Source organism: Ostrea edulis, chromosome 5 (genome assembly GCF_947568905.1).
Source record: "Ostrea edulis chromosome 5, xbOstEdul1.1, whole genome shotgun sequence".
Lineage (NCBI taxonomy): Eukaryota > Metazoa > Mollusca > Bivalvia > Ostreida > Ostreidae > Ostrea > Ostrea edulis.
Genome location: NC_079168.1, coordinates 58,905,394 through 58,977,482, shown reverse-complemented (window position 1 = coordinate 58,977,482; position 72,089 = coordinate 58,905,394). Strand labels below are relative to the sequence as shown.

The window sequence follows — 72,089 nt, the reverse complement described above, 5'->3', positions numbered from 1 at the left end:
TATTTGATTAAAATCATTGTGATTGACAACTGGTTTGCGTTGAACCGTAAATATTAAAATTCAAGAACAAATGCGCGGATGTATTCTATAGTGTTGATGTAGAAGAATAGGAAATTTACAATAGTAGAATTTACCAATTTTGTTAGGCATATTGGTCACAATTTTTATTGTAATTTGGTCACAGTTTTTATTGTAATTAAATGCAACCCGACATTTTCTGCAATTTACCAACCATTATTTACTGTCAACATTATAACATATGATCAGTGTAGTTGATTCGGTTGATTGTTTTGAATGTTATCGGAAACCCCTGTTTTGGTTATCAGTAATTAGGTTGATTTTAATGTAGAGGATAGTAAGAATCACACGAATTACTCAGCATTGGCAATTTAATGAGTTGTATATGCAATAAAATAAAGTGGAAAAGACTTCTCTTCTAATAAAAAGTGCAATGAATTAATTGCCCTATATTGCATTAAAGTTAGATTAAAAATAACTATCAGATACAAAAATACGTGGAGTTTTGCATCTTTTTATCTTATTACAGTAAGTGTGAACGACTCAGCTTCTCAAGTTCATTCGAGGTCTCGGATAGTTGGTTTCAAAACAAATCTGTCAATGTTGACGCATCAAGGAAAGAACAATCACTGCGATTGGACCAATATTTAAAGGGGCGGGAATAAAAATAATTTTAGATGGTCACACGTGTCTTTACACTAGCGTGTCATTACATAATCTTTTAGCACGATGGAAGAGACTGCGAAAAGGGAAAACCAATACCAACTAAAACAATGACGTTGATTTTAAAATTACATGCCGAGAGTTTATTTTATGGTAAAATCAGTAAGAAATTAGGCGTCGCAAAGGCCACGTTATAAAATTGTCAGTCATGGGAACTCTTGCACCGAAAATGTCGCCAACGAAGCTCACACCGGCAATGCTCACACCGGATGTACTTTTGTTAATCGAGTATGAAATTAAAAAGAAATCAAGTGTATATTAATAGAGAAATCAGACAAAATTTATTAAGAAGAAATATTTGTACCCCAGACAATGTACCAAAGGTGTCTTTAATTTGTAGAACTGCGAGAAATTTTTAGGGAAATGACTTTCAAGAAACTGCAAAGAAAATCCAAGAGAAGCATATTTCGTCTGAACACAGGGACTCGTCACGAAATATTTGTCTTTTTAGAATTTGACATCGTCTATTCTATATTTACAAATAAATGTAAAGATAGAATAGAGAGGGTCAATTCGTGACGAGCCCCTGTGGTCTGAACACGAACGAAGTGTTGAAAATTTCTTTGCTACTGATTTTATTGCAATTTAGGCCGAGTCAGTTATATATATATACAGAGAGAGAGAGAGAGAGAGAGAGAGAGAGAGAGAGAGAAACTCTAAACGCTTTGTTGAAATATTTCGACCGGTTTACCGATCTTCTTCAGTCGTGTTTTCGTGAAGAAGACCGGTAACACGGTCGAAATATTTCAACAAAGTGTTTAGAGTTTTTTCTGTATTTTACTTCCAAAAAAGAGACTTTATAAAGTTAATAAAATGTACTTGATTGACCATAGCTCAAGGCTTGGTCAATCAAATACACTTTATTAACTTTATTGATAAAATTTCAAACTCCTATGGACATACAGTTAGGGGTGGACCAGTGATATAGGTTCAAAGGTACGCCAGTATCGCAACATTAACAATCGACCTTTGCTGTGGTTTATTATGACGTTATAGAATGCTAACGAAATGCTGAATTTCTTTAATAATGTGTTACATGTACAGGAGAGGGGTGGTTTGGGGAATTTAGTTTTTGCTAGAATTCACAGAACTTGCCGTTGTACATTCAATTAACAGTATCTAGCGGTGGTTACTTCCGAATTTCTTACGAAAATGTGGGTATATATAACAGTAAAAGACATCAAAGCATGCCATGTGTTGAAAATAAATGTTTTCTCGAAGTAGAATATCTATTGATCTTATTACTTAATCTGACAAATTATTTTAGGGGCGAGATCAAATGTTCAATGTTAGAGAAAACTGAGTTCGCATAGTTCTCACCAAGACCCCCCCCCCCCCCCCCCCCCCCCCAATACAAAACTAAATATGAAGTATGTTGAAACTAATCGATTAACAAGTAAAACAAATGAAAGTGTACATTGAAACTATTAAACGTTTATTAAAATGTATTATTATGTGGTTTTAAAGTCAGTTGTCTTTTTTCCCCACTAACGTGTAATCGATGTCGGATGACAGAAACTTACGAGTTTTTACCCCCTCTTCCCCCTAACTATTTGAATTTAGAAATTTTTCCGACATGATCTTTTCCAATGCTTTGCAAGATTTCGAAAATATCCTCTGAGAGATTTATTTTAAAATAACGACATGGAAACTGCGAATGTGAAAGAGACAACAAAACAAAAGCATTGTTCTTAAACAGACAAAATCGCCTATAGAAACATGTACTGAAATTTCTGATCACTTAAAACTGACAAGTATCTACAGGAATTTAAGGGAGTAACTTTTCAATTTTTATTGGGATATAGAGGCAACTGCGGATCCTGCCTTTTCCCGCAGCATTTTCGATCCTGTCTTTTTCTTTTCTTTTCAATATTCAGCACTATTTGAATTCTGGGATATTGCTATCCTGCCTTTTCTTTACATATCGGAGCTCGCCTTTTACACCCTGTATCCCCCCTCCCATACCTATTGATACTGCGATGGATTATAAGTATAACACGGTTATTCCTGTTTAAAAGATAAAATTTATAAGATATCTGATAAAAGTTATATCTTTTAAAGTTTACGAGATATCTTGTATCTTTTATAAGACATCTTATATTTTTTTCTTTATAAGATATCCCATCACTCTTATACATGCAGATATCTAGTATATGTAAGATAAACTTTACAAGACATTTTATTAACGTAATCTCAAATCTCCGTTGTCAAATCAAAACCGATATTGAATCTCACGCTACGTACGGTGCAATTTACACTGAAATCAAATAGTGAAACTTACACTTGTTAGGCACGAGATAATATAATGCCAAATACTTGGGACCGCCTACCTATAATTTAACCGACCTATCAAAAGCGCTCTTTAAAATCACTCGGGGACTTTCCAAATGAACTATCTGAAGCACGTCATGTACTTGCCGATATGTCTCGTTCACACTTACTGTAAATCCGCAGTAAGAGAGACATACAATACTTTGGAGGCGCGTAGCTCCCACAACTGCGTACACATTATCAGAGAGAGGGAGAGGAGGGCTAGAAGACAGAGAGATACTTTGCCGTTAAGATTGATTGGTTGAATATTGTTTAACGTCCCTCTCGAGAATATCTCACTCATATGGAGACGGTCACCATTACCGATGAAAGGCTACAAAAATTAGGCGTATGCTCGGCGCTTACGGCCTTTGAGCAGGCAGGGATCTTTATCGTGTCACACCTGCTGTGACATGGGGTCTCGGTTTTTGCGGTCTCATGCGAAGGACCGTCCCATTTAGTCGCCTCTTATGACAATTAAGGGGTACTGAGGACCTATTCTAACCCGGATCCCGTTACCTAAAAGTAACTGCATTATATAATCCCGGTTTATGATTTAATTAGCATCATAATGTCCATGTATGTACATGTAGTAGACGGATTAGGATGTTCTTCATTCTTGGCACACTGATTTTGAGTACGAATAACTCCATTTACTTGATCAAGATATAGGGCTCATGGCGGGTATGACCGGTCGACAGGGAATGCTTACTCCTCCTATGTACCTGATCTCACCTCTGGTATATCCAGGGGTCCGTGTTTGCCCATCTCTCTATTTTGTATTGCTTATAGGAGTTATGAGATTGATCACTGTTCGTTATTTCACCTTTCATCAGTAACGTGTACCATACATGTTTATACCGTGCTGTCGAAAACAACGGGGAAAATCATAACGAATGTAAAGTCAATCCACGTACACACGATGAGTTGGCATAATTAAACATTTTAGAAAATAATTTTGTGAATTCTTTTGGGTTTCGAAATTGACAAGAAACCCTGTTTCTATGCACAAAAAATAGATGATTTCATTGGTAAAACCCAGGAGCTTCCCCCCTGGACCCCCACAAGGGCTTTGCCCTTCCCCACTGGGGGCCGCATGGCGGCGTCAGACCTTGCTATGCTTCGCGTACACTTCATTTTGTTTCTGGCTACGCGCCTGCTCTGCTTATGCATATGGTGACAAACATAATCAGGCTTCAATTGCAATGTTATTCAAATAAGTGTAAATATTTGAATTCATGTACGTACAAGTATATGTGGTGTGAAAATCAAAGAATGCAATGAAAATGAGAAATGTGTCAAAAGAGACAAATATCAAACAATCGCGCAGGAACCAGCCCTATAGCATAATAACTAATGGCCAGTGAATAAATGATCCAAGTGCATGACAAAAAGCCTTTTCTGCATAATGATCAGAGTAAATTGCATGTTATGCATGGTCGGAAAACATTTCCTCATCTGATAGAGAATGACTGTACCATCAAGTTAGGGTTTGATCACGATGGACAAAGGGCGTGTATTTATCCCTGTCCATCCATCTCGACTGAGGTTTATGTTCGTGCGTTTTGGTGCGTGTGTCAGTAATTAAATTTTATATAGAAAATAGTATTGTCACATGTAATTTACATGTGGATTGTTCTTTGGTAGGTAGTACATCAAGGTTTAGTTCTTAGTTGGTTACTGTAACATAAACGAGGGCTGTTCGATATGTAATGTGTATTGTACGATATCTCAAAAGCATTCGACTCAAATAGTGAAATGAACATTACATCCCTTCAAAGTATTTTCCACGGTTTGAAATACATAATTTCAATCTCTGAATCCATTTCTGAAATGCGTCACGGTACGCTGATTTAGGTAGACCGATTGATGGCTTAGCCAAGGGCTTGTCGGGACTTGTAACGACGACCAGATAAGAACTTTTTAAGTTTTGGAAAAAGGAAAAAGTCGCATGGGGCTAGATCTGGAGAGTATGGTGGGTGTGGCAAGACAGTCACCTTCTCCGACTTCAAAAATTGCTTCACAAGCTCAACTGTATGTGTCAGATGGAGCATCATCATGAAGTAGACGAACATGCATAAATCCTGACACAGGGCGTCGTTTATGATAATATTTCTTGAACTTTTTTAGTATAACATCTCGGTAATACCGACCTGTAACACTTTTGCCCTTCGACACCGGAGTGTGTACGGTTATACCTTCACATGAGAAGAATATGCAATAAAGAACCTTCTTTGTGCCTATGGTTCTTTTGGCAACTACAGGCTCTCTACCGTGTTTAGTTAGTCATATTTTGTTTCCAATTTTTCTTATTGGTTCGAAATAGTGAACCCGTGTTTCGTCACCAGTAACAATGTTTGCAAATTGTCTTTGATTGAATTTGGGAAACATTTTGAGCAGTTTCCTTAGCGGGTTGTACTCGTACCCGTTTTTGGTCACCTGTGAATATATGCGGTATCCATCTGGCAGAAATCTTTCGTACTTTCAAAATACGTTTCAAAATGAAATACACCCGCGATAGCGATATGCCAACAGCTTTGGCAATATCACGAATCGTGTATCTGCCATCACTTTCAATTATTTCCCTGACTTTTGAAACATTTGCCTTGCCTGTTCCAGTCACAGGTCGGCCAGAGTTTGCTGCATCTTTGACGGACTCTGTGCCAGTCAGAAATTTCTTTCTCCACCTACGAACTGTCTCATAAGATACCTTGTCAGATCCATAAACTTCCCCCAATACGCTTCCGAGATATCAGCTCTTCTGTGATGGAGGTACGTTTAGTATTCTGTTGAACGCTTAGGTGGGTACAAGATGTACACATATATTATATACTAGCAATGTAAATAAGTATAAAAGTTATGAAAGCGTAGATTTTGTTCATATCAGCCGTTGGTATACATTAAACTGGTCATATCAAGAATGATATTTGTTTGAATTAGGCCATCAAATCAAAACATGAAATATTTTTTATTTCCTCGACTGCAAGATTAACAAGATGGTGATTATCGATTTTTCCATCGTGTTTCAAAATACCTTATACAGCATGAACTAGACACTAAATTGGTGTTTAGTGATAGAAAATTTGTGAAACTCGTGTTAAGTGTACGGAACGAAGTAATAGAGATTTATAATCATAGTATTTGCGTTGCGTCATCCTCATCTGCTGGGTACTGAGTTGATGGATCTAATGGAAATTAAGAGTTTTTCTGGTGACAGTTTGATTGATAATATGTTGTTTAACGTCCCTCTCGAGACTGTTTCACTTATAAGGCGACGTCACTATTGAGAGTGAAGGGCTGCAAAATTTAGGCCTATGCTAGGCGCTTGGGTCTTTGAGCAGGGAGGGATCTTTATCGTGCCACACCTGCTGTGACACGGGACCTCGTTTTAAGCGGTCTCATCCGAAGGACCACCCCATTTAATCGCGTCTTACGACAAGCAAGGGTACTGATGACCTATTCTAATCCGGATCCCCACGGGATGGCAGTGATGAGCATTTGTACCCACCGCGTATGCATGAAGTACGTTTTGCGTCTCACTGTGCATAAGAGTTCCACAAATGGAAAGAACTATTGGGCAACTCGGAAATTGCGTATTCAGTAAACATCTGCATTACCGAATGACCGAGTTTTGTGCGAACTTTTATATAAGCTCTAATTTCTTCAATATTCTCAACCCGTTTCCTAACCATTTTTACAACAGTGGTCAACGACTGTAAGTATGACTATAAGTTTAAATCTATGTAGATCTAAAGGCTCGTGTTTATACCGCTGGAAAGGTATTGAATAGAGCTTTTCAAGGGTATCATCATCCAGGAAATCGTACAAAGCGTTATCGCGCTGTGGTACAATACACATTACGTATCGAACAGCCCTCGTACATGTATTTTCGCTTGGTTGTCTCTGGTAAGTTTATGAATTTATGCCTTTTTCTCATTGTATAGCCTTGATATTTCATGTGTTAAATCATTAATGGCTTATTGTCTGTATTTGATAACATCATTGGGATGGTTATCGGTACAATGTTCTACTATTATTCGAAATGGCATGTGGAGAAGCTACAGTAGTAGCACGTGAAATGATCCAGGGTATCTGAAACAAAAATATAAATTTCGGATTTAATGAGGGCTATCATTTTCAAATGTTTTCAAAAATTCACATTAATAGGAGAAAAAAAGTTTTTTATTCGATCATTTTATAACTTGACATCAGTCCAAACTCCCTCTTCCTAGTATAAAATGCCCCATATCTTACCTGTACTACCTTACTATTTTGTCTGACAGTTAATCACACATATACAAATTGTCCGTGGGGATCCGGGTTAGAGTAGGTCCTAAGTACCCCTGCTTGTCGTAAGACCCCTCCCTGCTCAAAGACCTAAGCGCCTAGCATAGGCCTAAATTTTGCAGCCCTTCACCTGCAATGGTGACGTCGCCTTATAAGTGAAACAGTCTCGAGAGGGACGTTAAACAACATATTATCAATCAAACTGTCACCAGAAAAACTCTTAATTTCCATTAGATCCATCAACTCAGTACCCAGCAGATGAGGATGACGCAACGCAAATACTATGATTATAAATCTCTATTACTTCGTTCCGGACACTTAACACGAGTTTCACAAATTTTCTATCACTAAAACACCAATTTAGTGTTTAGTTAATGCTGTATAAGGTATTTTGAAACACGATGGAAACCTTATTTCTGATAACATAAATACTGAAAAACCGAAGTTTCCGATAACATCTACCGTATTGTTTTTATCCCACCCGATGTTTTTGATAAACTTTACAGTTCGCTTACTCTAAGTTTATTTCGATCTATCATTTTCTAAAGGATTATATAAGTCTAAAAATGCAAATCCATATCCCCTCTTGAATAAATTCAATTCTTTACTGCGCTAGTATCACATTTTTGATAGAATTTTACAGAATACATAACGAAATGTCTATTTTCGGTGCTGTTCATCTCTTAAATGGGAATTGTTTGAAGTGCGCATCTAGCTATTGAAAGCTATTTAGTATTACAATTACTGCTGCATAGAATGTGTCTTTATCAATAAAAACCACATATGAACTTACTCTATGTTTCCCAAACATACAGCATCATTGAACCGAATGTCCGATAACAACCGAATAACCGATAACAACCGAATGTCCGATAGCAACCGAATAGCCGATACATGTAACAACCGAGTGTCCGATAACACCGAATGTCCGATAGCAACCGAATAGCCGATAACAACCGAATGTCCGATAGCAACCGAATGTCCGATAACAACCGAATGTCCGATAGCAACCGAATAGCCGATACATGTAACAACCGAGTGTCCGATAACACCGAATGTCCGATAAAGCATGCACCCATGTGATATCGGGAACTACGATTTTGGATTATTATTTTTGTGTGTTTGGATTTATTGTTCAACTACCGTAAGTTAATATTTTGCTATTTTAACAATTTTCTTTCAATTATCAATTGTAAATAAATCTTATTAATTGTTTGATTGCCTTTTGTTAGTAAATTCTGCTGCGCTATATTAAGGGTTTGTTCTGACCCATAACAATATGCAGTAAGTCTAGTGATAACTCTATAGTATTCATGAACATCTGCGCCAATTAAACTTTATGGAAAAGGAGGGGGCATAAATTGTATAAATTTCAGGACTTCCGCACCGTCGGGGCCTTAAGGGCGAGGCAAAATCTTCTAGAAATTGACAACTGCACATATGTAAGAAAAGTTAATGCATTAATCATGTAGAGCAGGAAGGCCTCTACCAAATCCCAGGTTCTCACTCCAGGGTAGGGCAAAGATTGCTGAAGGCCTATAGTGTTTAAATTTGTAAAATATTTACACGTCATCTTCTTTAGTGCTATTGACACGAAATTGAAACTGAATCTGATTTAGAAGAAGCAAGTAGTCCTTTACTATAAGAATTGTAAATTTTAGTCCCGGGGGTAGGGGTTTGGGTTTAAAGGTGGGGGGTCAAAATTATCATGGTTATTATTCATTGTCTTTATCATTTTAAAGAGTTCTTCAATCTTTAATTTTGCTGATACAGTATAAAAACTAAATGCATATTTTGGAAAAGCAGAAAGGAATGTACCCAAGGGTTCGGACTCCAGGGTGGGTTCAAACAGTCATAGTGTCAATATAACGTATATTATGTGAAGTCTTTCATCAGTATGGGTACTTTTGTGTGGGCATTTGTGTTTTATGAACACGTCTTGTTTTATACTATATTTATGGAGCGCCAAATTAACATAAACTGAAATAATTGCAGATTTCTTTAAATATTTGAAGATATCATCAATTCATTTCATGCGCGCAACAATTCAAAGATCTCTTCAAATAATTAATGATATCTTCAATTCTGAATTATTGCGCGCATTAATTGAATTGGTGATAGCAGTATTCCTTCTGCTGAATTGATGCGCGCTATAATTGAATTGTTGCTCTCTTTACATGAATTGCTGATATCAACAATGGAATTGCATGATGCGTGCTACAATTCAATTGAAGAGATCGATAATACAATATTAATGCGCACAAAATGGATTATTACTCTCTTCAGTTGAATTAATGATATCATTAGTCCAACTAATGCGCGCAATAATTCTTTTAGAGAGAGAAACTATCTAATTAGAGATATCTTCAATTCAACATTTCAACTATTGAATTTAATATTATTATTATTTCTCTTAATTGAATTCTTGCTCTTTTAAAAAGAATTGATGCGCACATTGATTCCTTATATAAAATAGTTAGATAATTAAAGATATCTTCTATTGAATTAAAGAGATCATCAAATCATTTATACCGAGCTCCAAATTCAATTTTGTGAGCAATAATTCCACCACATTAACGCGCTTATCAATTTAATTATTGCACACAATAATTGGATTGACGCGCACATGAATTCAATTATTGTGCGCAATAATTAGATTCATGCGCACATCAATTCAATTGATGATATTTATTTATTGATGTTTCCGCCACACTCAACAATTTTTCAGTTATATGGTGGCGCTCAGTTTTTATTGGTGGAAGAGATAACCCAGATACAATATACCTGGGAAGAGACCACCGACCTTCGGCAAGTCAACTGGGAAACCTTTTCACTTACCGGCGCGAGCGGGATTCGAACCCGCGCCGAGCAGAGGTGAGAGGTCGTATGATCAATACGCAAGTTCCGAGTTACCCAAAAGTTATTTCCCTTTGTCGAACTCTTTCGCATTTTATGACGTATGGTGGGTACACAATGTATACATTATATCATAGACTGGCATTGTACATAACGATTACGTACGATTAATGGAATAAAAGCGTAACTTTTGTTTATATCAATCACTGGTATGCATATTCTGGCCATACCAAGCATATGTTTGAATAAGATCATCAAATTGGCTATTGAATCATTATTCGTTTCCTCTTCTACATGAGTGACGCTTTTATCAAAGAAAGATGGCAATTAACAATATTTGTTTGAGCCATTTTGTTATCCAATACTCATAAACTCACTAAAGTTGCCTTTTCCCTGAGATAGGAGGGTCTCAGAATCTCTGGATATCATCTTTTAAGAAATAATACAACGATAGTAATTAGCAAATGTACCCACTGTCATCATATTTCACATCATAATTTACGGAAGAGTTCGATAAAGGGAAATAACTCTTGGAGAACTCGGAACTTCCGTATTGATGAGAGCAATAATTGAATTGATGATATCTTCAAAAAGAATAACATTAACGCGTTTTGAAATATATATTACATATGGTCTCAAGTGACTTTTTAGGATTTAGCCTCTCAAACAATGCATACTGATGAAATAATGCTTCAAAATCTACATTATAATGAATAGATGGGTTAGGTTTGTATGAAATTTCTTAGAATTTTATGTTGGGAGCGTTTACGGTCTGGTGACGCTGGATTGTAACGGTAGCAGAAAACAATCCAGTTTCGTTTTTCTCGGTTTTCTTGCAGTATGACGTCATACTAGCAATATTGTGCCGCAATACCGAGGTTACTGTGCAGACAAGAATTGTAGTTAGAGGGCGCAACTTCACGGATCCAGGAATTGTAGTTAGAGGGCGCAACTTCACGAGAAGTGCCCCAGTGGGTTCAGGGCAAAGTCCCCGGAAGCTCCTGGATTGTATAGGCCTTCAAATATGTCTCCTAACTATTTTCTGTCATTAATGAAGTAAAATTAATAAAATGACACATTTTAAGGGTCTTTTTGTAATAAAATATAAGTTCTTCCAACAAAAGCAACAATAAATCAAAAGATCTTGCCATTTTTCTCTAAGAGTGGAAAAAATGATTTGCTTCTTTCATCGTTTGTTTATTTATTTTTTCTAAATAAATGACCTCATCGTTTTCAGATCCTTCTCCAGTGTAAGGGCTAGAGAAGATCTGATGTTAATTAGATTGATCCTTCCTTCCGTCAGTCTGACAGTCCAATTCTTGTCCTCTGCAACTCCTTTGAAACCGCTCAACAAAACTCAACAGAATTTCATGAAAGTACATACCGGTAGTTAATATTTGCAAGAAATTTTGATTTGATTTTTTTGCTGTGAGCTATGCTCCTTTAAAATTTTGGCCTACGTTAGCCCTGTTTTAATCTTGTCTGCGCAACTCCTGAAATCGCTGAACAGAATTTGTAGTTGATAAGGACATACTATGTTCAAAGGAAATTTTCATTTTTTTAATGGGAATTTAGCCAAAAAAAAATATATTTCTGTAACAGTTTCTCAGCGTAACCTAGGAACAGAATTTTATGACACTTTTTATTTAGTAAGGATATAATCTGTACATGTGTATTTAAGCAGGGTAGTCTGATTCATTTTTTTTCTGGGAGTTGTGCCCCTTTTGAATGTAGAATTTGGACCACAATATACTATTCTGTGAAACCACTGAACAGAATTTCATGTAACATGAAACATGCTGTGTAGATGTGTATATCTAAAGCAATTTCTGATTTGTTTTTTTTTTCTGGGAGTAATTTTGCCCCTTTTGAACGTAGAAATTAAAATATACTACAATTGTACATGTAGTACTATTTGGTGCAAGTGAATGAAACCGGGTTTCAAGTGATTTGTAATTAAACTATTTTTATGCCCCCGAGATCGAAGATCGGGAGGCATATTGTTTTTGTCCTGTCTGTCATTCTGTAATTCTGTCTGAAACTTTAACCTTGCTAATAACTTTTGAACAGTAAGTGACAGAGCTTTGATATTTCACATGAGTATTCCTTGTGACAAGACCTTTCCGTGGGTACCAACATGTTTTACCCCGTGACCTTGGAATTTGACCTACTTTTTGAAAACTTTAACCTTGCTAATAAATTTTGAACAGTAAGAGATAGAGCTTTGGTATTTCACATAGTATTCGTTGTAATAAGACCTTTCCTTGGGTACCAACGGTTTTGATCCTGTGACCTTGACCTTGGAATTTGACCTACTTTTTGAAAACTTTAACCTTGCTAATAACTTTTGAACAGTAAGAGATAGAGCTTTGATATTTCACATAGTATTCCTTGTAACAAGACCTTTCCTTGGGTACCAACGTTTTTGAACCTGTGACCTTGACCTTGGAGTTTGACCTACTTTTTGAAAACTTTAACCTTGCTAATAACTTTTGAACAGTAAGAGATAGAGCTTTGATATTTCACATGAGTATTCCTTGTGACAAGACCTTTCCGTGGGTATTGAACCTTTTGACCTTGACATTTGACCTACTTATAATTTTTTTTTTACATTGGTCATAACTTCTAAATGTTAAATATTAGAGCTTTCATTATGTACATGAGCATTTCTTTTGACAAGATCTTTCTTCTGGTACCAAGATATTTGCCCTTGTGACCTTGACCATCTTCGGAATTGGCCATTATCGGGGGCATTTGTGTTTCACAAACACATCTTGTTGTTTTAGCATTTTACACTATTTACATTTCTCAACAATTTTACATATTACTTGAATGGTGCCATTTACTTACATAGGTAAACATAGTACAGTATACATAGGCGGATCCAGGAATTTGTGAAGGGGGTGGGTGTCTTTTTGGTATTTTTCACAACGTCCACCCCTATCTTAGGGAGATCTGAAGACAGATTTTTATACATGAAAATGCTTGGTTTATTGACTTCTTTTTTCCAAAGTTATAGTCGATCTAATAGCCATACTCAGACTTGATATCGCCAATAAATAAAGAGAGAGAGAGAGAGAGAGAGAGAGAGAGAGAGAGAGAGAGAGAGTTACTGCCAATAGGCTGGAGGTCTGGGGGCGGCATAGGCCCCCAGAAGTTCTTGGGCAAATGGTGCATTTGGAGCACTTTTCACTTTCAAATAGTCTACTTTTAAAACAAAACTTTTATGTTACAGATGTTTTTTAAGAATTGTACCTGACGAAAATATCGTAAATATATATCAGTGTGTTGTCTTATTTATCCTAGAATTACATGATATACTGGTGTTGATAAATTTGAATGAAGCAATTACTTATGCATGTAAGTATGCACCTTTCATATCATTTTGACTCAAAGTCTCGTTAAAATTGAATAACTCTTAAACTTTTTGCCCCCCCCCCCCAAAAAAAATGAAAGGTTGGGGGGGGGGGGGGGGGGTCTGGATCCGCCCTTGAGTTTAGTGCAGAGGCATAAGAATTTGTTGTATTTTATGCATAACATTGCCATTCATTATGTGTAGCATTGTTATTCATTGTAGGGGCGTGGGGAATGTGTGAGCTGATCACTTTTTCTTTTTGGACGTATAGCTGCCTCAAATGTATTGTTAGAATATCTTTTTATAAAACTCTGTACTTAACCAATGTAAATTTCTAGGTTTATTTGATATCAAGAAAACCCCCAATTTCAGGAAGCTCTTTTTTCTGATTGAATATATGGATCTTGATCGTGATGCAGTCATCGCATTGCTGAGTATCCGCCGGAATATTTGTAGACATTTTGAAAATATGTTTTGTTTTGCTGTCTTTTCGAACTGTTTAGAAATTTCGGACAGAGCTGATGCGTATTAACTGAACATAAATATAAGGACTGAATATCTAGTTTGTATTATGGGGGTATAAAAAAGAATGGGCGGAATAACCCCACGCCTTCATTGTTTTATTCCCCATCATACAAACAAATCGTATGTTAGCAGTCTGGGACAAAACTTTTTTAAATACAATATCCCTAGTAAAGGCTGTAATATGAAACAATTGAATCCATAATTTACAAGTAATTTGATTAAACAAGTAACTGTATATATACCTATATTGTCCTACGAAGCACCTGTTCTTTTTTGTCTTCTCTGTATTCTATTCAGAAGCTTTTGTCATCTCGTCTGTTTTTCAAAAGCTGTCATCACTTGTCTTGTATGTTTATTGTACATGAAATCGTGAATTTCACTATGATCTTAAAAAACCCCAATATCTTTCGTTTTTCTTAATTTGTATTGGTTACCTTTCAGACCACCTGCTCTGAATATCGAGGACAAGAACTGCATGGACGTAAAATAACACCGTAGAATACAGTTATGCAGTAGAATATGGTTCAACTAGTAAAAACCAACGGACCATCAACATAAATCCGCTATGCGTTTTGTTCAAGTCGATAATCCACAATAATTTTACTCTGTATAGCAATTTGTTTTCTCCATTGTTAAATGTACTCAGTAAGAGGTTTGGAGTTCCCAACGTGGATACGTCGCTATATTCAAACACTGAGACTTTTATTCAAAAGAAGATGCGTAAAATACTACTCAGACAATACATGTAACTTTCTATACTCATCACAGAACAAGAACAACAATGTTTCTTTAACATTTATTCTCAAATTGGAAAAAATCAGAGATCATACGCATGATAACGATATTTTATATCTAATTAAGATCTCTAAATTCCATGAAACAAAGCGACACAATATACTGAAAGCACAATATAGAAAGATAATACAGATACTAATGTACGGATAAACTAAGAAGAATTTCGCAACTTTTCATTAAATATGGAAAAAACCAAGTTTTCGTATATGTAACAGAGAATGATTGAGCATTTGGGGGATTTTAAGCAGTGCAGATTCCTGGAAAAGTCTAGTTTCAAGATTCGTTGTTCGTGAAATTGATTATCTAACTGAAAAGACAGAAACTTACATTGAATAAACGAATTGAAATACATTCATATTTCCACACATGCCAAACGTTTTGAATCATCACTAAAACAATATTGTCAAAATTCTCCTTGAATATCTTTAAAATGAAATTCATGTGGCATCAAATGAAAGAGAGCAGAAAACAATAAAAATATTGCAAAATAAAGGTCCTCAATTTGACTGGACAAATTCTGTGTTATGTGCATATGATAAATGAAGCAAGCAAACAGTCCGTTACCTCGGCCGATATCATGACAATGTACACAATCAGGGGAGACCAAAAAAAAAAAATAATAATAATAATAAAAAGCGGAAAAGTGTCCGTTCTCTGCACGTGGCCTATTAACAGCTGTAATAGAAACCAGAGGCAGGTCAACCGATGCATTTAAAGATGAGATTTGTGTAGTGTTAAGGATCAAATTATTCTATAACGAGAACAAATTAGTTTTATTTCCACGTGTGTAGTAGATTTAAACGGACCGAATTGCTGGGAATTTCCAAAATAACAGGATTTTCTTTTTTCAATGGGTTTCGTTTAAAACATTTTGAATATCGGTCAGAAGATCTATCCCAAATCAAAATCCAATTGAAACGAATGACTTTTCACCGTACTCGAAACTCGTACAATATGTGGATTTTTTTTTTAATCTTGGAGCATATCTGTGTTGTTTTAGTTATCATTAAGGGGTTATAATACAAGTCACGAATTTCGATTGTATATTTCCGTTTCCTTTACCCCTCGTTTTAATCAGAATCTATCAGGAAAACGGAATTCCAAAAGAAGCGTCGAAGATTTCAAAGTTCCCACGCAGAGGAGGAAAATTTTGACAAATTAGCAACCGGGGGTGGGGGTGGGGATTGTGTATGGAAAATTGTGTTTTAAAAAAATTCAATTAAACTTCGATATTTTACATTTGCAAAATATGAAAATCGTCAAAATAGATGAATTTCTTAAAATTAATAAAAAGTGTTGCGACGGCATAAATAATTATCAAAAGGCCTTAAAAATGTTACATCGAGCATCTCAAAGTGTGATGTAGTACTACTGTAATATTAGACAAGATGCGGGCGACATCTGATTGAAGATGTACAGTGGCTGTATTATTTTGTATTCTATAAAAAATCATGGAATATAATTCAAATTGTGAAATATTAGATGGACCTTTGACCGAAAAGTTTAAATATTGATAAGTTATACTTGAAGAATTAAAAATGAATATACTGAGACTATTAACACAACTAGGCTGGGATTTATATTATTACTATACTGAAAACCTTAACATTGACATTTTGTTCTTTTAATTGCCAGGATATCTTTTGATAAAGCTTCCTGTTTGAAAGGAAAGGATATATTTTCTTGCCTCCTTTGAAATGCTTAGGGATATACTTTGTTTGTCCGAGTTTCTTAATATTCTATCAATGCATTACATCCATATAAATATAAACATTTTTGAAATACACAGCAAATGTTCTTGTATGACTGCGAAATGCATATGATGGAACAGCTCATATCATGTTCATATATTGCAGTGCATAATCAGTAGATTGTACTCCCCACCCCCCAATAATTCGAATATTACATTCACAACACCCAATAAACATTGCAATTTTAATGTTACCAAACATATAGCACCTATTTCCGGTTGAGACACTACACACATAACACTATAGGCAACAGCTTTAATTTCAATCCTCTGAAGAAAAAAAAACAAAAACGAAATTCTAAAGCATCCAATGGCAATTTCATTTTTTCCTTCTAAATTTAAGTAATGAGCACTGGACTTAATCGAGGAAGAGGAAAATGTTTGTATTTTGTGAAGTAAAGAGAATTTTAGGCAATGGTTAGGGGGGGGGGGGATGTCACTTTTGAAGTCATGGAACGTGTATTGGAGATGTCGATTTTTGTTCAGATTAACAGATAATCTAGCCTAGTATATTGCAAGATATAGTTACATTGTACCATGTGCTCTATTCTGCGATTATGACAAAGGAATTTAGCCACATTTTTGTTTTAATTGAAATTTCTGTAAAATACGAAATAACTTCCGTCATGAATCATTGTATAATCTGAAAAGGAATTTATTAGATGAACCAACTTACATGTAAGCTTAGTACAATCTGGAAAGTTAAAAAATACGGTTTCTTTTTTTTTTAAATAAAGACAGTGCTACATTATATTTATCTTCACCTTTAAATAGAGGACTTTTAGGGGGGACTTACCTACGTTATTAATATATACTTTTGAATACGTATTTACCTCTTTTAGACTTTAATAACATAGATAATATTCTGTTAAAATAGAAAACGAAACATTAATCTCTTATGATTAATCAAGGAATGTGTTTTAAGGATTGAAAGCTTAACATAATTGTACAGATTTTAAAAAAAAAAAATCAAGTCAGTAACTATCGTTGCATATTCACAAAATTGCAAAGTCCTTACAAAACAAACACAGTGTCGTACACTTTATAAGTTATCACACAATATTATGCTTAAAAGGAAAAAAATGACATGAATATTGGCAGTAAATACTGACTTTTTGGATGAAGAGCTGCTACAGCAGAATAAATCAATGCTTTAAGCATCTAGGATTAAGACGAACATATATACATAAAACGAGCAGGATCTTCGTGGTTTTTATAAGGTCAGAGTTCAACGTCTGTGCACGGGCCTTATTCCATACTCTGATATTTGATACCGAATGAATACGGAATTAAATCAACGAATCTGCTCTAATGACACCAAAAACCACCCAACCTATTGCTGCTAGCCCTCTAGATGAAGGTGCAATATCATACCCCATGAATAGTAGTACTTTGATGGCACTCGTCATATGTTGGTGTCATTAAAGTAGAAATTTAGGTTTGATACAAACACTTGTTTTTTTTAACGATACATGCAATGCAAGCACGACAAAAAAGAAAATAATGGGGAAAAAATAATATAACATACACTGGTCTCACCAATACATATCATATATAGCAACAACTATAAACATTAGATAAGGGTTATTCTATATATATGTCTAACAATTCACTATATCAAAAGTTTTTTGGATTTTAGGCGTTAGACGCCACAGATATTCGCATAATCACTACCTCGACAAAGATATACACAAAAAGTAAAACACAAAAGTCATTGATAACAACCATCTGTGTACTGAATCGGATAAAGGGCTACACACACCATTTCCAAAACATGCACGAAAGTTAGATGATTTTCCAACTATTGTCTACAAAAAGTAAGGTAAGCGATTTTACACAGCTAAAATAAAATAGGTGCTGTAACACACAGTCAGGTTTCTATGCCTTCCAACAGTCCCCACATGTTACAAACTCCTGTTTCTAAAAGTGAGCATATTTACAGATTATGTATGCAGTTAGTAATCAAAAACCCCCCGACATGTTGAGAGACAATAATTGCTCTTGGAGCCAACGGAAAAAAAAACCACAGGACAAAAATGTACTGAAAAAGCTGACCAGATTGTCCCAAACATCACCGGTTCTTAGCATGAACACTCAAAAAAAGCGTGACATCACATACCAGGACCAACATAAATACTGGTGTAGAACACATTATTTAAGGTACTTTGACCAGAACTCTTCTGTATCAGAAGTGTAAGTACAAGCAAGATCAAACGAGTAAGAGTCAGATTTAGATGCTGAATCATCAAAGGCACAAATAAAATAAACCATACCGTAATTTATACTTTAAAAAGGACTACTGGAGTCTGCATACCACAATAGACACTGCGCAAATGCTGACCTTTTCCTATTATGCGTTTTAGGTTACAAGTGAACATATTTGAAAGAAAATGTTTCATTTGTGAAAATGAAAGTTGCAAACTGTAGCAAATCTCCGAACACATCAACACCACCGTGCTGTTAAAAAAACAAAAGGGAAGGAAAGTTTCTATGAGAAGATCAGCACTTTTAAAACAAAAACACCATACACCAAATATATCAAGAAGACACGACAACTCTAACAATGTGGATACAACAATGGACTCGCTTATTAACTAGTTCTTTGGTATTCTATAGATTTTAAACTTTTCTGTACAATACATAAACTTGTACAACGAAATACTAATTTTCATAAATGAAATCAAGTGCGTATCTATCTCTTACTTTTTGGTAAATTTCGAGAGAAAAAAAGGGGAAAAGAACAATGAAGACTTGCACAAGTCAAAAAATATTCCGACAACTACAATACTGTCAAAGAGAAGAATAATTCGAAACTAAATAAAAACAATTGATGCCTGTTACATGGTGAGTGGCGGTGGGGGTGCCGTTTGGTTTTCTGGGCCGGGATAACTGGAATTTTGTTTCATGACCGACTCTAGCTTTCTCTCTAAAAATGCAACTCTTTCCTTTAAGTAATGATTTTCATACTCTAGTTCCAGAGCACGCTTATAGAAATTCCTCTCCTTCTCCTTCTTTGCTTCTCGCGACCTTCGGGCCGAATCATTGTTTTTCTTCCTTTTTTCCCAGTAACCTGGGTCCTTCAGGTCGGAGGGCACCGTAGACTTTTTCCTCTTGCAGATAAGTTTTCTGGGTTTGTAACCAGCCACAGTAACTCCGCTGTTGATCATCTGATCCACGTTGATGTCTGGTGACGGACTATCCCCAGTCCAATCAGGGTGTGTTGTTGGTTGACTGTCGCTCGTTTTTGAGTCGCTATCGGACTCCACCATGTCAAATAACTTCCGCTCGGAATCCATATTCGGACTTAACTTCTGGGAAGTCCGATCTCGCAGTTTGAAAGACAATGGTGAATAAGGGCCCTCTTTAAGAGAAACATTCTTGCCGTTACCACTTCGTGTCGGTTCGAATAAATCCGTATGTGTGTTCATCGTACAATTGTTCCACTTGCCTTCGTCAGTCTCGGCCTTCAGGGCTATGTTGGAGTCCGGGTATTGTTCGTTGGAATAATTCCCATATCTTTTGCGGAACTGGTCTTGTGGGGGCTTGAAATGACTACTCCCAAAATTCTGCCCAAAGGCGTTGTTTCCGTTAATGCTGCCATTCGAGATTGGGTTAAAGCCATTATTCTGGGTAATGTGTTGAAAGCCTCCACTCTGGTGAAAGTCAACGGGCGGCTGTTGCCCGGGCAAGGACCAGCAATCGATGTTGTTGGGTGCAAATCCCTCCTTCTCCATTTTGACAATTTGCGAGGATTGTGACGATCCCGGAAAACTTTCAGAGGGCCAGAATGGGAGATCACACCCAGCATCCATCAGCATCGCACCGGCCATTAGTTTAGAAATACTGTTATCCTCAAACTGTGATGCTGACATACCTAAAAAGGGGAAAACAACACGGAAATGATAAATTTATATTATGCAATTAATGAAAGATAAAAGATGATGATAAGGACAAATATAGAAAAAACAAACAAATATCGGAATTAGAGACGACGATAGATGACGCGTGAGTCACTTGTATACGAGTTTACAGTGTGAAAAAAAAATTCCTGCACTCCCACATACACATGTGTTTCTATGAAATATTTATCCATTTAAACTTGCAATAAAATCAGTATACAATACTAATCAAACCATGGTTATTTATTAATGTTATAAGATTTGTTAAATTGTGACAGGGTGCAAGTGTGGCGGTCGTCAAAAGCCAAACCGTCACACCCCAAAAGGAAAAATATCACGTGATGATTTTCAACGAATAGTTAGTTATAAGTGATATCTAAAGCAGTGAATGGTATATGTTTATGCAATATATGGGGAAAGAACTTTATATATCAATTCTAATTCATTTAAATCTAAAATTCAGTTTATATTTACTTTCTGACATTTGCACACAAAATTCTCATCCGAAATATTTTTAAAAAACTTTCCCCTACTTTTCAAATAGTAAAATGCGGGGCAATTTTCTGCATGTTCAAATTTAATTCAGAGGCGTAGCTAGAGTTTGATGTGTACGCAGGAAATTGGGATGCCAGGGTTAAGGGCTGCCTTGAGGCCTCACTGGACTCAAGACAGAGTCTCCAGAAGCTCGTATATTAATATTTTCATCATTTTAAAGGTTGTTTGAAATGTCCAGGAACAAATTTTACAATATACCATGCTGAATTTCAAATATGAAAAATGCATTTTTGATTAAAACACCAATTAAGTAGATATTAATGTATCAATTAGAAAATAATCGGAACTGTAGTAATTTGCTAATTCCTTGATATGCGTTTTAAAGTGAGCTACAAACATACAGCAGCGGAAAATTTACCCTGAATTACTGCAGTGGTCTGTTGGGTGTTCTTTATATATATATATATATATATATATATATATATATATATATATATTACTGCAGTAGTCTGTTGGGTGTTCTTTATATATATATATATATATATATATAGTTTATTTGAATTTTGATTTATTACACAATATGTTCTTTCTTTTTTCTTTGGAAAATGACGTGGAAGCACTTGGGTATTTGCGTACACGTAGCTACGCTCCTTCCATTTCTAAGAATCATATCATACTAGCTATACTGGTATTTTTAGAAATGTAAATATCTTAAAACACACTAATCCTGCCTATCCCCATGCAAGGGTGTCTGCAGGTGTTTAACAGGTTCAAAGTAAGTAATGTTGAAGAATGATAACGAAAAGAGGGTGAGGTGACAAAATATACCCAGATAATGGGGGGGGGGGGGGGGGGGGGGGGTGAACGAACCTACTTGAGTATACCCCCACCCTTTCCCAGATTGAACACAAAATAGTCACAATAGAAAACATGTTCACTATCAAGGTCCTCGAAATGTCATGTAATATTTCCTTGATAAATCTGGTAATATTCCAAAACACGGTTAGCATAGTGCTTTGCTGGAAATCTAGTCGTTCCCGTACAATTTCGATTCTGACGATTAAAGTTTTGCTTTTTTAAAAACTTATAATGCGAACTAATTTTTGCTTATTTCTGGATGGTGGATAGAAATAAATAAAAAGGCCTTTTATTGAGACCGATTAAATCTCACGATTACAATTTTCATGTGATAATATGACAAGCGAAGGATTCCCCCCTAACATATGTAATTTGTTTAAAATATATTATGAACAAAAATACTAAAATATTTACTGAAAAATTCTAATTATTCGCAAAGATTTTTTTTTTTTTTTTTTTTAGATTTATTACATCATTGTTCGTTATCTTCACCTTTCATGAAGCTAGAAAAAAGACCCCCCTCCCCCAAACCCAACAAAATTGAAAAAAAAAATTCGATACATCTATGTTATCATTAACCCATTACAGGTCTTATGAGACAGATTTAATCTGAATTTCATCTGAAGAGGGGAAGTCGATGGCCACAGCTTCACTGCATAAAACAAACGACACTTCTTTGACAAGGATTCCGGGAAACTGGTGGAAAGATTAACACAGTATCGTCCATAATGTGTTCATTATTTCCTCAGTCATGTTAAGCTTTTACGTGTATATAGAATTTTTCACTTCCAAGTATACCTACAGTCAACTACAGATAATGAAATATGGAATACTATTGATATGAACAATTAGGCCTAGTTCATAAACATAACTGAATGCTGAAAAAAAAATACGACAATAAATAAACAAAATAAACAGAAGCCACTCTCTTCTAGTTTGCACACATTTTTCCATTTAATTTAAAAAGTTTTTTGGGGGTCAGAAACCGAAAAGAACAAGGATGGATTTTTCCTTCCAAATCAAGACTGCATCATATTTATAGCATCCGATAAAACATGGGAATAAATTCATTTCAGTCTAAAGACGAAAACGGAAAAAAGGGGGGAAAAGAAAGAAATTACCATCTGTTGTCTCTTAATCTTTACATATAACTAATAAATACTTGTATAAAAATATTAATTTATTTGTAGTACATTTACATCGTAATTAATTTTTTTCATATATACAAATTCATTCGAAATACATTCACAACCAATAATATATATATATATTTAAAAATATTTTTATATGCTTAACACATGGTTTTGGAATTTGAGCCCATACTATTGCAGTGATTAATTTAAAAAATCATTTAATTTCAAACAGCTGTGTCATATGAATGTAACATTTCAAATTAAAACATATTTAATATACTACTTTTTCTCCCATTGAAAAACATGTTTTAATAATAATATTATTTACTTATCACAAATAATTTGGTACATTTCACGTCATTTACGCACCTGTTCTCTTACATGCGTAAATTTCGCAGGCAGACACACGGAGAAAAAGTCATCGCCACTAATCGTAATCGGCCAGGCGCAGTGGCGATTACGGGTGGCGATACTGTCCCTCTAGCGTGACCTTTTCACAGCAGAGTATCAAATGGACATTCTCTAGACGGGGTTATCGTCCTTGTTCTTATAGTCTTGTCACTAGTTTCGTATATGAAAGACATCTAAGGACAATCTGTTCTATTTTTGAGCAACTTAACGAATGAAACTGTCCTAACGTAGTGAAAGAAGATAAGGCTAGCAAATTGACTTTCACTTTGATTAAATGCGAAATACTCTTGAACTAGCTTTGACACTCTTTTGCTTTAGAAGTTAATAAACTGAACAGCGATGGCGTCTAGTCGGTAATTTTTTTCCCATTGTCTGGAAAAACCCCACTTGTTACATTGTACATAAACAGGTAAATACTGATTTCATCATAAAGTAGAAGTTTTACCTCATAAGAATATTGCTCAAATACCAATGCATTAAATTTTATAGATACGTTGCAGTATTCACCGTTGATTTCATCCATAAATATAAGAGGTTATATTTGCGTCGTAACAATTCTATCAATATAGTGTTCGGCATTATTCAGCTCTAAAATACTTCGTAACTTTACACATTCCGCACCTGCTGATTGCCCTCAGATGTTAGTCCTTGTGATTGGTGATTAGACATGTACAATTTAGTTGTCAGTTGCAATATAGCACACTGACACTTTTCTGTGTCCATTAATGATTAAATGTAGTTTAATGCATATCGAACTACGCAGCCAGAATATTTATTCTTTAAGATAAGAATCCACAAAACACAAATGGTACACATATATATCCTTAGATACAACTGTTTGTTGTGAAATGTGTCAGTAATTGCAGCTTAAAAGTGCATTTTCTAAACAAGGACCATTGCTTAGAAAATAGAAGCCAAAAAAAAAAAAAACATACTTTCGAGCAATGTTTAAACAATTAAATGCCAAGCCATTAAATTTCACTTCTTTTCATGAGACCTGTCCATGGTAAATTTAATAAAATTCAGCATTCACTTGTGTAAGTCTTACCTTGAAATTCACTTCCACGCATGTTAAATTAGTTCAGACTAATTTTGGACAATATATTTGGTTGTAAATGTGTACAGTGGAGCCTCATTCCAAGCAATATCATCTGGATGAATGAAGCATTCAGATAGCTAAATCACATCTGTTAGGTGTTCTTCTAAACAACCAATACCTTTATTTCATTGATTTCATTAATCAATGATATTGCAGCATTCAATATTTGTTTAAATATTCAGTAATTCATAATATTGTTAAAAATTTTATATGTGTAATTTATTTCAAAGCACAAAAAGTGAATAATGCATATACTTATTTGATCTGCCTATAATTTTTTAATCAACAGAACTCTCCATTAAACTACTACAGCTTTGATTAGCCTATCAATTTGATGTGCTAATAACTGAAATCCACAAGCGAAACCAAATTACAAATGTAACATGAATGCATGTACATCTCAGTCATTATACATAGTACCTGTCAGAACAGTACTTTTTTCATTATTATCCAGGTTTTAACAAAATCCTAAAACAATTACTGGAAAATATCTAATGGTTTGAATACATTGGTAGAATTGTGAAAAATATTGACTTGCTCATAAAACTAAAGTTTTCTGTATCAAAGGATATTCTATCCCAGATGTATAGACCACAACTTGAATATGCTGTTGAAGTTTGGTCTGGGTGCACAAAAGCAGACACAGAAAAGCTAGAAAAAGTTTATAACAGGGTTGGATACTCAATTAAATAAATTATGATCTAGTCGGGGCTGGTTACACTAAAAAATTGCCAGCCCAGTTCAAAATCCTGTCCTATTTTTCAGTTTGTGGTATTTATCATTCTTAATGAAAGAATTTACTAATAAAGCTTATTTGTGACATTTGTTGCTGTACACTAAATTAGTCCTATCACCAGGCTATTGTATGAATTTTCATCCCCGCCAACCTGAGAAATAAACTGTCTCAGGCTGTCAGGCAGGCTGTAATTTACAACCCTGGATTTATGTAGCTAGAATAGTTCCTTGTCTTACATTAATTGCTTCAAGAAATTCGTAGAAACAGGTTGGAAACCTTTGGAAGGTAGAAGAAATAGAGCTGAGCTTGTGACATTGTATGAAATATACAACAATTTACTTCCTAAGACATGTGTTTACAAAATATAGTAGTTTTTGTGAGAAGCATTGTCTCTGGACATTTCTGTGACATCTAAAAAATACAATTTATTCAACAAATCTTTTTTCCCGATAAAGAGGAAAGTAAAATAGTCTTAGTGTTAATATAAAGGGAAACAACATTCATTAAAACTTTCAAGAAATGTCTGCTAAACAATGTTGTAGAGCAACCAAAATATTTTTCACACAGGAAAAGATTTTTGAATATAGTTTACACAAGGTTGAGACACAACTGCAATTTAAATTCTGATTTATTTTGTTGTAACCTAGCTAATAGACAATCCAAATTGTTCATGTTGACTATCAGAAGATGCTTACCCATGGATATTCTAGGTAGGATGTAAGGGTCATGATTATTATTCTAGGTAGCAGGACTCAACACTAACATATAAAAGAACTAGACCAGTTGCACCAGTAGCTTAAAATTGTACTAGACCTGACCTCAACATCACTAGATCTGACCTCTCTATCTCTCAGTAACATAAATAACATACTATGTAACTGATAATTATTATGAAAATTATTTTGTCATCAGAATGATGAGAATGCATGTATTATTAGAGAAAGAAATTTGAGATGATTTTCAGATAAAATATGTCTATCATATGAAAATGACTTATTGTATTCAATGCCGATTATTGCACATATTTTCTTTTTCCTCATTTGATAATCATTTTTATTCGTCCAAGCTTACACAAAATAGCATAAAACTAGTCTTTATTGCGATCCTGCATTAAAACATGCTCTGCCTTTCGATTTCATTTATGTACCCTTATTTCCCCCTCCACCAGAGAAACCAAACTTTGGTCCAATGTCGAATAGCGTTATCTTCAGTGTAAATGAATCAACTTCGGAAATCAGTAGAAATTCAGGGATTTATTTATGTTCTTTTTACTGCCATTAAAGGTATCTTTCCCCCTTTGACAACAAATGAACATTTTCCTTTCCATAGGTAAAAATGTCCCTTCATTTGTAGAAACTACACAAAGTCATATGAAAAAAATTATGTTCATATATATTCTTAAGTCATTTTCTAGAATTGTCAAAGTCTTACAATATAGATAGTCAATTTGTATGCCTGTTTTGAGATATTATAATCTGAGGATGTCCTCCACCCTCACTCCCCCTCCCCAGGAAGCCCACAACTGCATTCTCAAAAATTCCCCTTAATTATGAAATAAGTAATAACATCAAAAAGCTGCATGGATAAAAGAATGAAATTGGTAGAGATGTAAAAACTAATATATCAGTATATTATCTACCAATTTCATTATATTCGATTGTAAAGGAAGCCGATATTTGTTTCCTAAACATATACTGCACACCAGTTGTTCTTACACCGTTGGTAAGTTGCTATCTCTTTCCAATCAGAACACACAGCTCAGACACACCTCCAAATGAATTTTTTGGCATTGTGTCCCACGGGAAGTAAGGGATAGCAAGACCAACCATGGGTTACTGACGATGTTGGATGTTGGTATAAAGGAAATGACTTTTAATGTGCCACCAGAGGGCGTAGTATATTAAAGAGCATGACAGGAAGGATAGCTTTGGATAGAACATCTGTATATTGAAAATGAAACAGAATAAATACTGTAGATTAAAAAGTTACTGTAAACATTAATGCAACCAGTCGAGCTACCTTGACACAAAATAAACTAGACTGAACCATCTTTTACTAGTCTGAGTCGGTCAGATGGGCCTTAGTGTCCAGTCCTGGGTAGGGTGTAAGTATCAGGGATATTATTCTAGGTAGAGTGTAAGAGTCAGGAATATTATTCTAATATTATGTTTGTACAATACATTACATTGTGGGGGTGGTAATATGTTTAGATTGTAACAAGAAGGGAGAAAATGCAACAGGCCAGACAGGATTTCAAACCTTGGCTCCCTGAATCTCTAGTCAGGTGCTCTACCAACAGCTATCTGGCCACCGGCAATCGAACCTAACTTACCCCTTCATTCCTCCCTCCTTAAATGTCTTCACACCTTGAAGACATCAACCCAAGGTCCTTATCCCTTAGGCGGGCATTTCCCCCTGTGTAACATACAGGACAGGAGAAACTTTATGGCTGGACCGGAAATCGAGCCTGGGACTGAGAAATTCATGTAATTAGTACCGGGAATTGAGCCTGGGACAGAGAAATGCATGTAATTACTACCGGGAATTGAGCCTGGGATGGAAAAATTCATGTAATTACTACCGGGAATCGAGCCTGGGGCGGAGAAATTCATGTAATTACTACCGGGAATCGAGCCTGGGACGGAGAAATTCATGTAATTACTACCGGGAATCGAGCCTGAGACGGAAAAATTCATGTAATTACTATTTCACTCAGATCTTTGCCTCTCCTGTTTCAACTTTCGGTCATGTTTGTGGTTAGCAGTTGAAGTAAAGGTTAAGGAATGGTTAAAGTGATTGTACATTTAGGATGGAGGTTAAGGGACGGATTGTAAATAAATTTAGGAATTAAAATAGAGTTTGAAATAGGGTTATATGTAAAGGCTTGGAGTCAGTGTAAACAGAGAAGAGAGTACGATATTCAACACATTGTTAATCTGATATTTAGTTATGGGACATCGTTTAATTTTCATAACCGCTTCCAATGCAATTTTACTGACTATAATCGGAAGACATGTTTTTATTTTATAGAGCATAATCTTAAGAGTATAGCAAGTTTTTTTTTCATTTTAATACATATGTATATTTAAATATTTACATGTACACATAATTATAATCAAATATAAAGTTGTGTGTGTTCAAGATTTCATTGCCATCCTTTTCAAATATTTTCAAAATTGACATGCAAATTTTCAACTCGATAGATTTCAGTAATGAATGTATATAATATGTTTGGGCCACTGAAATAAGTATTGAACCGGTACATATTAGACAGTTATAGCATCCTGCAAGATTGTGCTCGAAAGCCGAGGAGCCAACTTCCATGTTATAGCAGTAATCCTCTCTAAACAAAACACATAAAACATTTAGTTCAACATCATTATCTTGTTTCAAAAGTGAAAACATCATTTCAAGTACAGTCTTGTGAAACTTTCAAAACATTGAGATCCATTTTCTATGCTTTTGTTGTAAGGACCTGTGCAAGGTTATCACTTGCGTACACTCAGCAAGTAGTGATACAATGGGTTGTTTTGTAATGGCATTATATAACTATTCCTTGTCCATCGGTTGTGGTATATTATGATACATGGTATGTATGATATGGTCTCTGTGTTCATGGATTGTTTATATAATATGAACAGCTCTTTAGATCACTGCTCCTTTACAAGAAAAAGTCCTATACGCGTATGAGATATCTGCATATATTCTGAAATGTATTGGAATGAAGTGCATTTGTAACATTATTCATTTTTAACAGAATGGAGAATAGTTCAGTCAGCAAACAGCTGGAAGGGAGTGACATAACCTCATATTATGAAGAAATGCAGGAAGAAAAACAAGAGATTATGCTGTCTGAGAATTCAAGTTCAGTAAATGTTCCTCTTGATGGAGACAGAGCCTTTAAGGCTATCTCAGACTGCATGACAGGAGGTTCTGAGGTAGAAGTGCTGGAGAACAAGCCTGCTTCTTTAATGAGCACTGGATTAAGTCAGCTAGGGAATTACTCCTCAGGAAGTGACTCTGAGGATGCAGAAGACCCCAAGCCGCTACCCGATGAGGCTAATGAATCCAAGCCGCTACCCGATGAGGCTAATGAATCCAAAATGGGGGAGAAACCTAGTCAGAATGATTCACCATGGGAGACAACTGCCCACAGTTCTGTTCCTGTTGAAGAAACAGACCCAATGGGAAATCAGGCAACAAAAGGTTTTAAAGAAACACAGAATATTGCTGAAGAATCAAGGGAATGTGCAGAGCATATGGAAGAACTTGGTAAGGAAGGCAAAGAGCTTGACAAAGAACTGGAAAATATACAAAGTGAACCGGACAATGATATTGAGTCCTCAGCAGGCACAAATGTAGACAACAATTTAGAAACAGAGTACTTAGAGAGTGTTACCTACTCAGAAAACAGTGAAAAAAATTTTTCAGACCACAACATTGTAACAGAAGACACTGGTATGTCTGAAATACCCGGAACTGCAGCAGAAAGAAGTCAGAGATCTGAGTCACTTGGATTTGAAGTGAAAGACTCTGTAGATATTTCTGTAGTTATAAGAAAGCCATCCAAGGTGGAAGTGATTGATGAAGAATCTAACTCAAGCTTTATTAGAGTGGATAGTAAAATGAAAGACTCGCCATTAGAATGTGATGTTCCACCCTCTCCTTATGGAGTGTCAGAAATTTCCGAGACTCCTGGGCCCCCCAGCCCAACGTCCATTATAAGGTATTCATACAGGTGTATAGATATAAATGTTTTTGTCTCTGTTGAGTATTTTGACAAAAAATATTAATACATGCACAAGTACATTAATAGTAAAATGATTCTTATTTTGTTACGACTAGTACTGGTGACAGTGTTTCTTTACAAGCATTTGACAATTATGGACCCCCCACACCATCATCTGTGGCAGAGAGTTCTTCAATGGGACCAACTCCCTCCAAGCGCTCCAGAGTGGCTGTGTACACTCCCAGTCAAGAACAGTAAGTGCAAATCTAAATTCAACAGTAGCTGTGACTTATGATATTTGTCAGTGTACATTCACAAGCTTGACATTCCCAAAGCTAACAGTAATACAAACTTCCAAGCTCACCTGATTTCTACTCTGATATCTGAAGTACAATGCCACAATACGTACTGTCAATGAAATATGTAATTAAAAAATGCTACATGTATTTTCATGAAAGAAGTTTTTATCACTTCATTTTATGGTGGCCTTTTACACTTGTTACATGTACTCCTTTCATCTTAAATAATTTTTGGAAAAGATTTAATGTTATTAAATATAAATCTTGTATTTTGTACAAAAAGTTGAAATATTCCCTATTTGTGGTCTTGAAAAATTGTAAAAATATGAAATTTAAAAGCTCTTTGGGCTGAAATCCATGATTGGAAAGTTGGATGTCTTATACTTTAATCATAGAAACACTCAAATACACAACTCTTTGGCAGAACTATTTCATATCATAACATACCTTACAATACATAAATAGTGCATTAAGTTGAGGGAAACATTAAAAAAAACCATTGTCAACTGAGTTGCAGTCATTTGAGGGGTGAAATCAACTATGTGACCTATTTGTTTTATTATGTCATACATTTATTAGATGTGTACAACAAAGCAAAACACAGAGTATAGATGCATTTAATTGAGCATTAATGAGATGGAAAGCTTTTGATTGTGATGTCATAATAGAATGATGAAAAACATAACATCAAGTGTAAAGATATCATAACATATTTCATAAATAAGAAAAGCAAAACTCAAAAAATGGGGTTTAATTGTATTAGAATTGGAATATCTATCTTCTCAATTGTTATTTGCAACTGTTAATGTTGATTTGATGGTTGTAAACATCCGTTTTACCATCTATGTCGTATAGCAATCTATGGTGAACCATATGCTGCACACAATCTGTGTGCATTTGATAATTCTTATGCCCACCTTTGAAAAAGTGGGAAATTATTGTTTTGCACTTGTTGGTTTGTAGGTTAATTGATCTGTAGACCAAGTATTGTCCGCTTAATATCTAAAGAATCCTTTGCTTGAATATTACTAAACTCGGTACAGTGGTTGCCCCTAGAAAATATGTGACCTCTACAGATTTTCAGGTCACAAGTTCAAAGGTCAAGGGTCAAACGGGACAAAATATATTGTCTACTCAATATCTTGAGAATGCTTTACTTGACGGACATCAAACTTTATACACTAGTGATCCCTAAAGAGTAGATGCCTCCCATTGGTTTTCGAGGCATAAGGTCAAAGGTCATTACTCAAATGACTGCTTATTTAGAAATGTCTGCTAAGTATCTTGAGAGATCAAACTTATCATGGTTGCCTAGTAGATAACCCATATATTCACTGTCGCCACAGACATTCTAAATGTCAAATTGATCTTTTTCAATATTACCACATAGGGGCGTATAATTATGTTTCTAATACATTTCTTGTTATACTAATATCTGTTGTTAAGTATGGATACCCATTGCTAGATATTAACACCCCAGGAGGGTGTGGTTTCTGTTCTCAGTGGGTAACAATATGATTTTTCAAATGCTTCTTGACAATCAGATTAGACTAAATGACTTGAAAGTATAATGACATATACATGTGTATTAATGCCTCTTGTCAGCTCGCATATTGATGGGAAGGGGTCATTAATATGGGGAGAAACTGGAGTATCTGGAGGAAACCCATGTATTTGTGTGGATAACCACAATACTTTCCCTGAACCTACAACCACTGATGATCATGAGAATCACAGTGGTGAGAAGTGTGTGTGTTAACCACTATCTATCTGGACAAACTCGAGTCACAGCAATGAGAAGTGAGTGTGTTAACCACTATCTATCTGGACAAACTCGGGTCACAGTGGTGAGAAGTGAGTGTGTTAACCACTATCTATCTGGACAAACTCGAGTCACAGCGGTGAGAAGTGAGTGTGTTAACCACTATCTATCTGTACAAACTCGGGTCACAGTGGTGAGAAGTGAGTGTGTTAACCACTATCTATCTGGACAAACTCGGGTCACAGCGGTGAGAAGCGAGTGTGTTGACCACTATCTATCTGGACAAACTCGGGTCACAGTGGTGAGAAGTGAGTGTGTTAACCACTATCTATCTGGACAAACTCGGGTCACAGCGGTGAGAAGCGAGTGTGTTGACCACTATCAATCTGGACAAACTCGGGTCACAGCGGTGAGAAGCGAATGTGTTGACCACTATCAATCTGGACAAACTCGGGTCACAGCGGTGAGAAGCGAGTGTGTTGACCACTATCAATCTGGACAAACTCGGGTCACAGTGGTGAGAAGCGAGTGTATTGACCACTATCTATCTGGACTTACTTTGTGCTTCCAAGAATTTAAAAGTTTCAGAGTATTTAGGCACCTTTATCACATATTTCATCACTGAAAATTGTACCTAACCATAATCATTGATATTGTGTGCGTCTTTTCAGTATTACAGCCAATAAGTTGTTTGAATATCAGTGGCCCACTGACAGCTCTGGGGAGTACTACATGTTACAAGAGCAGGTATGCGAGTACCTTGGAGTCAAGTCTTTCAAACGCAAATACCCAGGTTAGTCCACACACTGGAGTGTTCAGTACATTATCATATTCTATTGTAATAACCATTATCATGATAAAAGAAGTCATTATTGATCATGCCTGAAGTACGCAATTATTTTAACTAGTATTACTATGATGCAGATCACCTGCTCAATGCCTAAGGTAGTCACAACTGAAAATCTATCCCAATGTATACCACACAATGCCTAAGGTAGTCACAACTGAAAATCTATCCCAATGTATACCACATAATGCCTAAGGTAGTCACAACTGAAAATCTATCCCAATGTATACCACACAATGCTGTATGCAGTCAAGATATTTATTCCAACTGCTGAAAAACAATTATTTCTTTCAGTATATGCCTTCTGATGATAAGAAATAATTTTTCTGTAAAAATGGATATGCATAGTGTAGCTCTTGCAAATTCAACTTTTGTTGATTTTATGTATATATTTTTTTAGAATCTGGTTACATTTAACCTTTTTTCTAAATTTCTCAAGGGTATTTACCGATACCTGTAATAACATCTTATCAGTCTAAGTAATCACTACAAATAATTTCCTGTGGGTGTGATATAACATGTATGTAATAAGATCTGATGTTACACAAAATGACCATTGTGATATGTATTCATATTGTCTGAGATTTACGGAGATATATTGGATGCTATATCTCTGATGAAGAAAATTTTGGTACAGTAAAACACAGTTACAGAGAACACATTTATAATGAATTCACACTTACAGTAAAACACAGTTACAGTGAACACACTCATAATGAATTCACACTTACAGTAAAACACAGTTACAGTGAACACACTTATAATGAATTCACACTTACAATAAAACACAGTTACAACGAATTCACACTTACAGTAAAACACGGTTACAATGAATTCACACTTACAGTAAAACATAGTTACAGTGAACACACTTATAATGAATTCACACTTACAATAAAACACAGTTACAACGAATTCACACTTACAGTAAAACACGGTTACAATGAATTCACACTTACAGTAAAACATAGTTACAGTGAACACACTTATGATGAATTTACACTTACAGTAAAACACGGTTACAATGAATTCACACTACAGTAAAACACGGTTACAATGAATTCACACTTACAGTAAAACACAGTTACAATGAATATATTTATAATGAATTCACACTTACAGTAAAACATGGTTACAATGAACACATTTATAATGAATTCATTTTAAAAAACATATTATGAGGTTACTGTATATAACAAATTACATTAATAGGGAATCAAAATTGTGCATCCCCAGCACACCACTATAAGCATGTTTTACTGTGTGCTCCTACAATGTACATGTGCATATTATATAAATAGTGCATGTAGTTGAGGATAAAATTTTCATCTCAAGGAAACCATTTTATTATCTGAAAATCATACATTTAGTAGTTATATATTTTTATTACATTTTCAACAGTGAAATACGGGAATTTATCCATTGAATGAAAGTTGTTTTTTTTTCGCAGTTTTTATTTTCCATAGATGTCTATGTTATCTTCACACTACTGTGAAAATAACAAGTATTATTTTTACAGTTTGAAAATAACAACTGGGACTACTTGCTGACAATATTTATCTGCAATACATAAAATCACTTTCATCTTATGTTATATATAATTAATTTTTAATGTTTTTTTTTAATAAGCCCCACCCAAACACAACTTAATTTTCACAGGGGGGGGGGTTTGGGTTGCTTGATCCGCTTATCAAAGCATAATATGCGTCATGTCTTTCAAAATGTACCAGATGACGTCACATCATGATGTATCGAATTTATCGATTGACATGGATCTGTGAATTGTTCACATTTTACTGTGTTGGACTTAATTGGTGACAATTCTGCATGCTATGGTAAGTTATAATGTAGTTTAAAACTTTTTTAAATGCAAAACTTGCATATTGTATAGGTTTTTCTGGTACATGACACATTTGGTGTGAGAGTAGGCATATGTAGTCTACACATATCTTCTGTTATCAAGATTCGTTACAAGCCCCACCAATATACGTAAGAACCAAGATGGCGATTTCTCGCTTGGTCAGTATGTCCTTGCGCGGTGCAAATGATTTCTGTTTATCAGTTCTTATACAAAAACAGCTGAAGGAAAAACTGAAGAAAATGTAATAAACAGAAAATTCAAATGTTTTTGTTGTTGGATATAGATTTGTTTCACACGAGAGACAGAATTTTTTGATATATTCATTCGTCCTTCGCACTCGTGAAAATATACAAAAGAATCCTGTCTTAGTCGTGAAATAAATTCTATATCCAACAACAAAACATCGAATATCCTCCATATCATTGTTTACAAATTCCACTGATTTTTTTAATATCAAGATTGTCTTAAACATGTAAGAAGAAAATTTCAGACATGGTGAAATTAATTCAAAGTTAACGAGTTGAAAACATTACTTTCTCCAATAGTTACACTGTACATGTATGTGTTCAATATATCTACAAGGTTGTTCATTATCGTTTGTTTCTATTAATTAATTGCTTTTATTCAACATGTCACTGTAATGTACTGCAGACCACATCTATTTCAAATTATCAAAAGTCAACAGCAAATAGTAGGTGCATCAATTTGATGCGATGCATTATTTTTTTTTTTAATGCAACATCATTTTTTCAGAGATCACATATAAAAATATTCTGTAAAAGTAATAGTTTTTTCCCCTTATTTTATCATGATTTCTTATTTTATATCAAGATGTTTTCATATTATCCGATCTTTAAATTTCATCATTTCTTATAACGCACCTGTCTGTTCTATACTTGTATATCAAATAACAAATTATAAAATACAAAATTTGCCCTTACCTTAATCTTGAAAATTGAAAATTAGTATTTGTATTGAGTGTAATTCAATTTATTGTGTAATTGAGCAAAGAAAAAAAATCCATACCCTTGGTACCAGAATTCTTCCAAAAATCTAAAGACGGTTATTTAGTATGTAGAAAATAAACAACGATAATCATTTAGATTACTTTCTAATAATCAGTTATTTGGCACTTAAAAGAAGAAAAATGAAAATCAATTTTCATGTTTGGACAATACAGACATCAAGTATTTGAAAATCTGGAAATTGATGATTTGTTCTTTTTAGTTCACCTTGCCATCTGTTTTTGTCCATTGTGTGTTAAGATTTGGACGTTTTCAACTTCTTAAATATTACTGAATTTGCATGTAGCAATATTGGGATAATAAGGAAATATCTTGGTCCCTGTCCCCCAAAGGAGCTGAGGGGCAGAACCAAAACCTCAAAAAATGATGCAATCTTTAAAAAGCTGTAGTATACTAAATGTTTGCAAAGTAATAATGAAGAATAAAGCCTGTACAGAATTTGTGAAGGTTATGGTTTCTGGATTGTGTGTTAGGATGGAGCTCTATGATTCATACAATGAAAATGCATTATTTCTTTAAAAAATGATTTCAGTTCTTGAAATCAAACATTCAAATAATGTACTTAATAATGATAAGGAAAGAAACCTGTATAAAATTGTGAAATTTCTAATCCTGGGATCAATAGTTTAGGTTCTGGGATGGGGCTATCTGGATCATAGAGTAAAAAAAACCCATTATATCTGGAAAATTCTTATCCTTTACTCCTGAACATTTAGCAAACAAAGGAAGTACATAATAACAGTTCCAACAAACAAGATTTAGTTGGAATTTATGAACCACCATGCCTCTCTGTCTGTTTTTGTCCGTCAGTCCTACTGTGACTCTAGACTACAGTTTTGTAGGAAAGTAATATTAGAAGCTCAAACATGGCTCAAAGTTTACTGGTGATCAGGTGATCTGAAATTACCAAAGAGCAAATTCATTGGTTCAAGGTCATTAGTAAAAAATAAAATAAAACAAGATTAAAATATTTGTTTGTGTCACAACTTTATAATGGAGAGATGCATTGTATAAGAAACTCATACTTGACACAAAAGGTTGGATCAGACAATTTGTCATGTATCAGACAATGTGTCATGACTCTAAACCAAGGTCATTTGGACAAGGTCACTTATAAAAAATATTTTTTTTGCAAAGGTCATAGCTTTGTACTGAAAAAATATTAGAAGTTCACACTTAATTGGCACAAAGGTTGAGCAAACAATTTGTTTTGGTCTTGAACCATGAACATTTAGTCAAGAATTCGAGCATTAAAATGAAATGTTAAAAATGATTGTTTATGCCATAACCTAGAAGAAATAAATATCACTGTTGATCACAAAAACTGAAGCCCATTCAGTTCTCAGAGATTGGAAAATGCACTCATTGCACTATCAGCATGCAATGCAGTGGAAAATTCTTGAATGAGACATAGAATAACATACAGACTACATGCAACACTTCTATTATTCATGTGATTCAGAAGTTTATTAACATCTTATTGAATTTAGTATGTAAGAATGTAAAGGGTTTAAATGGTTTAAATACATGGTAAATATCTTATGGCCCTTGTCCCCCCCCCCCCCCCCCAAAAAAAATTGAGATGTCATCATCAATCACTAACGTTTATACAAACTGGTAAAACATTCATGTAGTTGTACAAACACATGCTTTTTTTTTTTTGAATTATGATATATGTATTACATGTATATCAAATGTCTTGCACTTTCACATTTACAAAAATCATCATACATGATGTGTATACATCTTTAATAAAATGAATGAAAATTCAGCACAGAAAATTCATTAATTCTGCTTAACAGTAGCAGAGTTAAGATTTATGATTTTTTGGATGGGATATAAAAATACCAAATTTTGAGATTGAACTGCAATATCAGTCTTTAGCTATTCAAACATACATATATGTTATGAATTAAAGTCATGCAATCAGATAACGAATGATAGGTGTCACATTTTTTAAAGTTTTTCTTTTCCATTAATTTGAATTTAGATTTGTTCCGAAGACAAGTAGACATTAAGGAGAGAGTTTTTCTGATGGAGAAGGGCGTGGTTACTGAGAGTCAGGCTGATCTTGGTGAGTATATTGTAACCAAGACATGAATTAAACTGGTTCAGTCTGTAGATTTCTACAAAGAAAGTAAACATGGTGTATGTTCTAATATCCAGCTTTATAGATGAATTTATGACTAGGCCTTTATTTTCACATTTAATGTTAGTGGTCTTTGTATACCTGTTGCTTAATTTGATTTTCAGTATAATATCAATGAATAATGCTTTCATAAAAACTAACATCTCTACAACACCATGGGCTTGATATATTTCATGGAAAACTCAATTTTCATAGGTATCCCCCATTTTAAACATTCAAGCCTCAACAAAATACACAATTTATTATGTTTCATTGTATAGAAATCAATATACACCAAAACTGAAATCTTCACAATCAACAAAAATTCAGGTTAACTCAGCCAACAGTGTACATGAAGCTTAGTTAACTTTAACTAACAGTTAACTTGCCATTACCTTGAACATTTATATAGCATTAAGTTGAAGTTAACTGTCAGTTAAACTTAACTAACTTTTGTGCAACTGGACCCTGTTATAGATTAACTAATGGTGTACAACATAGTGTTATAGATTAAATAACAGTGTACAACAGAGTGTTATAAATTAACTAACGGTGTACAACAGAGTGTTATAGATTAACTAACGGTGTACAACAGAGTGTTATAGATTAACTAACAGTGTACAACAGAGTGTTATAGATTAACTAACGGTGTACAACAGAGTGTTATAGATTAACTAACGGTGTACAACAGAGTGTTATAGATTAACTAACGGTGTACAACAGAGTGTTATAGATTAACTAACGGTGTACAACAGAGTGTTATAGCTTAACTAATGGTGTTCAACAGAGTGTTTTAGATTAATTAACGGTGTACAACAGTGTTATAGATTAACTAATGGTGTACAACAGTATGTTATAGACAATGTTGCAGCTGTTTCTAAAAATAGAAAAATATTTAAAATCATATCAAAATGGTACTCCACCTACAGTTTTTGTATGATTTCAAATCCAGGTTCTATTTTTTATTTTGGGTCTTGGTGATAATGGGTGTTTCTGAAGCCCTGTAAAACTACAGACTTGATTAAGACTTCTTGCTATTGTTTTGTAAAGTTTATGCTCATGTAAGTATAGACTGTGGAGGTAACAGTTGAATGGTGACCTTTGGTAATTTGTTTCAAGATATTGTTCATCTTCTCAAAAACCTCAAAGTCAATTTTATTCAAACTTTCCACAAAGCATTATTTAGTAAAAAGGAATCAAGTGTTTTTGAATGAAGGGTCATGCCCCATTCCAAGGGGAGATAATGAAGAATTAGGGCAAGGTATTTTAACAATCTAATTAAAATCAGACTTCTTAGATCTGTGCCTATACTATGCGTAAGAAGATCTGACATAACCCGATTGGGGGTCATGTTCATGTACACTTTATGTTAGCCAATCATCGCGTCGCCTATGAAATCGCCGGTGTTCACAATTCAAGGAAAATGGCTGCGATTGTTTGGTTTGAAAGAAAACACATAACAGCTAGATGTGACATCAGAATGTACCGTTTACGTCGACTGGCGTTATATTCCTCGCGTTATTTGGGTAAACATCTTGAAAACTATTCAAATCGTACCCATCCCTATTCATACATAAATTGCAATTCACAATTGATATAATTTTGGTGTATTTTATATTGTACGTTTTGTTGTTTGTATGAACGGAATAGATTAGGCATTACTGCGAAAGTTTAAAATTCCTTATGTGAGAACATGCACACAATTTTATAGTGTGGAATAAACTTCGTGGGAGAGAGATTACTGCAACTTGTTTACGAATTGCCGGGAACCACCTAAATAGCCATCATTGTCTGTATGGCGCAATCTGACTGGCTGATAGTTCTCATGAATATTCCAAGCGAAAGGTCATGCAGACATGACCCCCTATGGGGTTATGTCAGATCCTTTTGTAGCGATTGTGAGCGTATCTTAGGATCTGATTTTAATTAGATTGGGTATTTTAAAAGTCTTTTTAAGAACCACCAAATTAATAAAGCTAAAACTTGAGAGTAAGAATCAAGTTTGTTAACATCATGACCGCTGCGGGGGAGAATGGGGCCACAAGAAAGTTTCAAGTTTTTTTTTTTTTTTTTTTTTACAAAGAATACAATAAAACACACTTATAATGAATACACTTATAACAAATTCACTTATTGTAAAGTGATATCTATTTCCCTTGAAAGGAAAATAACAAACTTTTATTGGATATAACAAAGTTTTGTTGATTTAACAAAATGTTCTTTCGCTTGCCCTGGCGGTTTGTCTTAATTGTGTTTTACTGTATTTAGTAATCTTTTCGAAAATCTTCTCTAGAACCAAAAGGGTACAATTTCCAAATTAATATGCAAGCATTCTGTAGTAGTGTAGATTCACACAGGGCTAGTTCAAAATAGGGGCTTATTACACTGTAATATAGGACATCTCAAGAACGACCAGGAAACAATATGTAAAATCAATATGCAATCATACTTATATAATGTACAGACAAGTTCATCACTGGAGTCTGAATAGGATCAAAAAGGGGTTTCCAATTTTACATAGATGATATACAGGAAAATTCTCTATTCCCTTCAAAACAACCACAAGGGTACTAGATGTCAAATTAATATACTAGCTAGCATCCTTATGAAGTGATTACATCTTGACTCTTGGAGTCTGCTGGGCCAGGAGTTTGAAGTTTTACATTGGAGCACATAGGAATATACATTGTACATGTACTTTAAAAATCTTTTTCTCAACATCCAGAATCATAGTATAAATTCCAGGTTGTTCACACCATGGACCAAGAGTTCAAGGTGGGGTCACTTAGGTGGGCATTGTGGCCCATGAACCAGGTTTTTTTTTAAATGCAAAAATGACTTCATTTTGATGTATATGATTCCAAGATATGGTTATCCAGAATTTTGAAATTTTGATAAAAAAGTGCATATTTTCTTCCACAATTAAAGGGACTGGTGCATGTTTTTTTTAAATTATTTTTTTTATTTTTTGATCTTATAAACATCAAAAACACAACTCATTTAATGTTGATAGCCTCTGAATGCAAGAATAAAAGCAATGTTTTAGCCTTAAAAATATGTATTACGTAAACAAAGACTTTAGTCTTTTTATGTTATAAACAACCAGTGAAATATTAATTTTCTAATTGAAGGCATCTTAATTTTGCACAGTCAAAAATTAAACTTTTAGATGTCAGACACATTTTACCTAAAGAATACTTGAAATGTGATAAATAAAATAAACTTAGATAGACAAATTATTTGTAAACAATCTTTGTTTACAAAACAAATGATAAACTCTCTGAAATGAGCTTCTGTGATAGTGTATAACCTTAATTTTTTTGTGAACTCTTTTAAACACATTAGACAGTAGATTTTGATCATTAAATGTGAAAAATAAAATTTGGGGGAAATTGTGAATCAGTCCCTTTAAAGAGTGACATCATGAACAATTGATTAATGCTTTCCCTGCATAAAGATCTGCATAAATATCTTTTGAAGATCTAAAAAGATTTAATTTAAATTATGGAAATTTCAAAAAAAAATTTAAGACTGAATATAAAAAATATTAACATTTACATTTTACGGTAAGTGCATAAAGGTAACAGATTAAAAAAAAGAGATAGTACAATAGTTAGTCATTAAATGTATGAAAGTAGATTTTCTCTGTTACTTATCACCGTACGTAAAAAGGTAAATTTTATGACATCTGGTTCATTACTGGCACATGTTGTCTTTATGATTTGGAAATTTGACATATATATTTGTAATATTATATAGTTAATGAAATATATGTATCAAATTTTAAAAATTTCATTCTGAGGAGCCAACATTTTACCAATCAATTTTCTTGAGACATCACAAGTAAAATAATGTTTCTAAAAATTTTGTTGTTGAAAAAATGAAGGCACAAAATGTATTATCATCCCTTAACTTTTTGAATTAATGCCAGTATAATTTTGTGTAATAGTTGAAACTGAATAAACTAATGTGCCACCCTAACAAAATTGTTTTGCATTTTATCTTTAAGTAAGACTTTGGAATTTCATGTGTATTTTACAAACATTAAAAAAAAACCCCTCCAGTCTGCTGAATCAAAGGAAATAACTATTGACCTGTTAGCTTTATATTATAGAATAATTGTGTTGAATTGATTTACTAAACAATGTTTATGTATACATTATTCAGCATAGGAAGTGGATTACGTGAAATTATATTTAATGACCATGTCTTACATTGTAAACAAATATTAAAAGATCAATTGGCCTTTCAACTTACCAGTTGTTTGCAGTTTCGCTGTCCTCATCTATGCCGACAGTCTTTGCTTTCAATTATTAGCTGTCGGTATACCTAGCAAATTTTATACCCCACCCAACACAATGGGATAAAGGTATGATGCAGGAAATGAATGGCTGCTTTGAAATCTAATATTTGTCACTAAATATTAATCATCTCAGCATTACCTATTAGGAATTGGATGGAAACTTGTTTGCTTCAAGCTGAGACTGTTAACAAGTAAAATAAAATCAAAGTGGCAAGACTCCCTGGTTAGATTTGGTGGAGAACTGGGGCTGGGCATCGTAACAGCTGATCATTATTGTATACTCATTTCAAAATTTCAATTGAACTAATTTGATTAATGACAAAATTTCAGGACAATTTGTATTACCAAAGTTTAGTGATCACGGCCTGGAATCTAACCCATCTGTCCATCTATAGTACCACTATAGACTCAATAGTATACATTTATAAAACAAAAGTGATGGGGATTCAATATTTTATATGGTGGATCCAAGCAAAATGAGGAGTGGTAATGATAATACTTCTATATCTGTTATTTATACATGATTGCACAGTTAAATACAAGAAATTAGTTGACATTGTGTTCCCATAGTTGAAATATGCAGATAGTGTTTATATTTTATTCTTTTATTATCTATTCTATTTTACTGATAAGATTAGTCCAATTTAGAACTGTAGTGAGCTAGTACATCATCATCTCTCTCTCTCTCTTTCTCTCTCTCTCTCTCTCTCTCTCTCTCTCTCTCTTTCTCTCTCTCTCTCTCTGTGTGTGTGTATGTGTTAGAATTGAAATCTGTATAAATGAGGTTTCTTAATTCATTTGCAGTAATGCTACTATACATAAATATCTAGGTTTCATTTGATTTTCATTGACAAGTATAAGGTGGCCTCACCCTCATGTGATGCCATAGGTCTTTGCAAAATCTTTATTTAATTAAACTTTGGAAATATATCTTTATGGGGAATTTTATTAACTGTGTATAATAAAAAATATGGCAAACTGTTTTATACTGGAAAAGTTTATATATATTACATATATATTTTTTATATTTCTTTGACATAAATATATATATTTTATGAATAATCAATTATCTATATAAAAAAATATACCAAGGGCAATGACTCCTATGCTGGCATTTTCTCTAATTGTATGTCTGTTATATAGTTATTACCCTGATGTCCACAATTATTATTATCTCCTCTTCAAAGGGGTGACATATTGGTTTTTGTAAGTTTTCTTCGTCTTCAAACCAGATTTTGTCGAAACCGTAACTTGAGAACCCTTTGACATTAAGTCTTGAAAACTTCGAACATAAAGAGATGGTATTAGGGAGGGGTGCATGACACCAAATATTTTTCACCTTGACCGGCCATTTGTAAAGTGAGGGTCAATGTTTTGCATGAGAACCTAGTCCAGACCATAAGTAGAGAACCCTTCTGACTTGTAACATTGAAAGAGGACATTAAGACAAGATGCACTGTTCCATGTTTGTTTTAACTTGACCTTTTTCTTCATTGAAGTTAAGAAAAATGTGACACAGTCATAACTGTAGTAAAACTTGAAAGTTGAAAGCTGAGATGCACTGCATTGCAATTTTTGACCGTGACAATTTCAAGGTCAAATTATAAAAATACCAAAAAGGATCATAACTTGAGAACTCTTTGACATTAAGACTTCAAACTTGGAACATGAAGAGGTGATATTAGGGAGGGCATGCCACTTTTTTTTTTCCTTGCCTCATTTATAAAGTGAAAGTCAATCTTTTGCATCAGAAGCTGGTCCAGGCCATATAGTGAAAGTCAATCTTTTGCATCAGAAGCTGGTCCAGGCCATAACTTCAGAACATTTTGACATTAGGACTTCAATCTTGAAACATTGGAAAAGGACATTAAGACAATATGCACTAGACCAAATTTTTTTTACCTTGACCCATTTCTTCATTCAAGGTCAAGTTAAGAAAAATACGACCTAGCCATAACTGTAGAACCTTTTGACATGAAGAATTGAAAGTTGAAGCACCCATCAAGGAGATAAGCTGAGATGCACTGCATTACTATTTTTAACCCTGACACATTTCTTCAAGGTCAAATTATAAAAATGCCTAAAAGCAGTCAAATGATTAAAAATGTGTTCATTTGTCAGTTAAATAACTTGCTAACCCTAAACATCAATACTTCATACTTAATTAGGAGTACAATTAGTTTTACAGTTATTGATGTAAGATGGATGATATTGACAAGACATTTACACTGGCCTTGATAGTGTCGGTGTCATACTCTTGCACTCATCATTGTTGCCCCATTATAAGAAAACCAAACTTTGAAGGGGAGACATCTGTTTTGTTTTGGGGGGGTTTTTTTTTGTTTAAAAGCAAAAAAAAAAAAAACAAAAAAAAAAAAAATCACCAAAAAACTATATCCAATAGTTTATATATCGGTATATTTATAAAATAGTTTTTTAGCTCACCTGAGCCGAAAACTCAAGTGAGCTTTTCTGATCACCTGTTGTCCATTGTCTGTCTGTCCATCTGTCTGTAAACTTTTTACATTTTCGACTTCTTCTCCAGAACCACTGGACCAAACTTGGCCAAAAGCATCCTTGGGTGAAGGGCTTTCATGTTAGTCAATGAAGGGCCATGCACCCTTCAAAGGGGATATAATCACAAAAATAGGGTGGGGTCATTTAAAAATCTTTTCAAGAACCACTGGGGCCGAAGAGCTCAAATTTACATGAAAGCTTCCTGACATGTACAGATTCAAGTTTGTTAAAATTATAACCCCTGAGGGTAGGATGGGGCCACAATAGAGGATCAAAGTTTTACATACAAATATATAGGAAAATCTTTAAAAATCTTCTTCTCAAGAACCACTGGGCCAGAAAAGCTGAGATTTACATGAAAGCTTCCTGAAACAGTGTAGATTCAAGTTTGTTAAAATCATGGTCCCCGGGGGTAGGATGGGGCCACAATAGGGTATCAAAGTTTTACATGCAAATATATAGAGAAAATCCTTAAAGATCTTCTTCTTAAGAACCACTGGGCCATGAAAGAAATTTACATGAAATCTTCCTGACATTGTGCAGATTGAAGTTTGTTAAAATCATGGCCCTTGGGAGTAGGATTGGGCCACAATAGGGATCAGAGTTTTACATACAAACATATAGGGAAATCTTGAAAAAATCTTCTCAAGAGGATCAAAGTTTTACATATACAAACATATAGGGAATCTTTTAAAAAACCTTCTTCTCAAGAACCACTGGGCCAGGAAGGTACAAATTTACATGAAAGTTTCCTGACATAGTGCAGATTCAAGTTTTTTCAAATCATGACCCCCCCCCCCCCCGGGTTAGGATGGGGCCACAATAGGGGATCAAAGTTTTACATGCAAATATATAGGGAAAATCTTCTCCAGAACCATTGGGCCATTTTGAATCAAACTTGATACAAGTCATCCTTCGGTGAAAATTATTCAAATTTGTTCAAATGAAGGGTCATGCCCCCTTCAAAGGGTAGGTAATCATAAAATTGCAAAAATAGGGTGGGGTCATTTAAAAAATTTCTTCTTAAGAACCGCTGGGCCAGGAAAGGTGAAATTTATATGAAAGCTTTAATAATTAATGAATTTTTAGTCTTTACCTTCGAAAAGTTTATTTTTCTGTTTAATGTTAGTTTTGCTCAAGCTTGTTTATTGCAAGGAACTGCTGCTCAGGTTAGCAATGTGGTCCATGGGCCTCTTGTTTTACTTTGAACCATCAATATTGATAAATCATATATGAGGGTTGTGCAACCTTAAGGTCAGTAGATAAAAAATTTCAAAATACCAATATTGCAAGGGGTGCCTCACTTAGCAGAACCCATGTTTAATTCTAGATTCATTGTAATTTAATCATTTATGACAAACAGGTTATTGAAAAAAGGGTTGGACCATATGGACCCTTAGATTTTTGAAGCGCACTATTCAATTCAATATTGTTCGTGTCAGTCATTTTTAGTGCTTTTTATATCCTTATTTATTCATGGTTCATACAGGGTCACAGAAAGTCATGGAATTTGGTTTTAGGTCTTGAAAAGTCATGGAATTTGGTTTTAGATCTTGAAAAGTCATGGAATTTCACTTTTTCCAGGTTTCAATTTTTGAAAAACTTCATAAATTAAGGTAAAAATCCTTTTAAATAAATCAATATCGTTTTGACTGATCTGGAACTACTAAAACTCCTGGGAAATGTATTTATTCTTCCAAGTGGTAGCGTAAGTTTAAGTGGGTCAGGGCTGTTAAGAGTAATAGACAGAGGACGTTCTGGATGACGTGTTTGAAGGAGGCGGGTATAGGAAACATGGGGGTGGGGGCACTGACTCCTCATTGACGTTCAACGAAACATGTAAAACTTCAGAGAGAAGTGGATCAACGAGATTTGAGTAGTTTCATAAAAAATTACATTAAAGAGGAGAAAAGTTTAACTATTCCACCTCCTCCTAGCAGTAGTACTGGTAGTGCAGTTGATTCGGACACGAGGTCAACAAATGTAGTAACCAATCATTTGGAAGATAAAAAAAGAAGAAAAAACAAGCAGACGAGAAACTTGATCTTTTAAAGTTGTGCTAATTGAATCATGTTTGTATCTTCGAAAAAGGAGAGAAAAAAATCAGATAAAACTGTATATCCAGTTTGGTATATTTAATCACATAATATTCTTGTAAAATAATTGTCATAGTCATTAGTCCGTTGTCTGTCTTTGAGGTCATGGAAAATAGGTTGAGATCATGGAAAAGGCATGGAATTTGATGACTAAAATTCTGTACGAACCATGTTATTTGACCTCATATCTACAAATAGATCTGACACTTTGGATGTCAAGTGTTGTTGGTTTTTAGTGCTATATATATATATATATATAGAGAGAGAGAGAGAGAGAGAGAGAGAGCACTGGTCAACTTCAGTAACTGTAAATCACATTTTATTCAAGAGAATATTATTTACACGTAATTTTGTGAGACTAATTTAGTTCTCATGCTTAAACTCTTAAAAACTCTTACGCATGGAAGACTTCGGCATTGATTAAGCCTATAATGTTATGTCTCTTTACTCTTGTCAATGTGAATAAATGCATCATAATGTATGTATGCGAAAATAAGGTCTCGGGGGAAATAAAAGCTATTTACAGTATATCGAACTTTTGTCAAATTAAAAATTATTGTATATCAATATATCCAGAGTCGACTGTAGATCTGTTAGCGTTTTGTATTTTGGCTATAATAGTGAGGATTCTAGGCAATCTGATTAAAATCAGATCCTTGTATTCCACTTACGTAGATTGCTATAGTAGTATAAGTTTTTAATAAGCATTAAATGTGCATATACTATACGAGTATATTGATCTACGTGAGCGGATCATAGGATCTGATTTTAATCAGTTGGGATTCTAGAATAATTCAATTAAAAAATTTGCACCCCCTTTTTCTCTAAACCACCACAGAAGTCTTATTGATAGTGCATCAACTCAATGATGCTCTGAAATAGAGTATATAATTTCACCTGTCCAGGGGTGTGACATACTCTCTGTGGGGTACACAGCTGTTGATTTTACCTGAAACAAACAACAATAGGTAGAATACAACCAACCAACAGCCCTGCTGGCAAATCTAGAAATGATACACTCGGAGTGGACATTAAGCGTGCTGTATATGCCAGGTTATCAAATTTCGTTGTTTTTACACAAGGGCTTCAGAAACAGTTTTACTAATTATGGATATATCAGATATCAAATGTGATCCCCTATGTAATTATTCTGTATGGCTTCCCCACTAGCAAATAATTAAAAGCATGTATTGGAAATCTTTGCACAAAATGCATTTGTGTTACTTATAAATCTTATTACGTATTATACATTATATGTATTATTTTCATGGCAGCATGGAAATATGAAAATGAAAAGTAAGGGATTTCCATCCCATTAACCCCATAAACTTAAATTGAAAATAAGATACAACATATCTTATGATGTAAATGGATGCACATGCTTTAATTGTAACTAGGATTTGTATTTAGTAAAATGTTCTCGATAAACTGTAAGGGAAAAAAAATTCTATCTAATATATATTATTAACACAAATAGATGTTATCAGCACCATAATTATCAAAATTTCCATGATTGCTACATGTAAGTATTATCAGTGGCAGAATATTGTCACTCTAAGAAAGTATTCACATTATAGTTAAGAACTATTTCCTTCCTGAAATTGCAGGGTTGACAGCACTTAAAAGTGATGAAGTGTGTGACCTGATGCACAAAGATTATCCAGTCATGTACCAGGTACGGAAGCAACAATCACGATTATCCCGCGGGAATTTCTTATAGTAGGAAATAAGGATTTATTGGGAATTATCGAAATTATATTCCTTATTTACATGGGTTTTTTATTTTCAATATTTGCTAGCAGAAATGGAATTGAATAATTCCTAGTCAAGAATACTTAATTGGAAATCATGTTTGTAATCTTTTTAACAATAAATTGTTATGATAGAAATGAGTATGCATATTTCACAACATATACTGTGTAACAGGTACATTGTATTTTCTGTGGTTGTCCATTTTTTGTGGATATGAAAAATCCACAAAAATTGCTTTAGGAGCATAACAAAGCTTCCTTTTTAGGGAAGTCGTTGTGGCCGAGTGGACTTACGCACTGGTTTGACAATCTTGCTAGGCGGTGGGTGCTGTACGTCGCTGGTTCGACCCCGGGCTGGGGCGAAAATTTTCAGTACCTAGTTGTGATTATTTAGTGCTTTATATATTAATTAATTGATTTTCACATGTATCGTTTAGATCCTAGGGGTAAAGGTAAGGTTGGGTGTTATAATTGTTTGTTTGTGCTTTATATTAAATATTCTATACAATTGCATCGAGAGATCCACTCTCCTTATAAAATATCTTAAACACTGAATAACACAACGACTGTGTGGGATTGCATCAGTGTGTATAAGTAGCGCTTTAGGAGCATAACAAAGCTTCCTTTTTAGGGAAGTTGTTGTGGCCGAGTGGACTTACGCATCGGTTTGACAATCTTACTAGGCGGTGGGTGCCGTACGTCGCTGGTTCGACCCCGGGCTGGGGCGAAAATTTTCAGTACCTAGTTGTGATTATTTAGTGCTTTATATATATATATATATATATATATATATATATATATATAAATATATCGACACATATAGGTATAGATAAGTATAATGCAACCGCAGAAATTGGAAACGGCTCGCATCACAAAATTTTCCACCCAAAGAAAATACCCGTTATACAGTATCATTCTTAAGCATCATGTTGGAATCCATGATTTATTGTAAAAATTAAGTATCATGAAGTAAATTTTTGACATTATACTGCACTATATAAAAATAATTAGTATAAAGTTAACTTTAAAATGAAAGACTGGGGTATACTAGAATACAGAGTGTAGATGTTGTTTGCTTCTAGGAATATGCAGAGGTTTTACATGAACGTCAAAAACAGAAAATCAGCGAAAAGCACAAGGAATATGAAGTGGTAAGAATTTGCTTATTTTATAGCATTTATAGTATCTCATGAGGAAATAGGAAATATCAAACATTATTCTTTTTCACACACACACACACACATGCATGCCTACATGTACACCCAAAAAAGCATGATGCTCAATAGTTAAATTTTTTTGGAGTGAAGGGATGTAATTACATTCAATATACATATAGTATGATATATATATATATATATTAGTACTGTTTGCAAATAGAGTGGGACTTTAGATTTTATTCAGTTTAGCCCCTAGTGAGTCAGTTTACAGAGGCAGCCTACACTGCAATGAATTTCAATCATTTATTGAAGTTAAACCTGAATTGATTATCAGCACATATTAATTGTACTACAATCAAAAGTCATTGAAAACATTTGGGGGAAAACAGAAAACTAGTTACCAGTGATGTGGCATTAACTGAATATGATCTGAATGAGTGACAGATGTATTTAGCTGGGAATGGTGGTAAAAGATTTATACGTACAAGCATGGTATTTGATGTCAATCCTGTCTGGTTTTCCTGCTGTGAATTTTTTCTTTTTTCCTCACCTATTCCAGTCTCATGAAATGGGAATCAAGTAAACAGTTTGGGTGTCCCAGTTGTTTATTGTAGTGTATTAGGATTTTTCAAAGAACAATTCACAAGACTATTCTTTCCGGAAAATGACGCTTTTGAGGTATTTTTTGTGAGTAGGGTGTCACCATGACAATGCACTTTCGGAACATAAAAACAATGACCTCATTTAATTTGTCCTAACCACTTCCTCATATCAGGAAAAAAAAATCAGACATCCTCCTCTCATGCACGCCTCATAACTTGGGGTTTTCCGTTTCTAGTATGTAACTGCTTTAAGGATGTCAAATACTGTCTTTGACATCATTTGTGGTTTACTGTGTTTTGTTAGGGTGTTTTTATAAGGATTTCATTGTCTGACAGATAAACATGAAGCTCTCTCTGATATCTGTGGTTGACATCACAAATGGAAATATTTATGTAAAGCTTCACTAGCTGCAGTGTTTGATTTTTCCCTGAATGCTTTTTACTGATATTGACCTGAATTCAGAAAAACATGGAGGCCAATTTCAGATTTGGAAAGTAAGAATTCTTCAAATAGAATTGTAAAATCAAATATCACCCATCCACACTCTTATTCAATGGAATATTACAAATATATCCTGACAATACACAGAAAGTATAGTTTCAAAGTCTTTCATTTAACATCATGTAGCAGGGACATGTCTTGACAGATATTTTTTGATTTATGTACCATTGCTCAATATTGCTCATGGTGCTTTGAAATTTGTGTGTATCAGTATCCCTATTTCACAGCCCAAGTTGGAAAAGAGCAAGATGAACATGTACTTTAAGAAAGCCATGAAGTCTGCAGCAGAGTGGAATTCAAACTTTCAAAAGGAACGTAGAGAAGAGAGAAAGGCCTACCTTGATCTTCAAACTTTTGTAAGCGTGCTCTTGTAAATCAATTAGATTTCATGAAACTTGATTTCTGTAATTTCGCCTTATTCGAGTTTTTTTTTCTTCTTGTTTTGCAAGACCTGTTTTTAAAAAAAAAAATTCAATTTTGCTCATCACTTTGTAAGTTATGAACCCTATTTTTGCATCAAGGCAACCTCAGCATTGAATGCAAAAATAGAATTTTCATGACTAAAATTCTGATTTGCAGAGTTCATTATACTTTTAGGATGACAGGGAGAAAAACAAAGGCTCTCATAATCTCAGATTTTTAAAATTGTATATTATTAATATACATGTATATTTTTGATATATTGGTTTACAAGTGTTTTGATTATTAGTTTAAGAAAGATGTGTAAGCATTATCACAATTTAAGCTCAGGTGTGGTATCGATTGTTAGTTTGACTCGGCCAACACATGTAGAGAGTTATATGTAAGTTCATTGATGGGTATAATTTCAGAATATCCACTATCCCAAGGGCCGCTTCAAGGTGTTACCCAGAGAAATGACTGTGCCCAACACATACCCAGTCTCACTAATACCCGGACAGTACCAGAATTACTTCAAAAGGTGTGGATCTAACAGTTTAGGGATTGATGATGTGTGTATGTCTGTATCTGAGGAGAGACAACTTGATCTCTGAAGTTAAAAGACCTAAGACTGAGTAATGAAGACAAGGATTTGTTGCTTTATGCCATGAATGAAAGGGATAAGAAGAGGGGGGGGGGGGAGTCAGATGTGGTGACCTAAAATTTTCACGTAAACTCTACTATTGTTATTAGTATACAGATATACATATAGTGGTTTTTTTTTACCTATGAGTCACATTTCATGTCAAAGGAAATGTTTTATAGTAATTACAAACATAGGACCACTTTGTACTGACATATTTAGTACCTTGTAATGGATTGCATTGAAGAGGAGAGTGGCAAAACGTGTGCACATTATTTCAATTGCTCCTAATAACCTCCTGCAAAAATATCAAATATGAACAAGGGTATTCCATGATAAATACAGGATTTACTATCTATTTTTTCAAAAATTATAAGTAGTTTCCTATCAAATGTACTTAGAAAGCCAAGTTCAAGAGAACTTGGTTGTTTATTTTGGTAAGTTAATATAGTATGACAGTTCAGTATTTCCCGAAATGAGTAATGCTTGAAATATCTATATGACGATTCTGTATTATCATTAAGATCTGAAGTGTGTTTTGATGGTGCCATTGACAGAGAGTGTAAAAGGGGAACATTCCTACACTCAATATGATGCAGAATTGTGTATATGGACTAACAGGATGCTTTTTTTATTTGTTAAACAATTCACTCGATGGTCACTTTCCTGGAAAAATGGGTTTAATTCATTGAAGGTCTATTTTGATTAAGATTAATCCAAATGATGGATGTTGAGTTGATTCCAATTAATTTTATAGGTACTCATCTGATGAGATTAAGTATTTCCCTATGAACACAGCCATGTTTAATCCCCCCAAACGAATGGGGACAACGCTGGCAAATCCCAAGGAGCAGGCGGAGCCCGAGACGGCCTCAGAGGAAGATGATAATGTTTGTATTTGTGTCCAGTGTCACTGCACCCCTCCTCGTATACAACATGTAATGCTTCCTTAACACTCAAACACAACAATATTGTAAAGTGCACGTTCGTTCCATCATCAATGTGTTACTTATGAAGCATGTTATAGATTCCTTATGAAGAGCAAGATCTTATTCAACTACAATTTCACGAGGTGCATCTCGTGAAATTTCAAAAAATTTTGTACTGATTTTATCATTGTAATTTTGAGTTTAGATATAAAAGTAACTTGTTAGAATGGAAAATACTAGCTAATGAAGATTATTTTAATTTGACATAGAGAAACAATCTTGTAAATATAAATACTTGTGCAATATTATGTGAGGAATTGATAATAGACGATTAATTAAAGAAATAAATTTCATTTTTGAAAATATATGAGAGTATGTCAGTTAACACTTCATGAAAAGTATGCTGTCATGAAACATTGCAGTTCATACCTTCATGTATTTTCAAAATAAAAATTTATGTCTTATAATTATTCATATTCTACTTTCATTTCTATTGAAATTATCAGCTGTTAAAATAGAGTACTACATTTAGGCCAATTAGAATTAATTGATAGATTATGATCCCTGCCCGCCCCTCAAAAAAGGGCTCACCCTGATTTTTTTTTTTTTTTTTCACAAAAATTACGATTTCAAACAAACTTGCTTCCCAGTGACATGAGTAAATGATTTAAGTCACAGAATATTGGTTTCATATCTTATACCAAGGATTCTTTGAATTTTCATGTAAATTAACTTGATGTGTGATGCCTTTTGTCTTTACGTACTTTTTTTCTCTCGGGGAAATAAAATTTAAAAAATAAAACCCTCCCACCCGCCCCATATTTTTTTGTGACCCTGGATGATAATCTACTAATTAAGTTGAATTGGCCTTATCAAGATTCACAAGTACATTGTTAACAATTTCTGCACATTCAACAGGAAATACCTATTATTACAGTTTATAAAGATATCAAAGGCAAAAACATCAGAAATGTAAATATTTTCTGCTATTACAGAAATTACTCTGTAACATTGTCAGTCTGTACCTGGTTATGTTAACCCAAGAATTTAGTTTGGCTTGAAATTAGATAAACAAGGTCAATATCAATGTTCACTAACCTATCAACGGTCAATATCAATGTTCACTAACCTATGTAAGGTCAATATCAATGTTCACTAAACTAACCTACAAAAGACCACTTTCAATTCACATCAACCTACAGCAGGCCAATTGTGATGCACACCAACGAACAACAGAACAATTTGAATGTTCACCAACCTCTTGAAGAGAAGCGTATCTTAATAAGAAGAAAATGATATACAGTGGAGCTTCGGTAATCCGGACGCTTCACCTTCCGGACGATTTTTCTATGGAACGGAATTTTTATATGTTATTTTACATCATTAATCCAGAAATTCGCGTTCCGGATCCGGACGGTCATCTTTTTACTACAAAACGTTAAAATTCATTGAAAATTGTACCATTAATCCGGACAGTAAATTTTTTGAGGAAAGGTCTTTGTCGGACAATTTTAGCAAGGTGTAAATTATAAAGAAAAGGAACCAAACTGTCTAATTGAAGCGATTACCTGTACCCTGTCAACAATTCCCTTTGATTAGGTGGTGTGTGATGATATGTCAGTTTGACGTACGGTACGTGCCGATCGAGACATTGTATTGCCAATCTATGCACATAAGATTTGTATTGCGTGTAGTGTTGAAATTTTGTAAATGAATCTGTAGCATATTATTTAATAGTCTTGATCTAATAGTATTGATAAAATAAACATCATTCCGTAATGATATGTTTTATTGAACTGCTACACATATCAGTTGTGCTGATTCGTAAATTGATATCGGCTTATTCAAATCTAAAGAATGTAGATTACTAGTATACATCTAGATTCTGGATTTTACACTGTTGATTGGCGTGAAATATACATGTATGTTCGTGCACATGTGTATGTAGTAAGTTTTGAATGTTTAGAATGGCACGCATGTAGAATGTACCTGTGTACGATTGATTCTTGTTACGTTGGTTTATTGCTTTCGAATTTTTAAACTCTAGGTAGAAGTGAGAAAATTACCATTTTAAGGAAAATGACAATTAAATTTTGTTTGTACCTGTAATGTTGGTTTCACCCGAGTTTTGTTCCGTTATTATCGCATCATGAAAAAAATAGGTGCGTGTGGCTAGATGAAAGCAGTAGTAGGTCTTAATATTACGAGCTTAAATTATTTTGTTTTCCCGATATTGGCTTGGATAATTATCGAATAAGAAATATAAACTCTGGCAGATGGAATTTTGGTTAAAGAATGTTGTCAACTGACATGATAAACATGAAATTCTTAAATCAACTTTGGACGAGGTTTTATCAGACCGCTGAACCCGTGAATCGTGACAGATGGAAATGACCCGCCTCTTTAAGAATTAAAATTGGGATGAAATGTTTGAAGTGTAAATGATTATGTTAGTTACTAATGATTTATTTATTTATAGTTACATATAGTGCTTCATTATTTGTTTCAGTGCATACGGTACACAGCTTTGTATATTTATTTGTAGTGCTAATATACATGTAAATTACAATATAAGCTTAGGCAAATACACTGCACACATATCTTTCAATTTTAGTGCTTTGAAATGCATGTAAATGTTAACATTTTCATAATTTATTTACTAATGCAAATGGTTAAATCCAATGATAAAATGTGTTTAATTCACTACACATCAATAAAGTAAGCATATTGGTTACTTATGTGAAGATAGAAAATATGCGATTCAGTTATCCGCACGCTTCATTTATCCGGACGATTTAGCTGGGAACCAAAGAGTCCGGATTGACGAGGCTCCACTGTACACTACTAAAAAATGGTTGCATTACATATATACTTTTGACATATTGCAGCATTGAAAAGTTATAATTATTCGTCTTCAATAGAAGTTTTAAAAGATAGCCCTAATAGTATGATTTACTATGTTTCAATTGGACCCCTCTTGTGCCCCCATGTTGCCTCACGGGCCATCCTCTGAACAAACATTTACCAGTATTCAAACTGGATAAAAAAGTTTTAATCTCATAGTTAAGGGTGTAGAGAAGGTCTGCAAATGATGTCTTTCTATTTCATGACTTCATAATCATTTTCACCTGAAGGAAGAATAGCACATCATCATAATGGCTGACTTCCTTTTAAAGCATGAATGAAAATATAAATATCAGCGATGTTCCTTTTAAATTTAATTGCCTGTCTGGGTAGCTCAGTAGGTTAACATGTTGACTGCTTATCTGTAGATTGTCTAGCTGGGTAGTTCAGTAGGTTAACATGTTGACTGCTGATCTGTAGATTGCCTGTCTGGGTAGTTCAGTAGGTTAACATGTTGACTACTGATCTGTAGATTGTCTAGCTGGGTAGTTCAGTAGGTTAACATGTTGACTGCTGATATGTAGATTGCCTGTCTGGGTAGTTCAGTAGGTTAACATGTTGACTGCTGATCTGTAGATTGCCTGTCTGGGTAGTTCAGTAGGTTAACATGTTGACTGCTGATCTGTAGATTGCCTGTCTGGGTAGTTCAGTAGGTTAACATGTTGACTGCTGATCTGTAGATTGCCTGTCTGGGTAGTTCAGTAGGTTAACATGATGACTGCTGATTTATAGATTGTCTAGCTGGGTAGTTCAGTAGGTTAACATGTTGACTGCTGATCTGTAGATTGCCTGTCTGGGTAGTTCAGTAGGTTAACATGTCAACTGCTGATCTGTAGATAGTGAGTTTGAGTCATGCAGGGGTTTTTCTTTCTACAACAACTGCTTTTTTTAACTAAATAAAATAAATTTGAAAGTTTTCAATATCAAAATATTGTACATATCCTCCACTTTCCATCCATATCAAATTCCTCCTTAAAAGGTAACCCTTTCTTCATTTGAGAAAAAAAAAAATCTTTATTTCTTTTGTGAACAATGTATTGATATCCATCTGAAAGAAAATCTGAATGAAATTCAGTGGTCTGCTTTAGTGCAAAAGGGTTAACCATATGACATTTTATTTCAAAAAAGTAATCTTAATACTATGGTTATTTTACTTTCACAGCAATTTTTAATTTTACAGATTTATCTCACAACAAACATAGTAAATATAAAAGGAATACGTTCAAGTTAATATCTGTTTTCAAAGTTTAGAATTAATCAATTGTGGAGATTATGAACTTGTGAGAATTTAATAAGAAATATTTCATTCCATTTATTACAGTACAGCAAAATCAATTGCTGGCATATGAATCAACATCAATCTTGCATACAAAATGAAAATTTCTGAATCTACTGTTTACATTGATTTGGATTTATCAAATATCACTAATGTTTTAACATAGAAATCTCAGTATGCTTTGAGTATAAAAGTATAAACAGTGTTTATTTATGTATGGTATCAAAATTGATGTGCCATTGTCCTCATGATTTTCTATTCCAAGATATTTTCTTCCCTTTATAAAGTGTAAATAGTGACAGCTGGATTTTTTGTGTTGTAGGGGTCAGGGTCAGATTCTGATTCTGATGACAGCAGTAGTGGATCTGAGGGTACCAGTGGAGGAGAGGAGGGAGAGAAAAAAACAGGTGAAACAAAGGTAGGTGAAGTTAAAGGATATCGAGGTACAGATGGAGTACACCATTGAAATGGAGGAGGGGGAGAAAAATAACAAGTGAAACAGGTAGGTAAAAGTGAAGTAAATCAAAATACATATGGAGTACACCAGTGAAGGAAAGGAGAGGGGAGAAAGAGACAGGTGAAACACAGGTAGATAAAGGTGAAGGATATTGAGGTACAGATTCAGTAAACCAGTGAAGGGGAGGAGGGAGGAGAAAGAGACAGGTGAAACACAGGTAGATAAAGGTGAAGGATATTGAAGTACAGATTCAGTAAACCAGTGAAGGGGAGGAGGGAGGAGAAAGAGACAGGTGAAACACAGGTAGATAAAGGTGAAAGATATTGAAGTACAGATTCAGTAAACCAGTGAAGGGGAGCAGGGAGGAGAAAGACACAGGTGAAACACAGGTAGATAAAGGTGAAGGATATTGAGGTACAGATTCAGTAAACCAGTGAAGGGGAGGAGGGACGAGAAAAGAGTAGTTTGTAAAGGTGAGGGAAAACAAGGTGCAGACAGAGCACACTGATGAAGGAAAGGAGGGGGAGAAAAAGGCAAGTAAAGCAAAGGTAGTTTGTAAAGGTGAAGAAAATCAAGGTACAGATGGAGTTCACCAATAGATAGAGAGGAAATAGTATACAGTATCTATATATCAAGCTGACATTATATGTTATAACAGTATCTATACAACAAGCTGACATTATACAGTATAACAGTATACATCAAGCTGACATTATACAATATAACAGTATACATCAAGCTGACATTATACAGTATAACAGTGTCTATACACCAAGCTGACATTATACTATATAACAGTATCTATACATCAAGCTGACATTATACTGTATAACAGTATCTATACATCAAGCTGACATTATACTGTATAACAGAATCTATACATCAAGCTGACATTATACTGTATAGCAGAATCTATACATCAAGCTGACATTATACTGTATAACAGTATCTATACATCAAGCTGACATTATACTGTATAGCAGAATCTATACATCAAGCTGACATTATACTATATAACAGTATCTATACATCAAGCTGACATTATACTATATAACAGTATCTATACATCAAGCTGACATTATACTATATAACAGTATCTATACATCAAGCTGACATTATACTGTATAACAGTGTCTATACATCAAGCTGACATTATACTGTATAGCAGAATCTATACATCAAGCTGACATTATACTGTATAACAGTATCTATACATCAAGCTGACATTATACTGTATAGCAGAATCTATACATCAAGCTGACATTATACTATATAACAGTATCTATACATCAAGCTGACATTATACTATATAACAGTGTCTATACATCAAGCTGACATTATACTATATAACAGTATCTAAACATCAAGCTGACATTATACTATTCAACAGAATCTATACATCAAGCTGACATTATACTATATAACAGTATCTATACATCAAGCTGACATTATACTATATAACAGTATCTAAACATCAAGCTGACATTATACTATTCAACAGAATCTATACATCAAGCTGACATTATACTATTCAACAGAATCTATACATCAAGCTGACATTATACTATATAATAGTATCTATACATCAAGCTGACATTATACTGTATAACAGTATCTATACATCAAGCTGACATTATACTATATAACAGTATCTATACATCAAGCTGACATTATACTATATAATAGTATCTATACATCAAGCTGACATTATACTATATAACAGTATCTATACATCAAGCTGACATTATACTGTATAACAGAATCTATACATCAAGCTGACATTATACTGTATAACAGAATCTATACATCAAGCTGACATTATACTATATAACAGTATCTATACATCAAGCTGACATTATACTATATAATAGTATCTATACATCAAGCTGACATTATACTATATAACAGTATCTATACATCAAGCTGACATTATATGCTATAACAGTATCTATACATCAAGCTGACATTATAACAGTATTTATACATCAAGCTGACATTATATGGTATAGAAGTATCCAAAAACAAGATGACAACTAGTACAAGACAATTACTGTGTGAAAATTTTCCTCTCGTATAGTACGATTTATTCATTATGATTTTGTTTGTTATGATTTTGTTATATAATATGATTTTGTTATATAATATGTATTAGGATTTTGTTGTTTATTATGATTTTGTTGTTCATTATGATTCTGTTATATAGTATGATTTTGTTATTTATTATGATTTTATGCTGCTGTACAAAACTATTTTCAGCATGCTGAAATCTACCCTTGGTGTTGATCAATTGCAATGCAATCTCTACACATTGTTTAAGTAATTAGAAGATATTTGGAGTAGTTCTTATAACTATCACAGGTTGTCATAGGTTTTATAGATGCATGCACTATTGGTAAACAACAAAAAAAGTAATGAAATGCGTTAACTATTGCAACATCATAGAATCCCAAGATATTTTGTTAAGTGATCTTAGTTATCTTAGGCCAATTCAACTTAATTGATAGATTATCATCCCGCCTGCCCCTCAAAAATCGGTCCACCCTGATTTTTTTTATTTTGCGAAACTTGCGATTTCTGGAAAATTTTCATGTTCGACTCCAGTATTTACATTTCTTGTTTATATTTTCGGTATAGCAATGTGAAAAGCCACGTGAAGAAAATAGATATGGTTTTCCTAATTTCTCGTGTTGTTACGAGCGTAAATCTTGAAGAAGTTTGGTATCTTTCTGTGCTTAACCTGGAATTCGTCTGTGAAATAAGCATAGATTGATATCCATCTGGCATTATATGATGCACTTATGTTGACAAAAACTCATTTGTCATTTCTCAGAAAATAAAAATTAAAGTCCACCCACCCGCCCCATACTTTTTGGTGACCATGGATGATAAGCTACTAATTAAGTTGAATTGGCCTTAAGTTGGTACTGAACGATCAACAAAATTGCAGAGATTTTATAGTAAATACGCCGGTTTCGAGATACGTCCGAGTTATTTCCCTTTGTAGAACTCTCGTACATAGTAAGGCGCGAAAGAATTTGTTTACACGCGGGAGTGGGACAGATATTCATCACAGCGTAAGTGAATGTACTCATTAAGTTTCTCATACGCTGTTTAATAACCCGAATTCGACTGATACACAAACTAAGTAAGTGATAAGTATTTAGGAAGTAATTAAATACATAGAATTCTTATCCTATCACGTTATTTTGCTGGTCATAAGTACCATATCCAAGATATTTCTTGCAAATATGACATTGTTTGTATGTTTCCACTTCGGTAAAACATTTCTTTCGATAGTATTTAGTATTTCCCACATTTACACATTTAAAGAGAAGCCGCTTTTAATACATTTCATTGTCTTCCTCGTTGGCTGTATATCCACTCTGTCCCACTTAGGCATTCAAAGTTCCACTAAATGCACCTCCTATACAGAAGAGTTCGTATCTCGAAACTATCGTATTAAGTAAAGCACATTCAACAAAAATAAAATCATGGAAATTTTATGGTAAATGAATATTTTATTTTTCTTCTGCTTACTTTCAGTTTTGATAACTTTCAGTTGAGTATTTGTTTATTTTTCTGCTGCTTACTTTCAGTTTTTATAACTTTCAGTTCCAGTGTTTATTTTCTTCTCAGGAAGCAGCCCCTGTTGATCCCAGTATCTGTGCTATCTGCAGCCGTGGACAAAATGAAGAGGTCAAAGGTGAATCTGATCTGGTTATCTGCTCAGAGTGCAGCAAGGGAGGTCAGTGCCAACATTTATAATCCAAACTTCATTAAGGAGGTACTCTTCATCGTCATAATGACTGACTTCCTTGAAAAACATGGAGGAAAAAATCAATATCAGCAATATTTGACTTTTCCTTTTCAATTTAAATACCTTGCCAAGTAGCTCAGTAGGTTAGCATAATGATTGCTGAACTGTAGGTAGCAGGTTCAAGTCTAGCAGGGGTTTTAAATTTTTTTCAGATTATCTATATATATATATATTTTGACAAAATAAAGTAAATTTGAAAAATTTCATCTTCAAAATATTGTAGTACATATCCTCGATTTTTCATCTACATCAAATTTTTCTGGTGTAGCATACCTCCTTAATTGATCAGTTTTTATGCATCCGTCTTTAGATGGGATGTATTATGGTATGGCAATCATATCTGTCCGTCTGTTTGTCCATCCATCCCGCTTCATGTCCAGCTTGTAACTCAGGTACTATAAGACCTAAAATCATCAAACTTTATTAGCTGATACTTCTTAGGTAGAGGGTGGATCACACTTTAATGTGAGGTCACTGTGACCTTTGATTAAGACGATGTGGCCAAAATGGCAAAATCCTGTCCGTCTTGTACCTGGACAATTATTTGGTTTAGAATCATCAAACTTGGTCAGTTGATGCATCTTGAGAAGGTGTGTCGTGCCCTAAATCAAGGTCATTGTGACCTATGATTAAGATGATATGGCCATATATGGCATAACCCTTTTTTAAGGCTCATGTAGATATGAGTCATAGAATCAACAAACTTTGTCAATTTGTGCATCTGTATAGAAATGTAAATTGTAGCTTAGAATTGGGTTATTAAAACTTTTAAAGATGGCGACCTTTGTAGCTAGACGCTTCGTCGTTGCTAAGTGAATCATTGCGCGGCTCAGTCGACTTGTCTTTTTCCGAGTTTATGTACAATTTGATAAACGAAGGTTTGTATCTTTGTCTCCTGCATTAAATTATAAGGAATGACTTTAATTCTGGGGCAAATTATACGAGTATAAACTGGTTTGGGTCAGTTTACGCTGCTTTATAATCCACTTTGCAGATTATAAAGCGTAAACTGACCTATAAACAATAAAAAGCAGCCAGCATGAGGAAGTATGGATGTAAGTAACCTACCCTGTTATTTCAGGACACCCGGGCTGTCTGGACCTGACTAGTGAGATGGTGGTCGTCATTAAGACCTACCCCTGGCAGTGTATGGATTGTAAAACCTGCATAGAGTGCATGGATCCTTATGATGAGGTCAGTGTCTCAAAGCTTAAGAACATTTTTATTGCATAAAGAATACTGTTTGGCATAATTAAGGCTTGATGTGGTATAGATCTTGGACTATTTTGTACAATCATGAATTAGTGATATCAACTTTGTCCTATATTGAATTATATACTGTGTAGCAGTTTTTTTCCACGGGTCTAAAATTTGGCGATTTGCTGGCTCAAAGGTATACTAATAAATTTAGCATATTAAATTTTGGCGGACAAGGACGCGTTATCTCTATTGCAAATACCGAAGTCGCAATTGAGTGTGTATTTGGCAAGTGAAAGTTTGGTGGAAAGCTATCCAATTGCTTAAACATATGTGGATTTAGAGAGGATTTGGGGGAGAGGGGGGGGGGGGGGGTTAGGGGGGTTTGTGAACTGATATTTTACAAAAATGCCTATCTGTGACTATCTGAGTGCAATGAAAGGCATAAGAATAATCCTATGAAATTTGACACCTTGAATATGTTGGACACTTCATTTTTGAAAAATTGCTTGGAATGAACAAAACATCTGGATCCTTTCCTTACCTGACAAATTTACACACAACAATGTCCAATAATAGAATATCTCATTAAAACAAATTTATACTGACTGATGTTTATTGCAATTTGCCACCGAAGGCTGTATAGTGTGGTTTTTTTTTCTTTGGTCTGATAAATATCAAGATAATATTTATGCATTAGATATGTGTAATAAAGATTTGAACTTTCCCACAATTGTAAACTTGAGGACAATTAGATAGACTGTTGTAACTAATTATTGTTGGATACATTTAATGCAACAAATACAAGGGCAATATGTTATGTTTCAATTATATGTTAAACAACCAGAGTAACATCTAAATATTAAGGGGGGGGGGGTAGATGAGGATAACCACAGGATTCACCTATTCATTTAATGCCAACCAACGTAAAATGTGTATTGTGATGTCACATTTAGCCTTGGCCTTTTTTCTCGCTTTCAAATTGAACAATTATAAACAACAACAATACATCCCGTTTGCAATTTAAAAGACAGTTAAAACTAAACAAAATTAACCACCCAATTCAAAGTGGTAAAAAAGTAAGCATAGATATAGCGTAAATTTTTATTCAAAGAAACTCATGAACTCATCTTCTGTTTAGTCGTATTACTGTTTTTCTATTTGATGATTGATTAAAAACTATAACAATAATAATCATACATGTACCATTCATTTTTAACAACTGAGTGTTTGAATTTACAAATTGCACGCCAGTCTTGTATTTTTGGCATTCAAAATCAAAACATGAATAACTGTAGAAGCAACTAATGAACAAAACAAAATGGCGGCGCCCATATGGATCACAAAATTTTCAGTAAACCTTTGTAGAGATTATCTCTATTCATTTGCTGATTTTCTCATTTTTTTCTTTTACATATATATGTGTTACCTTTAGAGCCTTGCTTCGCTCGGTATAATGAAAGCTTGAGAGATGTATAGACTTTTTTAACATTCAAACTTAAGGTTTTATTATATGATTCTATATATCCTTTAATTGTCACTACAGTATTCTTGATTTGACTACATGTAGTATGTACAAGTAAGGAAAATTGTGTTTTCCTAAATTTTATTTGAAATATCCAATGTTTTGAAAAATTAGTTGAACACTGGTTTATGAATGGCCTGGTATTTTGTTCATGATGATCTGCTGTTTCAGTACTATTTTATGCCTCATTCACATGAAGAATTTAATTCGAATTAAACGTAAGTTAATGCAAATTAAATCTGAACCACGTTCACACGGAGATTTTAATGCACATTAGTTTACTTCGAATTAAAATTTACGTCGCAATTTAATTCGAATGAAATTTATTTCGCATTAACTCCGTGTGAACGCAAAGCAAAGCTAATGCGCATTAAATGTAGACGCATGCGTAATGGCAAATTTGGGTCACATGCATCATACCCATGGTCAGCTATATTATATCAATGTTAGTTTTGTGCGAAAAACTAATCAAAATGATAGTAATCACTAAAGAAACATGGACAAACAGCATGTCATTAGATAATGTCAGACGTAAATATGTGCTCTGCATAGGCATACTGAGTAATAGATATGGAAAGAATTGCTTTTAAATACAACAAAAATGTTTTGAAATAGTGATAATATGATTTTCTCTTTTACATTTTAACAAATATGCCGCTCGATCATTGTTAAATTTCTTTATACCATATGATGTCATAGTAGACTTACAGTGTATAATATGTATTAAAAAAAACCAAAAAAACTACGTCACAACAGTAGTCAGCGGAATGGTGAAAGAGACGTTCTGATGTTTTAACTGGGCTTATGAAGAAGCAATATATTGTCTAAAGTTAGAGGAAATAACAAGTGATTTCTTGGGAACATATAAAAACAAACACGACAAAACTCCTTATATGTAGATCAGTTACATGTAGATTGTTAAAAGATATAACGTGTTTTGAACAATCAATTATGTATCTTATCAATATTCATCAAAATATCTATAAAATAATTTTCAATGATAGAGTCTATTCTTTTATTCATTTCGCGCACCCTTTAATTTAGAGATGCAACTGAGTTTAATGCACATTGGTTTACTTCGCATTAAATATTACTGCTGTGTGAACGCTATTTGATTTGAATTAATTTAATGCGAATTATTTTACTTCACATCAAATTTAATGCAAAATAAAATTTAATGCACATTTGTGTGAACGAGGCATTAGTATCAACTTGAAATGATTTTAACCCTTTGTCATTCCTATACTATTAATATTAAATTCACAGGACAAGATGATGTTTTGTGACCTCTGTGATCGTGGGTACCACACCTTCTGTGTAGGATTGAAGTCCATCCCGACAGGTCATTGGAAGTGTAAGAGTTGTAAGGGACCAGAGACCCCCAAACCATCCAAGAGCAGCAAGACACCGAAATCCTCCTCTAAAACAAGGTCAGACTCCACTGACAGACAAAACAATGGCATTCATGTCAACTTACAGTTTCCTTTCTTTTGAGATATAACACCAGTATCAATTCCTGCACTAACACAAATTACTTAAAGACTTTCTTCGGATAAGTTTTTTTTTTTAGCTTTAAAACATGTGCACCTCTTTCAAGTTGATTTTCTTTTCTCACTGTTTACTGTAGATCACTTATTTTTCGTGAATATTTTATTTCGCATTTGTAAGGTCCGGTGTTTTTTCGCGAATACAATGTTAAATTTGTGAGAATACAGTTAAAAATAACTGATATTTCGCAAATAGATCCGCTCCCATGCTTCTGATCGTAATATTCTCCAAAGAGAAAAAATTTATTAGCAGTTCCAACTTCTCCCCTTCATCAAATGCTTAACAAAGAAGTTGAGAGAGAAATTCAAGTTCCATCAACGCCCCCATCTTGGTCAAGAAAACGTAAAAGATATGGCGATTATTTTGGAGAACTGCAGGCAAAAATAGCCAAATATGCTATTGAACATGGTAATACTGCTGCAGTGAGACATTTTTCAAAAGAACTGGAAACTGATATTAATGAAAGTACCGTGAGGAGTATGAAGACTTTCTATTAGAAAATCAAGAAAAGTTCTTGTGACCTTCAGACTATGATTATGTCGTGTTCCAGATCCCCTCGTGGTCGGCCCTTAAAATTAGGAAAATATGATATTGATGTCTGCGAGTACTTACTCAACTTGAAAGCTGCCAGTGGGAATAGTAAGTTCTTGCATCGTTATAGCTGCAGTAAAAGGAATCATAATGTCCAAAGAAAAAATTCTGTTAGCGCAGTACGGTGGCGGCCTGATTTTAGACAAGGTGTAGGCAATGTCAATTTTGAGGCGTTTAGATATGGTAAGAAGGAAGGGTACAAAGGGTTTTTAATTGTTTCCAAAGGATCTTGACAAAATAAAAATTGAGTTTTTAGACAGGATCAGTGATGTAGTAAAAAAGTATAATATTCCAGATTATCTTATTATCAACTGGGATCAAACAGGCTCCAATTATACCCCTGTAAGTGACTGGACAATGGCTCTCTCTGGCTCAAAACAAGTTGCCATTGCCCACATGGATGACAAACATCAAATGACAGTATTGTTATCAATTACGAAATCTGGCCAGGAGGTTATAAAACTTATACAGTACTCAAACTCAGCCATGTTTGTTTTGAGTGCAACTCTGAGCAAGCTCTGAAGCATACTCAAAAAATCTTGAGCACCATGTACTCCATTTGAGTGTGAGAATGATTTTATAAAAGTTTTATAACCTTCACTTTTGAGTATGAGTACGATTTAGAGCACGGAGTTTGAGTAGGAAGTTTTATAACCCCCAGGCCTGGGACTTAACTTCCCCCACAGCTGATTTACCCAGGTAAATGACCATAAATCCGATGCCTGTCGTCCTATTTATCCATTTTCTGACGACTGAGATATAACACATACAGAATCACATTGGCAGAGTCAATGTTGAGGTACGTCAATTAATTACAGTATTCCTATATCAAAATGTAATTATTGGTTCATCTTTTTATTTGGGTACCGGTACCAAAAAAAAAACCCTGTAGTAAAATTGAGATATGTACATGTACCATCACATTGCTTCATCAGTTTTAGTGTACATTAATACTCGGATGAATATTCAACGATGATCAATAATGGTTTTCTAAATCGAGCCCCTCCTACCTACGACCCAAGTTTGGATGCTAACATTAGACAATGCGTATAATTAATTTAATTTAACAGATATGTGGACAATATCATTGAAAACATTAAAGACCAAGAGGATCTTCCACTTTGCCAGTATGCCTTGTGCATTTTTAGCTCTTCTGAGCCGAAGGCTCAAAGAGCTAATGCTATGGCCATTTGTGCGGTGTGCGTAAACTTTTTAGAAAAAGGGCTATAACTCAAGAACCCCTTGACCAATTTTTTTCAAATTTGTTACAGGGTATCATTGGCCCAAGGGCTTTCATACATACTAAATAGAGGGATGTGACCCTTTAACAAGGTGAGATAATCAGGAAAATACAAACAAAAGTAGTGGTTGCTAAAAAATCTTCTTCTCAAGAACCACTGGGCAGATTATCACCAAACTTACACATAAGGATGAGGATATGTTGTAGATTAAAAATTGTTCAAGGCATTACCCTGGGGCAAAGGGCGTGGTCTCAAGGTCACTTCAAAGTTGACCTAAATTTATATTTCCTTAAATCTTTGATATTTTAGTCATTATAAGGACTAGGATCATCAAATTTTGACAGTTGATGCATCTTAGGACCCTGTGTCAAGTTGTCTCAAAAGTAGGTCATGGTGACCTACTTTTTGAATTTTGCAGGTATTTATTTTAAAATTAATTTTGATGCATATCTTGGACACTTTGAAGCTTATGATCATCAAAACTTGTCAGTTGGTGGATCATGGGACCTTGAAATGCGTCAAGTGAAAAATAGGTCACCGTGACCTACTTTCTGAAATTTATGGCTTATCATTTATAGATATATTTTAAGTTGTTATTTCAAATACCGAGAGGTTTAGAATCATCAAATCTTGTAAGTTGATGCATTTTGAGGCCTTGAAACGTATTTATAAAAAAGTAGGTCACAGTGACCTACTTTTTGAATTTTGCAGATATTCAAATTTCACATTTTCAATTTTAGATGCATATTTTGGGCACTGTAAAACCTAGGATCATCAAACTTTATCAGTTGATGCGTCTTCAGTCTTCGGTTTGTGTCGACCAAAAAGTAGGTCACCGTGACCTACTTTTGGTATTTGACAGCTAAATTACTATATTTCAGACACTATTTGACCTACAATCATCAAACTTTGTCAGTTGATGCATCTTGAGTCTTCGGAGTGTATTGACCAAAAAGTAGGTCACTGTGACCTTTTTTGGCATTTGACAGTTATATTTATATATTTCAGTCACTAATTGACCTACAATCATCAAACTTTGTCAGTTGATGCATCTTGAGTCTACGGAGTGTGTCGACCAAAAAGTAGGTCACTTTGACCTACTTTTGGAATTTGACGGCTATATTTATATATTTCAGATACTATTTGACCTACAGTCATCAAACTTTGTCAGTTGAAGGGTCTTGCATGTTCGAAGGGTTTCGACCAAAAAGTAGGTCACCTTGACAAGGATCTTGACAAAATAAAAATTGAGTTTTTAGACAGGATCAGTGATGTAGTAAAAAAGTATAATATTCCAGATTATCTTATTATCAACTGGGATCAAACAGGCTCCAATTATACCCCTGTAAGTGACTGGACAATGGCTCTCTCTAGCTCAAAACAAGTTGCCATTGCCCACATGGATGACAAACGTCAAATGACAGTATTGTTATCAATTACGAAATCTGGCCAGGAGGTTATAAAACTTATACAGTACTCAAACTCAGCCATGTTTGTTTTGAGTACAACTCTGAGCAGAGTTGTTGGGTCTTGCATGTTTGAAGGGTGTTGACGAAAAAGTAGGTCACCTTGACCTACTTTTGGAATTGGACGGCTATATTTATATATTTCAGATACTATTTGACCTACAGTCATCAAACTTTGTCAGTTGTTGGGTCTTGCATGTTCGTAGGGTTTCGACCAAAAAGTAGGTCAGCTTGACCTACTTTTGGAATTGGACGGCTATATTTATATATTTCAGATACTATTTGACCTACAGTCATCAAACTTTGTCAGTTGATGGGTCTTGCATGTTCGGAGTTCGCCGACCAAAAAGTAGGTCACCATGACCTATGATTGGAATTTGACAGCTATACTTCAATATTCAGATACTAATTGGCTTAAAATCATCAAACTTTGTCAGTTGATATTTCTTGGGTTCTCAAAATGTGTAAACCAAAAAGTAGGTCACATTGACCTACTTTTTTTGAATTCTTAGGATTTAACTAAAGATTTAGAATACTAAGAGGCTAAGAATAGAAATGGTGGGGTTGTACTATTTATCAGAAGAGCGATTCTAGGCCCTTGGGCCTCTTGTTGATATTTTTGCAGCTCATCGTGACGACGATCTTCTTGTTGTGTTTGTACTGATCGTCTGCATCCCCTAGACTTAAGGATTAATGTCCCATCTAAACAATCAATGAAAGGACTTTTTGAAGACTTTTATGCCAGTAAAGTCGCTGATTAGTTGAAAAACAATAATACATATGTATTAAAGATGTCCGAGTTGATATGCGATTATCTGTAATCAAACCCATGCACGCTAAGTACATGTAGGTTATGAAATCATTAGATGAACTGGCTCAAAAACACGAGTTAATTACAAATGCATGGGTGATGGCAGGAGTTATCTAAGTTACTAAGTATACATTGAGCTGTTTTGACTGACCCATTTCACACCTCACTGCTTGCCTTGTGACAATCTTAAGGGTTGTTTGTATGTATAATTATAATTATATGCGGGTGTTTTATAGGTAGTCGGGTTCGAATATCATTTGTATTGGTCACGTGGTGAAGGCATATAAATAGGCGAACATGTGTTTGTGCGGCATTCTAAGCACGCTCGCTAGCTCTACGTACAGGTAAATTTTACAATATTTATATGGCGGATAGTAACCATTTATCAGATGACATTAATCTGTGTATATATTGATGTGTATTAACATGAGTAGTTTTGTTTGCGATATATTTCTTAAGGACATTACGAGTGATGAATAAAGTGCTAGCGAGCTGCCATCCTACTTATACTATATAGTTTCTTGTTTTTTGGTAATTAGCATCTAATTAATTTATATTCGGACGAACAAAGTGAGGGAGAATATAAATGTATTTAATTAAAGTTCATAAAAGAAACATAGCTGCAAATGATTTTTATATGCCTGTTCTTTTGTACATATGTTCATTAAAATTGTGTTTAGTTGTATTGCAGTTCTATTTTATTTGCATCGATTACTAATTGCACAGGTAACATTATGGAAATAAAGAGATTTTTAATACGTTTTCTGGTATATATGTATGTTATGGTACATACTAGTATACCACAAAAAACCTTTGTGACAGTTGGTAATGCGTAAAATTTTACCCGCCAAAAGTAGAAATAAATGCGAGATATTTGAATTTGCAAATGTCAAGTCATTCAAATTAACGCGGAATTAAATCTCTCGGGAATAATTAGTGATCTACAGTATTAAATATGCTTATTCTCAACAAGCAGAAGTCAACATCCTGAAATATACAAATCTTGACATGAAATACTATTGATTGTAGCACTGGAAGAAAAAGAGGGAGGCCTCCCCTAAAGAACAAAGACAAGAAAAAGTCCAAGAAGAAGATAGAACCAAAGGAGGAAGCGGAGGCACCCGAGGATGACACTGCTGACACAAAGGAGGAGGAGGAGGAATGTGAAGAGAAGGAGGAAGAGGAAAAGATTGAAGCAGAAATGAAAGGAGAGGAAGAGGTGGCTGAGGAAATGGAGACTGAGGAATCTCAGGAGTAAGGGAGGGGGGCTGGAGTAGTAGTGCGGGCTGAGAAATACGCAGTTATGTGGAGAATGGAGTCCCTGTTGTATGGATTGAATAGTGGAAAGTGGAGTTGCTTTGGCATGAACAGAATATGAATTGAATGCAAGACTTGGCATAGCCAAACCTGATTTTTAACATACAAGAATATTCAGTGATCAAAGCAATTGTGGTAGATATGTATTTATGTTATCAAATGGAGTGACAAATAATGAATGTTTTCTGTGTTACAGTCAATGTGCATCAAATAAAAATGGCTTAAATTACAGTCTGGCAGGGTGCATTACTTTGGGAAAATAAAGCTGGATACATGTACAAGTACAAACAAGTAATCCATGAATATAAATTGATATTTACCAGGTAGTAAATGAACTAAGGTGTTCCGATGAAAAGGATTTTCCCTCTCCGATATATACTATGTCAACTTGTAGTATGCCAGTGTGGCTAACTTCCTAGTTTATTTTGTATAGTCACGGCAGTAAGATTGTACATGTTGGTAGGACTTCAGACTAGTTACACCTCTGCTTATAATGTAAGTACAGTTATAGCATTCACACCTCTCTATATATCTGTAGGTGAAAGTAAATAAAATAAATAATATAGATATATACAAACATACATATATAAATACCACGGATAACCCATGAAAGCTTACAATGTATTTCCAATGGGGTCCTTTGATGCACGGATTTTTGCGCGAGGGGGTCATTTATACTGGTCACAGTGTCAAGTACAGGCAATTATATTGCTTGGGTTTGAATTTACTGTTAAAGAGTACTCTGTAATAGTAAATTCGAACCAAAGTGGTATACATGTAATTGCCTGTGGGTGAAAGGATTTCAAATCACAGTACAAAATGAGCATTTGAAAACGACATAACTATACAACAGTCTTGGAATTTTCCCCAAAATTATTAAACTGGAACCAAATATAAAATTTATCTGGATATTTTCAGGACATATCTATATCCCAAATTTCAATTCAAAGTGTCTATTTATGACAGATAATAAGCGGAAACTATAAGTCCAAGGGGCATAACTTTGCCAAAAATTATGTGACACAATGTAGTAACTTGATCTGTGTATCTATTTTCCAAATTTCAATTTAAAATGTCCATGTGTAACTGAAATAATGAGCGGAAATTGATTTGTTTGAAATTTTTTTCAGTCCAAGGGG

The 72,089-nt window shown here is 34.4% G+C and overlaps 2 protein-coding genes across 4 annotated transcripts; one reads left to right on the top strand and one right to left on the bottom strand.

Moving 5' to 3' along the window:
• Positions 1–14,856: 14,856 nt before the first annotated feature.
• On the bottom strand, positions 14,857–50,508 carry LOC125652236 (uncharacterized). The gene is made up of 3 exons (XM_048881276.2): positions 50,211–50,508; positions 47,715–47,766; positions 14,857–20,493 (listed from the first exon to the last, which is right to left on the bottom strand). The coding sequence occupies exons 1-3, from the start codon at positions 50,214–50,216 to the stop codon at positions 19,457–19,459; spliced, it is 1,095 nt and encodes a 364-aa protein (XP_048737233.1). The 5' UTR covers positions 50,217–50,508; the 3' UTR covers positions 14,857–19,456.
• LOC125652232 (PHD finger protein 10-like) lies at positions 23,692–71,181 on the top strand. 3 transcript variants are annotated; one of them, XM_048881265.2, is made up of 16 exons: positions 23,721–23,824; positions 29,008–29,976; positions 30,096–30,233; positions 32,712–32,833; positions 37,764–37,847; positions 48,425–48,492; positions 49,651–49,719; positions 51,057–51,185; positions 51,660–51,769; positions 52,629–52,761; positions 57,303–57,398; positions 61,050–61,182; positions 62,336–62,448; positions 65,243–65,406; positions 67,387–67,447; positions 70,663–70,713. In XM_048881265.2, exons 2-15 carry the CDS (start codon positions 29,009–29,011, stop codon positions 67,433–67,435), a joined length of 2,376 nt encoding a protein of 791 aa, XP_048737222.2. In that variant the 5' UTR covers positions 23,721–23,824; position 29,008; the 3' UTR covers positions 67,436–67,447; positions 70,663–70,713. The 3 variants fall into 3 exon arrangements, with proteins under 3 accessions (XP_048737219.2, XP_048737222.2, XP_048737221.2); XM_048881262.2 differs by lacking the exon at positions 67,387–67,447 and having other exon boundaries at positions 23,692–23,824; positions 70,663–71,181; XM_048881264.2 differs by lacking the exon at positions 67,387–67,447 and having other exon boundaries at positions 61,074–61,182; positions 70,663–71,181.
• Positions 71,182–72,089: the final 908 nt, after the last annotated feature.

Bases quoted from the DNA above. Each gene is read 5' to 3' on its own strand.
- LOC125652232 (XM_048881262.2), top strand. From the start codon at position 29,009: ATGGAGAATAGTTCAGTCAGCAAACAGCTGGAAGGGAGTGACATAACC. The intron at 57,399-61,049 runs GTAGGTGAAGTT...TATAACTTTCAG, and splicing joins AAAAAACAGGTGAAACAAAG to TTCCAGTGTTTATTTTCTTC. The intron at 61,183-62,335 runs GTCAGTGCCAAC...CTGTTATTTCAG, and splicing joins CTCAGAGTGCAGCAAGGGAG to GACACCCGGGCTGTCTGGAC.
- LOC125652236 (XM_048881276.2), bottom strand. The intron at 20,494-47,714 runs GTGAAATTATAT...TCCCCTTTTTAG, and splicing joins TATGTCACACCCCTGGACAG to GTATGTCAGCATCACAGTTT.